Here is a 72,089-nt window from a genome sequence, read left to right as displayed (position 1 = left end):
AATTTTGAATAATTCCGGCAGACATGTATTCCATGACCATATTCGTGTGCAGATTGACCAATCAGTTAATAGCCTCCAATCCGATCAGTCAGAGCAAAGTGCTGAACATATAACGAATCATATCCACCATTTAGATCCCGCCGAAAGTACCATATACCGATTGGTCGGATTTGTGAGTCATGTTGGCAGTTCTTTGAATTGTGGACACTACGTATGCCACATAAAGAAGGACGGAGACTGGGTCATATTCAACGATTCTAAAGTTGCACTTTCCAATAATCCACCACTCAATTTGGCGTACATGTATTTTTACGAAAGGGTACTACTATAAGTTTAGTCAATTGTCATTCATATACTTCACACCTATCGTTTTTTTAAATATTAACTTTTCGCCTACTTTATTCTTTAAGATTTCGAATAAATTTGGAAAGATTTTATTTTATGAAGCTTATACTAATTTTATCCATGAAAGAAAAATATGAACGCGATACCCGTTGTTTGAGCCTGATTGATATGTCTTTTATTATTTAAAATTGAATAAAAATGGCATTAAACATTAATAATCTCGTTTAATATCCTATTTTTGGCTTATATTGATATTTTATTATATGAATATTGTGAACCTTGATCGAAATAATTAACATTCATTTTTAATTTCAACCAAATAAAATAGTTTTGCCTTTAAGCATAAAATCGCTTAAAATACCTTTTTAAAAAATTAGCTTTCTTTTCTTAAAATTTATACTTTGAATCAGGGAAGGACTGGCCAGTAAGCCTAGTGGAAAAATCTCCCACGGGGCCTCTAGATTTTACAAATTTGGGGGCCTCTCCTTAATAAATTACAAATTTGGGAGCCTCTCCTTAATAAATTACAAATTTGGGGGCCTTCTTAGTAAAGAAATTTTTTTTTTAATTATTGGCATAAAATCTAAATATATTTTAATATAAATTTTTTTAAATATTAGATATTTAAAATATTAATTTAATTATCTGGTGGAATTATAGGCACTATAAAAAAAATTCATTCATTCATTTTATTTAAAATTTATGTTTGTATATAGAAAACACATTATTATTATTGAAAATGAACCAAAATGAAAATAATAAACAATTGAAATTCACTATTTTAACCCAGTACTAAGTATAAGCATTAAGAAAATTTCTGCCCCCCCTCCCTCCCAGCTAAAATGAATCATATTTTTCACAAACATAATCCATTGTAAATGTTTAAGGATTTTTCTGGACTAGAGTGGAATCTTTACTTAAATATATTGATTATTAATTATCCTATCATTCAAACATAACATCAACATTTTATCTGACTTAGATCATTAATATAAAGAAAAAATATATAGATAACCTTGATAATTATTTTATAAAATATAAATTCTAATTTTAAATTAAAATCTATATTTTTTTATATTATCATGCATAAAAATATTTAGTAAAAAAAGATAATACAGAAGTGGAGCAGAAAAACTTCATGATAAATATTGTAAACTTAAGATAGGTGGTGAAAATCCAAAACAGCAAAAGTTGTCTTTTTTCAATATAACAACTACAAACTTATCAAAAACATCGTCATTTCTTGAAGCTTCTTTAGACTCTCTTTTATGCTCCATAAAAGGTAATAATACAACATTGCCTGATATTGTAATTAACACCATAAAAAGTCCACATAAATTACATATAAAAAATATTCATCCATCTTAATGTTTATTACAAGTATCTTCACCCATTATAAATTTTGGTTCATGTTCTAATATAACATTTGATTTTTCTCAACCACAAAAAAAATTAGCATATTTATTATGCTCAGAGACTTCAGATTCTTCTTTACCTATACATGATAATACAATTTCACCAAATATTCCAATATAATTTCTTTCAAATGATAATAGCATTCCTATTCTATCCCTAACTTAAAAGGAAACTTCATCTTTATCTACATTTCAAATACCTTCATCTTTATCTAAATTACAAATACCTTCATCTATATCTACATTACAAATACCTACATCTATAAATTCTAATCGAATATCTGGCTTTTCATGCACAGAAGCAGCAAATTTAAAGAAAAAGATCTCACCTGTCAAATTTATTTCATTTAAATCCAAATTTAACAATTACAAAAACTTGCCTTTTTACAGCAACATCCAATCCAACCTGTGGTCCTGAGACTAAATACATCGCGTTTGTAATAGAGTAGTTATGGAAGATAAAGTACCGTGAAATTGGCTTTCAATTGCTATAATTGATCATGAAATTAAAGCTATTTACCAATTTGTATAGCTTTTGCTGGTTATGAAAATTCATTTTCAAAAGAGTGCACCAATTTTATATATATTCTAATTCATGAAAATCTGTTCATATCCAAGCAATGGAATACTTTCTTAAGGCATCCAATGACAACAGCATACAAGATTAAGTTAATAATAAACTTAAGCTGGAAAAGCAAAGCAGATTTCAAGTAATACTCATATAATTAAACATATTTGAAATTGTTAAGCTATCAGGGCGTCAAAATATGCCAAATAGAGGTTCTGATTGTAATGAAACCTTATCAAATTTTGAAGATTAAGTTTGAATCATGGAAATTTCCTAGAACTGATACTCACCTATCTAATTATGATCCAATCCTAAATTATCATTTAAATAAATCCATTCAAAGAAGCAAACATAGGAAGAAAAAACTTAACTCTCAGGCAAGTTACATTCCAAGGGAAGAGGTTCCTTAATTATCTTATTATCCAAGACGACCGTTAGCAAAATTATTGATGCAATACGCGCTTAGAAAGCGAATTAAGGAACAATTAGGTAATAAAAGATTCAGCATACAGATGGACAGCACTCAGGATATAAGCATATATGATCAAGCTACAATTTGTTTGCGGTACATTTATAATGGAGAAATTACAGAAAACCTTTGTGCAGTAGTTAAAGTGACTAATTCTTCAGGTAAAGGACTTTTTGATTTATTAAGTTCTTGTTTCTCTAAACAAGGGTTACAATTAAATAATATAATTGATGAATCTTTTGATGGTGCAACATGATAAATGAATTTGTTGGCTTGCGAGCTCAAATTAAGCAAAGCAGACAGTATATATATTTGGTGCTATAGCCACATTCTTAACTTATGTTTGTGACACATGTGTTAATCTCGAGGCGAAAAATCTATTTGAATTAATAAATAGGCTTGCGACATTTTTTAATGAAACTTATAAATGAATGGAAGTTTGGACGAATGCAAGTGTGAATAACCCGCTTATTGGTTCAAAAAAATTAAAAAGGCTTAAAAAATTGGGGAAACAAGATGGTGGGCACGCGAGAAAGTAGTTTTTGGATGTTTAATGAAAAATATGGGCTAATATCTACTACAATAAGTGCCTTACATTATATATATAATAAAGATTCTTTTGATGCAAAAACGACTTCAGAAGTCACGGCTTTATTAGAAAAGCTATGCAAATTTAAAACCCTCCTAACGGCACAAATTTTTTTGAAAATTTTTAAAATAATTGGGCCTCTATCAAGATATTTATAAAAAAAACCTTGACATTTTGACTGCCTGGAAAATGGTTGAAGATTCTAAATTTTCTTTTAATATAAATTTCCTCTCAATACATATGGAAGCTACAAATATGGCATTATCAATCAATAAAGATATGGCCATTTGATGATACCTGATGACATATGCATGGAAACTGAAATACCGCCTGGGGAGAATTAATCGTAAAAAAAGATGTGTTTTGAGGAATGCTCAGGTGAAAGTCCAAATGACTCTTTTCAAATTCACAGAATTGATGTTTTTCGCGATATCATCGATAAGATATTAATTAGTTTTACAGAGAATCTTCGAAAAAAAATGATGCTCAATATTTCCATCAAGAAGTTTTGATAAAATTAATAGATATAACAAAAGAGGCTTTGAAAAGAATCTTTTCATTAGCAAAGGTAGATAGGGATAAACTGCGAGAAGAACTAATTTTATTCTTTAGAATATATAGCAATTTACTCATTGGCTTGAAGAAGAGTACAGAAAATTTCATCAATCATAGTGATTACACGTCAGACAGTGAATATGAAGAATTTCATTCTATGAAAGAAAGTTGCAATGGAGATTTTTTAAATAAATGCAATATAAAATGCAAACAATGTTTGATATGTGTATATGAGACGTTATTCCGGTATAATATGCATACATCTGCATATACAAATTTATATATATATATGAATATCTACTTACTTTATCTTTTTCACAAGTAAATTGTAAACGAACATTTAGCTAATTAAAAATAGACTGCGAGCAAATATTGGGCAGGATTATTTAGAAGCATTTTTAATGGTGTCGGTAGAAAGGAAATTATTAGAAGAAATAAAATTAAGATTCTTGAATATCTGTGCAAATGTTCACTATTAATGAGAAAATTGTTGAGCTAACCTTGATGGAAATTTAACCTTAATCACAATTTCAGCAAATCCTTTTCTTTTTAAATGTTCAAAACCGATTTAAAAGTAAACGTTTAATAATTTCTTATAATATTCATTTTATATCATTTAGCAATTTAATACAACACAGTATTCTAATTCTGCTTCTTTTTCTGTTTTGGTAATTTACGATATATATAAATTTTAATACAATTAATAATATTCATATTTTACGATATTATTTTATTTTAGCAAAATAAAAAGAAATTATTTCATTTTGTCTCACTCCTATACTTCAATTTTTTAAGACCAAACCTTTTGTGGCATATGAGAGATTTAGTCAAATGCTATCGATTTTGAGCCGTGCACAACAATATAATATTATTGCATCAAACTCACTATCAGCAGACCATTGCATTAACAACAGTTTGCATATTTTACTTCTTTTTTTTAAAATATATTACATTTTTATATTATTAGATTTCGTTTATTATAAAAATATTCAAGAGCTTTTATTTAATACTCATCAATATTTTATTTTTTTGTTCTATATTTTGTTAACTGATTTTTTTCTCCCTTTCATATAAATAAAAAATAAAAATATATATAAAACAATTAAGATTTAGTAAATATATTACAAGAAATAATAAGAATTATAATATAAAATTTTCCTAATATATAAAAAATATGGGAAGATTATTTTAAATATTTATTATGGATTGGCTTGTCGGCCATTAAATGAATGAAATAATATATGTAATAATCACAAAAGTTCATAAATTAATGAAGAATAATGCATTCAACTCAAAGGACGAGTAATTCTTTTAAAAAGATCATATACAGAAATATTAAAAAGATAAAAATTATTTTAAATTTTAATATAGTATAGTAGATTTCAAATAAAATATTATAAATCCCGGCAGTAGGCTGGGTAAAAGTGGGCCATAGAGGCCTATCTTAGAAATCTCCCACAGGGCCAGTCTCCCAGTCCGCCCCTGCTTTGAATAAAATAACTTGAGATTAATCAGAAAATCGATTGCTCAAATTATGATAAACTAAAAATTATGTAAGAGGAATATTGATTCAATTTACAAAAAAATAATGATTGCACAATGAAATTGAGCGGTAGTTAGTAATTATTTTCATATTTTTAAATATTTGTCTCCACTTTCAATTTTAATTATTATTAAAAAAAATGATAATTAACTTTCATAAATTTACAGGGTTTCCCATTCAAAAAAGGAAAAACTCTCAAAATTGAAAAGTTCAATCAAAAAAGGAAAAGTATCAAAGGCTTGCGAAAAGGTCCGATAAAAAGGGAAAAGTGTAAAACAAAAAGGGAAAAGCGTCAATCAAAAATGCAAAATATCCAATCAAAAGAGGAAAAGTATCAAATAGGAAAATTCCCATTCAAAAAAGGAAAATCGTTAATTTTTTAAACAGGAAAAATTAATAAATTATTTTTAAAAAGACAAAAAAGAATGATAAAAATGCGGTATGATGACTAAATACTGCATTGCTAAAAGCAATCAATCAAATAAAAAATAGAAATTAAATATCCAATAATATATAATTATATTTTTATTTAATATTAATGGGAAAAAAAATATATTTACTGGTTTATTGTAACACAAATTTTATTTTTCAATTTTAAAATTTAACAAATATATATCCAAAAGATAAAATAAATATGATAATATTATTTTAGAAAACCCGAATGATTATTGGTTAGTTTTTTTGTATTTGGGTGTAGATCATGTGGAAACAAAAATTATAAATAAAATGATAGGCTTCTTTGACATTTAATTTATGAGTAGGTTTAGAATCCAAAAATAACAGCAAACTTGTAAGGCACATATTGCTGGCATTATTAATAGAAAGCTCTTCATTTTTGTTTTCAATGCTTATATTTACGTGTAAAACATTATCCCAAAAATTTTTTTAAAAATATCATGATTTGACCGATCACCGACTCGGACCAATCCCATGACTAAATACTGCATTGCTGGCGTTATCCATTTCAAAATCTTCATTTTTTATAATCGTATATTTACGTGTGCATTCATTATTCCTACTGGCGTTATTCATGGAAAAATCTTGATTTTTGTTTTATACGCGTATATTTTTTTAAATTTTTTTTAGGAATAATGTATAACTAGTAAGCGTTTTATTTTGAGTTAGGCAATCGATCAAATCACAATATATTTTAGGATAATGTTTACACTTAAATATAAGCATTGGAAACAAAGATGAAAAATTTCTATCAATAACGCCAGCAATATATGCCTTACAAGTTTACTGTTATTTTTCGATTCTAAACTTATTTATAAATTAAATGTCAAAGAAACCTCTCATTTTTTTTTAATTTTTAGGTTTTCCAAATATATCTACACTTAAATACAAAAAATATCTCTGACCAATAATAATTCGGGTTTTCTAAAGTAATATTTTCATGTTTATGCATTCAACGCCCTCCTTTGGATATAAATTTGTTAAATTTTGAAATTGAAAAATAAAATTTGTGTTGTAATAAGCTAGTAAATATATTTTTTTCCCATTAATATTAAATAAAAATAGAATTATATATTATTGGATATTTAATTTATATTTTTTATTATAAAATTTTGATTAATTATGATTAATGTTTTTTAGCAATGCAATATTTATTAGTGTTGTTAAAACTTACTTTTAAAACATAACTAGTTACAGTTACAAGTTACTCTAAAAGTTACTTTTAACGCACATTTTTTTTATTTAATATAAAAAATTTCGATTTACAAATCTTAATCAATGGTATTATAAAGAAAATATAAAATTTATTTATATAAAAATATAATTACACTGAAAAAAAATCCGGCAAAAATAAAAAATATATGTGCATCGAAATAAAATATCAGAATGTCGTATGGAGTTTCGGAATCCGTGGGGATTCGGAATCTCTCAATTTTAAATCATTTACTAAAGGCGATTTTTGGATTTTCCAGCATGTGTAGAGTATTACCCTATAAATTTCAGCCAATTTCAGTGATAGACATTTTTGTATTTTTTAATTTATATAAAAAATCCATATAAAAATTAATATAAATTAGAAATAGTTTTAAAGTTCATGGCAATTTGTTTGAAATTTTCAGTTTGGGTACTCTACCCATGTTAGAATACATTTCCGGTTAAATCGGACTTTAAAATTTTTTAAATCGCTCTCGGTAAAGGATTTAAAATGAAGAGATTCCGAATCGACTTATATACACTGATTGTTTTTATAAAAATTCTGATTTAGTAAATTTTTATTTGCCTCTAATAATAAATTATTTTAAAAATTTCTGCCTAAAGGACGCGCTTGTTTCTCCTCAAAAATTAGCCTCCCTAGAGTGAGAATACGTTCTACGGGAGCACTTGGTGTGAGGACAACATTATATTTAATAAGAATTAATTTGATTTTTTTAAAATTAGTTCAGATGATGGCCCAGATTTATTTTGTAAATTCCACAAAGGTTGGCATTTTCATATAGCAATGTTATATGCTTTCTTATATATATAAAAAGATCTTATTTACATGTACATCTAACTTAAATTTAGTACAATATTATGTGAAAATAATCTTACAGAGATGTGTTCCCATCAGGGTTGACAAGTCGGTTAATTGACCGACCAAATTCGGTCAATTGACAGAAGTATTTTACGACCTGGTCAAATACTCTAAAATATATTATTGGTGAATAACTATATTGTTTTAATTAACTAATTTATATTAAAGCATATTTATCATTTATTTCCAAATTATTTTAAAACATATTTGTATCATCAAGGCATCGATTTAATTATAATTTTTAGTGTTGTTAAACTACCTAACTTTAGTCAATAAAACAGTGTAGCCATATTTTTAACCAAAGATATTAGAATCAATCTTCAAGTTGAGACTCGACTTAGAAGTTTAATTCGATTTTTTTTAGGTTACAAGCTTGACTAAGCCACAGTAGAGATGGTCAAAGTTAGGTAATTTAACAACACAAATAATTTTATATAAAAATATAAAATTTTCATAATAATATAATAGAATTTCAATTTGAAATATAAAAAAAGAATTTTTCTCATTATTAATTATATGAATAAATATAATAATTTTACTTAAACAGGGTTTGAGAAATTACTAATTTTGCCAATTCATATTACATTATATAAAATTTGAAGAAGTTGGATATTTGCCCGAAAATTACCAATAATATATTAAATGATATTTTGGACAATTTTAACATTTTAAACTATTCATAATAATTTAGCTATCTTATTGACCTTGGCTCACGTAAAAAACGAGATGCTTAATTTAGAAAATGCATAATACAAGACTATGATTTTATAATTTACAACCTAAAGAAAAAAATATTAAAAATACGTTTGAAAATGAAAACAATCCAAATTCATGTGCTCACACTGCACTGCTGATTATTTATTGGATCCATAATATAAGGGGAGCATCTTACTTCAGTTTGATGATGCATATGACATAATACAAAAATTAGTCGTTTTATAAAGTGATGATAATTAAAATATTTAAAGTGATATTTTCAGAAAAGCGGTGGTATATTTAATAGCCAAAATATGTGGAAACCAGTAACTTTCATAAAAAACAATCAGTTTCGGGCTCAAGTTGTTGGAATGGGCTTTGTTCACATTGAATATTAAGAGAGGTGTTTAATAAATCCGATTGAAGATCTCGACAACCAGAAGATCGGTAGGAGTATATCATAACCTAAGATTGTTTAAAAAATGTTAAAGAAAATGATAAGATTGAATATAAATTAAAACAAGGCTCTGCTATGGAGAGTGAAACATTAATTATAGAAATATACATACATTTTTTTACTAAAATAGAATATTGTCTTAAAAAACATTTATTTGAATTTGACCATATTTGACCGGTCTGCACAACCCTGGTTCCTATACATTGGGATCAATTAGATGCTGAATATATATTTTTTGGAAGGCATAGGAGTAGTGTTGTTAAACGGCACGATTTGGGTCGACTTTTAAAAAAGCCCGATTGAGATTTTAAGCAAAATAATATTATGTAAGCCTCGATATTTGTCAAATAAAGGTTTCTGCCATCTGAGCAAAATCGGCTAAAATCTTAATCGGGCCCTTTTTATAAATCGACCTAAATCGATCCATTTAACAATACAATATAGGAAACACTTAATGCTAATATTGCCTGTATTACTTTTCTAAGTAAAATCCAAAATACTTTTTTAAGTTTGGCTAAGGTATTTTAACATCTTATTTTGGTAAAACTTTTAGAAAATGATAAAATTTCTTTATCATCATTCTGAATCATTCTCATAAATGACTAGTCAGAGTTAATATTAAATTCTGTAAACCGTAGTCCTTCCTTCAGAAATTTGCCTGTTCTCGTAAATAACTTTTTTAGCAAAAATAATTCCCTTCTACACACACCACCCTATTTCTCCCTAAGATATATTAAATGTACCACACTAAAGAATTTGAAAGAAAAATAAGTAACAATTTTTTTAAATAACGACTATAATTCTATAATTCAAAATTTTTAGAAAAAAGTGATAAACCATTATTTTTATAAAAATATAAGCTAGCCAATGTCCTACAAAAGTGGACTTACCAATAAAATTTATGGGGCGAAAACCCACATCATAGTGCTTCCCCCCCTAGAAAAATCTAGGGTATAGCTATGATTCTATATCTGTCTGATTCATTTATCATTATTAATTAACTATACAAAAAAGACCAACATATAGAATCAGATATTTATTCAAAATTTTTAATTAATAAATTTTAAAGTTAATTATTATAATATAACATTCAAATTAATTATTGAATATATTTATAATAATATATATATATGAATATATTAAAAATAACTAATTACATTTAGCAGTTTCATTCCAAAAAATATAACTAGTTACAGTTATTTTTTTACAAAAATATGACTAGTTACTTTAATAACACTAGTATTTAGTCATACTCATAAAAATGAGGAGAAAAAAAAAGAGAAAAGATAAGAAAAATAAAGATTAAAAATATCGCAAAAAGTTAGAAATAAAATGTAACTAAAATTTAAGAAAAATTGATAAGAATTGCTTTTTTGAAACTTTTATATTTAAAACAAAACAGAATATTTATTATTATTAAACAAAACAAAAACTGTATAAAGAGCATAAATGGTAAAAGTGAGATCCTTTTTTGATTGACACTTTATCTTTTTGGGGGTGGGGATACTTTTCTTTTGTGGATGGGAAACCCTAAATAGATATTTATTAGTCAGTTGATCTAAAAATGATCAATGGATAAAAACAGTAACTAATGAATATCGCAAAGATTTAGAATGAATCTAAAAACCATTTAGAAATTTTCAAAGAAAACTATCAGAGATGCACCATTACCATATTTTTAACCGATTTCAAAAAATAATAATGTACAGGCGCGTAGTCAACGGGGTAAAAAATATATGTTTTTATTAACTGTGAATTGCAAAATATTCTATTTCAAATAGGTTATATTTTATTTTAAATCAGCAAAAAGTTAAAATTAATTTAAATACTTCCTTCCTTTGTATTAATATCTTATCTTACTAAAATTTAAAATATATTTTCTTACATATTTTTCAAACCACATTGATGGATACAAAATAATTTTATCAACCAAAAAAAACCAATTTAATTTATCTACTAATAACAATGATTGGGACATTTCTAGATGTGAAATGTCTTCTTGTTATCAGGAAGAAACTGCATAAAGCATTCCCGAGAAGGGGAGAATCTTCATTACTAGCTGTTATAGCATTTTTTGATCTAGAAAAGCTTATTTTGAATGGCCTTGGAGAAATATTGGAATGGTCTTAACCAGATTTCATCTTAAGCAGATACATTATTAGATTAAATACAATTGATTTCGTTTTTCAATGGAATGTATTAATATTCTATTACACCATATTTTTATGCAATTTAAAAAAAATGATTGGATTTGGCTGAAGCTATGAGAATCGCTAAAATTATTTATTACCACTTAGAAAACTAAGATATAAATCAACTTTTCAAGATATGATTATTGAGAAGAAAGCGAAATTATATTGAGATTCGTAAGTTTAAACATGCACCTAGACAAACAAATGGTTCCAATATTAACTTGGACTCAATTGAGAACTACTATAAAATAACCTTTCTTATTTCACTTGAAAATATTTTTTACTCAAATCAATGAACGATTTGTGATTCATCAAATGTCTATCCAGTTTACAAATTGTATATTTTGGCAACAATATCAATTAGTACAAGCACAGATGAGGATCTTTTATTCATTACATAGAATAAAAACTTATCTCAAAGGTACAACACTTAAAGTCGATTAAATGGATATCTTTACTTATACATCGAGATTTAATCTCCATTCAGAACAAATTATTAAAAAATTGGTGCAATCACATAGATTAAATCCTCATTTATGAACCATATATTGATTATTTAAATCTATATTTTGCTGTGATTTATAGTGTTGTTAAATGGCTCGATTTGAGCCGATTTTTAAAAACGGCTAACTCAATATTTCGTCCAGAAAAATATTACGCAAGCCTCAAGATTTTGCTCATAGAAGGAACAAAGGTCTAGGCATATATTAACGAAATCTCGAGACTTAGGCAATATTTTTCTGGCTAAAATATTGAGTTAGCCGTTTTAAAAAATTGGCTCAAAATGAGCCGTTTAACAACACTAGTGATTTACATACCGGTTATAGCTATGATATTTTTTAACATTATATTCACTCTTAAATATTTTTATTTTCGAATATTTTTTTATTTGTGTTCGAAATCGCCATTTTTAATATGATTGGTAATAAGATAATAAATTTTATATTGATTAGTTCTAGAAAATTTTTAATGTTTGAAAAAAATTATTATATATAAAACAATTATTCCCCCCTATAGAAAAATTAAAAGATATAGGAAATAAAGAATAACAGTACCTTCTCTCTCTTTTTTATCGGTTTAGAAATGTTCATGAATTTTTTTTTCGTAAATCATGGCAAAAATTAATTATCATTTTTGAGTATCAGTGACGGTTAAAATTGAAAGTATCGGTGATACCATTACCTTGAGTATCGGATAAATTTTTTTTTATTTAGTTAATTAATCAATTTACATGATGGCGACAAGTGACCTAGTAGGCAGTAATTTTTGATTTTGTGAAAAACATCTTTTGTAAAAGTCAACCAGACGGGGTTAAGACCCAATAGTTACACCAAAATAATTTAGAAAGTAGTAAGTTGGAATCAAATCTGAATTCTTCTATTTAGTTTAAAACTCGATCTGGATGTAGCCGACTATTTTTGAATTTTTTCGGACTTAGTTGAACTAATTTTGGTTGATATTAACGAGAAGTTAATAGAGATCAAATCAGTTATTCTAATTTTTATATAAAATTATGGATTTACCAAAGTTTTCAAATAATATGGAATGTTTCAGTGGGGAGATTGCATCTAATTTTGAAACCTCTTATACCAAGAACAATGTCATCCTTTCTGATACAAATATCAGAAGCGAGTGGATATTCATATGAAGTTCTGGATTTAGTAAAACATTGTTTATCATCTTTTGGAAATTAAACTAAATTTTTTTACTGATATATTCGATTTCTATTTCCAGTTTTTACATATTATTTTTATTCTTATCTTAAAAAAAGTATCTGATTCTATCCTATAATTTCATTTAATATTATACATGATTATTTAATATGCAACGATATGACTAAGCTCAAAACAAGAATTGTTTGTTATTATGTGTATACTATATACATGAATAATTTAAAAAATATTTAATGATTTGAGCATTACATCACAATACACTATTGACATACAATGTTTATATATATAAATATAATGGGATAACGATTACATATCATTCATTAAAATAACCATGTTTTAATGCTTGTTCGGCTGATATTCTCTTCAGGGGATTACACACCAAAAATTTCTAATTTTTTTTTGTTAAATATGTATTATAAAAAATGTATATTTTATTTAAATTCAGTCAAATATAGTTTTGTTGCCAGTTTTTTCTTCATAAGAGGGTTCACTTTTTTAAAAAATTAAAAATTAGCAAAAAGAAAATGGAAATTATCTAAAAATAAATTCAGGGTGCTCTGAAGTTTTTATAGGGAACAACACTGTTTACAATAAAAAGATATTACTTTTAACAAGTAGATTCCTTTCGGTGATAGATTGGGAATCACGTAGCTCAAGTTGGCAATTGGTTGATAATTTGGAAAGTGCTTCAAATTATAAATTTAAAAGAAAAAAAAACGTTTTATTAAGATAAATGCGAGAAATTGATTTAAACCATTAAGGACGATGGTTATATTTGTATGTATAGTGCAAATCAAGTGTTTTTTTAATCTATCTGCAATAAATTATCAGTTTATTTTTTCAAATTTGGTAATAAAGTAAAAAAAGGATATTATATTCCTACAAAATTATAAGTCTTTATATTTATCGGGATATGAATGACAATTTGTATAAAAGCCGGGTTAACATTAAAAAATGTCATCTAAAGGGCGGTTACATTTTGGTCAACAATATAGAGGTCATGGATATAAAGAACAATATGATAAGCATTTTAAAATGGAATCCACAAAAATATCGTCCTTTAGGTGTTTCATTGCTTCAAATATTAAAAATAAACTTTATAATCGGGTAAATTGATCATTTCGGGCCATTCACTTTCTGTAGGAGTTCCTAATAATGTAAAGTTGGGATAGTCATTTTGATATAAAAAGTTAAAGAAAGATTATTTCGAGATATAAATAATCTTGATTGTGTGATGGATTTTTTATTTATAATTACATATAAATTTTGATTTTAGTTAATTTTACGTGAAAATGAATGACTCAATAAAAACCTCGGGATACACTTGGTATTTAACTGATCGGATAATATATGTAAAACGAATTAATAATAAAATTATTCGAATTATTTATTTAACTATTACAGGGTTTCCCATTCAAAAGGAAAAGGTCCTATTAAAAAATTAAAATTAAAGGTCTGATTAAAAAAGGAAAAGTCCAAAAGGTTTAGGAGCAAGTCTGATCACAAAAGGAAAAGTCTCAAAGGCTTAGGAAAAGGTCGTATCAAAAAAGGAAAAATCTTTAAAAAAAGGAAAATCGTTATATTTAAAAAAAAAATTATACACCTTTTCCTTGTCAATTGATGCCACTTATTTCGCAAAAATTTAAAACGAATAAAAAAATCATAAATAAAATATTATAATTTTGCCTTGAATGAATATTTTTAAATCAAAATAGATGGCATCGTTATAATAAATATCCAATTTGATGGATTTGAAGAAAAACTAGCGTAGCTCTGCTGCCTGTCAACACTAGAGGGCTTTAGTGATGAAATCATGATTGAGGTATTTATAACTATTAAAAATATTTTAAACTCACATATTCAACTAATAATAATGGATTATGGCATAATACCAATGTTTCACACCAAAATTTGAATCGAATACTAATAATGCAATTATTTGATTCATATTTTTGTAGGTCTGTAGAATAAGATATTATTAAAACTCATGAAAAAAAACAAATTATAGGAAATATTACCAGAATTAATTATAAAATAATAAGAGTTATTTAAATGCTAAAAAGGATATTTAAAAATGCGTCTTAATTCATCTTCAACATCAGATCCTGGAAACAAAGGTTTTCCTGCATTTGCCATTTCTAAAAAATGATATAAATATAGTTATAAATAATATATAATTTTGTCGTTTTAATCCTCGACATTTAATAGCAATTAGTGGCGTCACATAAAATCATATAGATAAAAATAGGTAGTGATAATGGCATTCATAATTTATTTTGAAGAGTAATATAATATATATATCATATTAGGATTAGTAAAAATATGATTTTTTTTATAAAAAAAAAACAATTTATTTGATTTAAACCAATTTTTAATTTGTTTTAAAATGTTCCTTAGAGGAAAGTCCTGGGAAAAAGTTATTAATGCACTATGCATTCATTTTGTAACATTATACATCTGTTTTCCTGTTGAATTCATGAATAAGCTATTGTTAAATAAGGATGAATTGACTCAAAAAATATTTTAATTTTATAATAATGTTATCAATATTTATTTACCCATTTAAATTTAAAACATTTTAACCAGAGTTTATAATTTATAATAAAATAAAAAATTAAATTTTAATGTTAGAATACTAATTAAATTAATATTCTTACATAAACTAAACTAGAATCAATATTTATAAACTGCATCAGTAATCATGGAAGTAGTATGCAAAAAAAACTAGTGGTGCCAAAACTAACTTTTCTCTTTGCTGGTCCTCACACAACATGTCCTTTCATAATTATACCATTGGTAGTAATAAAAAATTCCATTTTAAAATAATTATATTAAACTTTCATGTATTTTAAAGCCTTTTTATTATTATATCAAATGTTATATATTACTTTTAAAATATGGATTAATAATCTCTGGGGTTCTGATAGAGCTCATATTATCTCTCAAGAGTTAATAATTATAGAATGTAATTTTTTAATTGATATTTTTTATCAGACATTATAAGGATGTTATCTATGCATAAATAACAAAATTTATTGTAGATTTTCAACAAACTAGTTGAGTAGTGTTCTAAATCCATTTTTTAAATTTTTTATGAGAGCATTTCAAAAAAATTATTCTTGTATTTAATAGAGATCATATTATAATAATACAAAAATGGGATTATTCTAAATTATATTTTTATTGTTGACATGTAGGAATAGTACTAAAGGATTGATTTGGGGAAAAGGGTATTTTACAATGTGGATAATAGATTAATATGAAACTCAACCAAAGATATTAGTTTGTAATTTTTTAATATATAATAAAAACCTGCAAATATACATCCAGATGACCACATATCAATAGATGTTGAATAGATTTTTGCACCAAATAATACATCAGGAGGGCGATACCATAAGGTAACTACCTACAAATATATCCATGTAAAAATAACACTTTTATAATAAATTAAGTTTCAAACCTCAGAGGAATAACATCTCACAGGAATTCCAAAAGCTCTAGCTAAACCAAAATCAGCTAGTTTTAATTCACCATTCTTTTTGGATAAATATATAATAAACAAATAAAATTTGAATAAAAACTTTATTGATAAGTAGGTTCTGAGGCTTCAAATCCCGATGCAATACATGATGGCTATGGCAATAAGATAAACCACATAATAATTGTCTTAAAAATGACTAATAATATTTTTTAAAAATGTAAAATAAAATATCTAAAATTAGTCAAATATATTTAACAAGGTTATAAAGATAATAATAGAATTGATAAAAAAAAATCATGATCTTAAAAAAATGTTTATTTATTACCCTAACAATATTAGGATCTATCATTCCATCACATGAATCAAAATATTTTTTTAAGTCTTGATCACAATATTCAAACACCAATATTAATTTCTTGTCACTATGTAGGATATCTAGTAATCTGTAGGCAGTAATTTAAAAATATTAAGAAATGTTTTACCTTACTATGTTAATGTGTTTCAACTCCTTCAATAAACATATTTCTCTAAGTGCAGAACTAGGGATCCCCTTAAATTAATGTTTGTATATATATATTAGATTTTAAAAAAAGATTACCTCCTCTTCGTCGTCTAATCGCACTTTTTTTAACGCAACAATTGATTGATTTTCCCTATTCTTTGCTTTAAAAACCATGCCATAAGTTCCTTCTCCAATTTTTTCAAGTTTTTCATATTTATTCATTTTTTTTAAAAAATCGATGGCTTTCATATGTTATTGACAAAATTGTATTCCACTCCAAAAATAAAAAAATATTTATTAGCCGTTTTCTTATGATGAGTGTTGTTTAAAGCCCGATTCGGGACGATTTTTAAAAACGTATTGAATAAACAAAATAATATTATATAAGCCTGGAGATTTTGCTCATAGATGGCAGAAAGGTTTGGGCATCTATTTACCAATTCTCGAGGTTTATCTAATATTATTTAGCTTATATCTTAATTGGGCCGTTTAACAAAATAAGACCCAAATCGGACTCTTTAACAAAACTAATTACGAGGACCCAAATGCTAAGCATCCTGGAGCTTACTAATTTATCATCGGGTGATTACTTAAGGCCACATAGTTTAATTTTGTTGTCTTTAGGTATATAATAATTTTGGACTCCATGCGTCTCTTCATTTCCGAAAATGTGAATTTTTTACTTTTGACATTCAAGCGGAACTTTAAATTTTTTTATAAACATAGACAGCAAGATAAGAGTCCTAACATCAAAGCCCAAGGAATTTTAATTTTTAAAACGAAAATTATAAATATTAGTGTTTTTAAGAACATTTAGTCCTAATTCCTTTTTTATAAAATGAAAGTTAATTTTTATGTTATAGGTTATGATTGGAATAGAGCTATATAGTATGAATTAAATACTCAATAAAAAACAAAATATTATTTATAAAATGACGATTATTATACTTTATTTTAACGCTGCAATACTTTGTCATCAAATCAGTACTAATCCCAGAGTAGATTGCCTCATTCTGAGACTAAGGCCCATAACCTCTATACCATCCAGTAATGAGTTTCCCACTTGATCTGAACTCTCTAACCTTAAGCCGGAAAATGAACTGGCTTGGAAATTATGTTACTAAACCCTAATTAAACTCGCCTTTTCACTATCGCCAGGCTAAGAAAACTAGGTTTATATGCCATAGGAGTTTAGCAAATTCAGGACTATTTTTAAGACCCGAGTTTTAATAAAATAAAAATTTATACCTGTCAACATGATCATCCAGAGCCAGACATAATTAAATATCATTCATACACTCATTGTATTTCAATTAAAAAACGTTAACTAAACTATATAATTAACCAATTGGAAAAATAAGAATGAGACGAAGCAGAAATTTTTAATTTTATCTTTATTTTAATGTTTGAGTGTAAAATATTGAAAATAGCAATACCATTTCAAAATATTTGCAATCCATTGACCTAAATCTAAAAATTTCAATAGAGTATCGATTTTTCAAAATTGTGCTAAAAGAAATAGAAATGATTTTTTTAAATTTTAAAGCTTAAAAATAAACAAAATATTAGAATGTGGTGTGGATTTTTATTTAAAAAAATGAAGATTTCCAAAAGTTAAAAAGAATTTTGACAAAATGTCTAAAGGAAAGAATGAATATATTAGGGATAATGTTTACATAATATTGTATTTATTGATATAATGGCTAATCTACTGGGGAAAAACGATTTGCCAACTTTCTAATTTCTAACCAGGCTAATAATTTTACTAAATTATAAATATAATCCAGATAACTTATTTCCTGATAAAATTTTAAAATTTCAAGCAACTTTCTAGTCTGAAATAAATTTTTTTGAAAATACTTCAATATATTTCGCTAGGTCTCTACAATTGATCATTCATCGATGCCATAGCCTGGTGTCAATATTAACATATACTTTTAACTTTACCTATTACTACAACCCAGTCAGAGCGTAGTATTAATAAAAATTTATCTTCATAATAATTTATCAAAATTTTAGCCAAATAATGGTAGTAAAAAAAGACGGATAAAAAAGTTAATTATTGAAAAGATCATTTTTTCCAGGTTGGAAAATTTATTATATAGCCACTTCCCATGAAAAGCATTTCTAGTAAAAATTTCTATAAAATACATTTATTTACTTACAGCTCGCATAGCTCAATAAATGATGGGAAAACGTCATGTAAGAATGTTCGTAAAGTATATAGACTTCGATTTTATTTACTCATTTTTCAATTTTATTATATTGCGCATATATATATATTTTTAAATTATAAGTTTATTTATTCTCGCCAAGGTGCTGAAAATTTTGATATTCATACAATATTTATCAATTTATGATTAAGAATAAATGTTTATATACTAATTATGTTAATATAGTCGCATAATGAATTTAGAATTATAACCAAATTATTTATGCTCATATGAAGTATCAGTCAAATTTCTATAGGATCCATCTGTCGAAGTGGAATATAAGCTCGACTCATTTATCCATTTTCCAGAACTTTTCATACTATCTGAATTGTCCTTCCTACAAAAAACGATTAAAGAGAATTGTATTTATTATTATGACTTCAATTTATGACGCGTGTATCTATCAATTATGAGCGTTATCAGTTTCTATAAATAATTATTAAATAGTTCTATTAAAATTTTATAATGCCATCTACTTGGTATTCTTCGTCAAAAACATTGTCCCCTTTACCTTTTTTCTTTCTAAACATTTGACCCTAAATAAATTTCAAAAAAAAATTGTTAACATTTTCATTTAATTAGCACAATTAAACTTTAGGACATTTTTTAAAAAAGTTACAAAAATTATATAATAAATTTCTTAAACTGAACAAAGCTTCATGATAGACTTCATAGAGGGCAGCAAGTTGATTGGTGGGGGCAGTGTTCTTCCATCTTCGAAATAACTCATCCAGACAGCTGTTCGTGCAAATTTCCATTCCACATCAGCATTATCCTAAAATTAAAAACAAGCCCCCTATATTATCGTCAAAAGTGATTTATTTTTTAAAATGAGCTTTGGGTAAAAACATAGTTCAAAATTTTTCTTTTAAAAAAGTCAATAATTTTTATGTAAATGGTCACATAATAAAATGCCCTCCTCCTTGAGTTCGACATTATATCAATTATGTTTTTTTTTAAAATTATTGAAGTTTCGATTCAATTATTTTATTTTATTGAATCTGAACTTTAGAATACATAAATAATTTAATTGTATTATAGGAATATTATATTTATATTATATAAACATTTTTTTGTAAAATTTATCATCCTTGGTTTATATTTCTAAGAGTTATTATACCTGTACTTTTTGGAATGAGTTAGACATCATAGCGATCATTATGTTAAGAAAAATAATTATGGCAATTAGATGGAACACAGCAAAAAGTATATAACCCACTGTTTGAGTATAAGAATGCTCGTCTTTTACGCTATCTATAATCGCATTCTTTTCACTATCATAATTACTTATCACAACATCAGCCGATTCTATTGGGGACATTCCAAATAGTGCCCAAAAAAGTGTTTTATAAGTTTGAACCAGCCTATATATAAAAAATTCCTTTGTCAATAGTCAGTAGTATAAAAATTAATAAGCTTTTTTCAAAAAATATATTAAATATTATATCATACGTAGTAAATGAAGGAATCTGGTACTTCTTCAATCCACCTTTTTCAATCTTAATCATGCCTTGGTAATAATAGTAAAAATGATTTAGACCAGTCGCGAACGATAAAAGTAACAAAAAGTAGACCACCAAAAATACTAAGATATCATACGCCATGCGTCCTAATGAAACCTGTTAGTTATCGGGTTATTTCTTAAAATGTTAATTTCGAAATATAAATTATTAAATTTACTTGGAGTGGTCCGAGATATTTATTGATTTGAAATGTGTTGAGCAATTTTCCAAAAGCCAAAACCTTTGCTATAGCGAAATTACCCTCCGCTATTAATGTGGGATCAAAACTATCCCAATATTTTCTTTCTAAATTGGAATGATTATTTTTCAATAAATCTCTGTAAGAGAGTCCCCAAAATAGAAACGTAGAGTAAAAGGCTATTAAGTTTATCAGATCATACCTAATTATAATATAAAATATATGAATATAAAGCATGTTTAAAATTTTTATTGAGCCAGTTATTAATTATTATAAAAATAGTAAAAAGGAAAACTTTTTCAGGTATTCGTTATATTGGTTGAAAGATTAATATATTTTATAAAAATATCTAACAAGAATATAAAAATCGCTTTAGTTATGATATAGAAAAATCACTTAAACGATGTTTAAAAATTTATAATAAAATACTAATATACCAATTCCACCAAAGTGAGAAAAACTTTTTTGAACCTTGTGCCACTAAGGTCTTAAGCAGAAGCCACGTTAGGCCTAAAACCCATACTATGATATAATATTCAAGTCCTGACATATAAAAAATAACATTTTGATTATATGATTTTAATTGTCATTAATTATTGGGGGGTCAACATAAATGACATTTAGAGGTTTCATTGTTATATATAAATATGATAATAAAATTTAGATATTATATTTCTAACCTGTTCTAGGAGGGCCATGTAGATTGCTATTTTCACTAAATTCGCTATGCATAAACAAGATTGCTAAAAAGATGGCGTATGATAAAATGTGGCTAACAAATTTATTGACGGGTGATCGTAATTGCCTCGAAAGTCTTTATTGATAAATTTATTTTTAAAAAGTAATACTATATTAAGCAAAATTTAATTATAGCATCTAAGAATTTGATATTTTATATTATAATAGTCAGCGAGAGGAAAAGTGAAATGATTTTTTTTTGATAAAATTGGGCTAGCCGTTTTTAAAATTCGCACCCTTTTACGCAAGCTTAAAGAGTAATTTTTACACATGCAAACAATTAACTGCCTACTATTTCTATTTTATATTTTTACATATCTATTAGATATCTGCAAAGTCCGGCCCATTAGAAAGCCCTGCCCGCGGTCCTGGCATTTTACATAAATTAAAACGGGCAGGGTCGGGCAAATTTATAATGGACTGGGCCAGGCAAGCCCACATAAAAATATCTTAGGCCTGGTCGGGCAATTAGATAAAAAAAATTTGGGCCGGGCTGGGCTTTCGTAACATTTTTGAATAATTTTTTAACTATATAGAATTTCTTTATGATGAAAATAAAGTTAATAAAATAAAAATAATGTTCAATTCAAACGCCTAATTTTTAATTCCACTTCTACCCCCCCCCCCCCCCCACCCCCGCCCCCACCCCCCTTCTTTCCCAAAAAGTTTAAAATATTATTTTTTAGTTGTATAAAATAAAATGTTGAATAAAAAATAAAAACGATGGAGATAAATAAAATAGACCGTTAAATGATTGATGAAGGATGGAATGATAATTATGAATAAAAATGTAATTTTCATAAAACTTCATTCCCTATTATATATAAAATTATAGGCCAGGGTGACTATGTAAAATTTTAATGGCAGCCTGGACATTCTTTGATATACCTTTTTGAGTTTCAAGTTAATATTTTGATTCACATCTATTTGAAAAAATATTACAATATTCTTATTTATGTGTATTTTAAGAGCTGTTTAAGTAAAAAATCAAGTCTATAAATAATAGTTAATTAAAAAGAAATTAAGTAAGACATTTATGACATGATCCAATAAATACAGTACAGAGATATTAAACACAATGATTTATAAATAGGTTGTTATTGAAATAGATAGCTATCCAGGAGAGATATAAGAGCCTTAATTTAAATTGAGAAAAAATCAGATATAGATTATGATATAGAATAGTTTTAAAATCTGATGGCTGGAAAATTAGCATAAAAAATTAGGACGGTAGTGTACTTTTATAAATTTTTAACTATCCGAGGCGCGTTTGACTTTTCGATCTATTTTTGGTCCTGCCTCAAGCAAATTTTTAAAAAAATTTTGGGGCAGCTTGGTTTCTGGCAAATTTTTTTTTAAGGTCAGGCTTGACCGGACAAAAAATTTTTGGGGGTGGGCCGTGCAACTTATGCAAAAATTCTTAACGGACATAATTGGGCCGGACTGTGCCTTGTAGACCTCTAATATCTTCCACTATATTATCAACCCATTTTAACTGTCTAACTTCATTTTTAATTATTAATGAGATAAAAAATTTGATTTTTTTTAAGATTTAAAAATCGACCTGATAAATAAATTTACAAAATCACCGATTTTTTTACCTAATGTTTGGTAAAAGGAAATATGATAAAATGATAAACGGGAGGACTAAAATTTTCAGGGACCAACAAAATAAGTATTTCCAGGTTGGTAATGATACCCACGTGCTCCATTCACCTAGCCACTCAATTCGTAAGAGCCTCTGTGTAATTGGATGAGCTATGAACTAGAATAAATAATATAATTTTAAAAAATCATGCAATTGGATATTAAATCAACCAACGATTCAACCCGATTCCTTATTTTTCTTTCATTTCAGGTTTCTGATCTAACCGATTTGCAAAATCAGAATGAACCGCTATAATTTTATGAACTATAACACGACAATAATCAATTTTATATTATAAAAAAACAGGAAGAAACTAAAAATTTATTCAATTATCTTGTAAATATGATTTTTTCATCCTAACATTACCTGTCTAAATAAAATAAATTTTGAGTGGTAGTCTTGAAGATATAAAAGCCGATAAAGTTAGTAACAAGTGCGTGCGTATTACACATAACTTGGCAGGGAGAGTTAGAATCATAAGGAAGATAGATGTTATATTTAAATAGGTAAAAGGGTGTTAGAAAGAATATATTAAATTATAAAAATATTTTGCAGGTATTTGTTAATTGATCATTTCATTTTCTATTTTCGAATAAAATTACTTATTTAGAATATTTAGAATATTGGCGATTTTTTAAATGTCACTAAACAAAATAAATCAATTTAAAATCTTCCTAACAACAATCCACGATATACATAAACAAATGCAAACTTTAAAAAAATATATATAGAATAATAAAATATGTATATGCCACATGATATTCCTACCTCCTTTTGATCTAAGTAACGCGCTATCTTAACTCTTGTAAAATGTTCTTGAATTTTTTCACCTACATTTTGCGCTCCGTATTGCTCGTTCAATAAAAGTTTTGATTCTTCGCTATTAATGCATTCATTCAATAGATCAACGGCATAAGCCCGGACACGGATATTCATTTCCTCGTATTCTATCTAAAGATATAAGAGGTAGAAGTTGTCAATGACTTTCTTATATGTAAAAATGAAAGATTTTCTAAACCTTATTTTAATATTCCCATATTTAAAGTTTTCTCGCTTTTAACAATTAAGACATTTCTGACCATGGAAATCTTTTAAACTAAAGATATTCTCAGTTTTTTTTTCCGCATTACCTATTCCCATCGAGAAGCATTAAATAGGGGTTTTCAGTGGAATATACGAATTCAATAAAACAAGTATATCAAAATATAAAAGAGTCCGATGTTGAAAGCAAAGCTCAAAAATATGTTTAATTCTTGTTATTATATTTTATCACCTACTTTCCCCTGTTTGATTGATTGTATCTTAAAATTAATTCCATTATCATGTTTTCCCAGATATTTAATTTTTTTAAATTATTTTTTTTTTGTAAATCTAAATACATATATATATATATATATTGGAAATGAATAACTAATATATAAAATTTTTCTTAAATAAATAAATAAGTTTTTATATACATGTTCTTTTGGTTATAAAGAAATTCAAATATATATATTATTGGACATAAATTCAATTGGTCTTTCATGACCATCTTCTTCTACATGAAATAAGACTGCACCCATGCCTTTATTCGAAGCATCAGTTGAAATAAACAAATTCTTATTTTTATCATAATGCGCATGAACTGGTGCATTACACAATTTTTCTCTAATTTTGTAAAAACTAGCTTTTTTTATTAACTTCCCAGTGAAATTTTTTACCCCTATTAAGCAATTCATATAAATTAGGTGCTAATTTAGAAAAACCTCTTATAAATCTCGAATAATAATTCATAAGACCCAACCAAGAATGCAATTCATCCTTATTATTAGGTTCAGTCATGGTACTTATCGGATTAATCTTTTCTTTGAATGGTTATATACCTTTGTCACTTATTAAGTAACCTAAATATTTAATACTATCTTTGCTAAATTCACTTTTTATAATATTTCTAATCAAACCATATTCCAGCATTCTTATAAACACTTTTCTTAATTTGTTAAAATGATCTTCTTTATCCTTACCAAAAATTAGCAAATCATCTAAATAATAAGTCAGAAAAAAGTTCGTCCATGGTCTTTTGAAAATAAGCAGTTGACGCTGTTAGTCCAAAAGGTAACCTGTTAAATTGAAAAAGACCCTTGTGGGTTGAAACCGTCAAAAATTTGTATTGTCAATACTTAATTTTTTTATTATTTTTTTTTGGAAGTGATGCATGTTACATATTAGTAACAATTTTATTTTGTTAATATATTTTTTATTGTAGATAATGAAGGTTTAAGGTTATCAAATGAAACTTTTACTTCATATTAAATCTTATAAGAAACGATATATTATATATTATATGATATATATATATTAAATATAAAATTGATTTATTTTATTTTTTGTATATATAAAGAGATTATTATTATAAAACTTCTACCTGAACTTTTAAAAATAAAGATCTTAATTTAATATTTTTAAATCGATTCTCATTAATTCCTACGTTCAAATCAAGCCATCTTATTAATTCCTACGTTCAAATCAAGCCATCTTATTAATTCCTACGTTCAAATCAAGCCATCAACCCCGCTATATCGTTTCTTATAAAATTTAATATGAAGTAAAAGTTTAATTTGTTAGCCTTAAACCTTCATTATCTACAATATAAAATATATTAACAGAATAAAATCGTTACTAATATGTAACACTCTTTATCATATAAAATAAATAAATTACGTAAAAATAACTTGTAATTCTGGTTCATCGCACGCGTTATTAGATAACTCCTGGGATAGTAAAAATGCCTCTAGTATAGGATCAACCGATGTTAGGCACAAATAAGTTTCATTAGATAAAGCTTTATACGTGTTTAATCTATGCATAGATATATCTAATTGATTTTTATCCTGTCTTTTACAGTCGTCACAGTCACCTTTAATATTTTGAATAATTATACTTATATATATATATATAATATATAGTATATAATATATATTATATAATTTAAAATGATTTAACATTCTGTTACTCCCTAGTTATGAATATGAGTATATAGAAGAGCCTATATATAACATTTATCAGATTAGTTGTTGGTTCAGAAATTTTGTAATAGATTATAAGAGAGGAAAAATATATAATTGATAAAATTATAGTTAACTTTAATCATAAAAAAGCTAAAATATCGACTTATAAAGAAAATTCGAATGTAGTGCATTATCATTCCCACATAATCAACGGCTTGATAAGAAAAATTTTTTTAAATTGAATACATCTATTTTTACATAAATTTTATATTTTTGATGAAATTTGTATCATATGATTAGCAAAACAATTAAATTATATTTTAATATTTAACTTAAAAGGTTACAATGAATGGCATAGCTAGGAATAGGTAAAAGCGTGCTTACATACACAAATTAAAGGATGTCATATTTTTTAGATAAACGATAAAATCTATAGATACCCTTTTTTGTCATCTGCGCACTATATTGTGAAAGTAAGAATAGGATGTTCCTTACCTTGAGATATTTTGTCCTCGCTTGTACAGATGAAAAAATTTATTATATTACATTGAAAATATAAAATAACTTTTTTAAAAAGTCTATTGTCCAAGAAAAGATGTCTGCTGAATTTTTAAAGACATTTAATATAAAAATTTTTACATAAAATAAAAATATTTTGGAAAATATCACGCTCTGACTTAATTTATCCTTATTTGATATTTAGTTTTCCTTTAACATCCCCAAATCGAATGTAAGCAGGTTTATATCGGTTCATTCCTGTTTAGATTTTTATAACGGCTCTTTTCGGTTCATTCCGGTTACCGATTTATAACTCTTATTAGAATTATATTGATTTATTTTAAAGTTTTTGCATAAAAAAAACTTATATATGTTTACTGGTCCTGTTATACTATTTAAATTGTTAATGTTATTTCTTTTTCAAGTTTTATAATAAAATAAAGATATTTAACTTAATACTTTAATTTTTGTTTTATTTTTATTCAAGTTTTTAAAATATTTTTATGAAATTATTATGGGCAGTGTTGTTAAACTACTATAACGCGCTACCTTTTCAGTAACATAACTTTAGCGTGCTACTTTAAAAAGAATAGTAACAGCGGTAGCTCGCTACTTTCAATTTTATATAATAAATACACATAAAAATGTTTAAAATATATTTATTTTATAATTTATTCTAAAATCATAATCTTTTTATTTAATTTGATTATACATTATAAATCTGTTTTCTAGATTGATATTAAAGATAATTTTGGTAAAGATCATATTGACAAGGAATTTCCCTTATAAATTATAATAATAATATGGAATTTCCTTTTCCTAAATTATCAAAGTATTTAAACCTAGATAAACAAATTAACAGAGATAATAAATTTTGTTATAAGATGCGCCGGAAGATTTTATCATCAAGCAAGACTAGTAGCTTCAACTTTAGATTTTATAACAATTTTTGAGCTAAATGAGTTTATGTGAAAGTTGATTTTCAGACCTCGTCCAAACATGGTATATTCCAACTGGCCATAAGGTATTATTAAAATTATATTATAAATTAAAATTACAATAAATAATTAATATTAACAACCCATTTTATCATCAGACTCATCTATTTAATGATAATATTTTATAAATTCTGGATGTTAAACATGCTTAAAATTAACCACTCATCTATTTATCTATTTAATAATTTTATCAAAACATGCTAAATACTTATTTTCAGCCCTGTCAAATTTTGATCAATTTTGAGAGAAGTTGGCTCTATATATTTAATATTAAAGGGTGATCGCCTGGTCAGGCAACAGTCATTTATGCTACTTATCCCTCTACCTATATAATTTTTATTGTAACTATTACTATTATAATTTTGGACTTATCCTAGCTAAAAGCTTGTACTTTCTGATCATCGCTCTAGACTTGGGGATTGTTATATTAATGAAATACAATAAAAAATAAATTATATATATTTGAAATTTTAGTCATATTTATATATCATTATTCTTTATTTGTGGAAATAGAGATACATCAAAAATATTTTTTAAAAAAATCTAAAGTAGCGTGAAAGTAGTTTTTAGCTATAATTTTTTAAAGTATCTAATAGCGTGCTACTATTTTTGTAAAATAGCGATAGCGCGCCACTTTTAAAATTAGCTTTTAACAACAATGACAAACTAAAAATTTTTTTATTATGATTAGAGGAGAAATCTAATAATTTTTTAGTTCAATACCAATATCACTTACACTTGAGTTTGTGTACAATTAACTTTAGTTTAGCTCCGAATTAACTTATTATTGTTTAATAAAATCAGCGAAACGAAATATATTGTTGTTGCACTAAGATTTATCTTAAATGTAATGTGAACTTATTGCATATACCAGCCAGAGGAGTGGCGTAAACAGAATTTTATTTCGGAACCCATTAAAAAATGACTGGGGGGTTTTGCCCCTAAATCTCTCTTAGCTGGCACTGCGTTTGACTAGTAATAGTCATTATGGGTATATCATGCCTTTTTGCGCTTACACTATATTCAGTCTTTTCTTCCAACTCACTAGACTTAAAAAAATTTTGATACCTAAATAAATTCTATATCACTTACACTTGGGTTTAGGTAAGCTATAGTTTAGCCCCCCCCCAATTATTCAAATATTTTTCAGTTAAATCAAAGAAATTAAATGTATATTTTACTCTACATTATTTTATTTTGCCTAACGTAAGGAAACCGGAGCAAGTTGGAGACAGAGGCATGTTAGTCCACTCCAGTTTATTTTCAAGCTTTTATCCCATAAGAGTGAAAATTTAAACCCTATAGGTGCCTTATATAATTGGATATAAAAGATTTTTAAGATATTTATTATTTTAATTTTTACAATGGCAAATGTGTTTTAATAAATAAATTCAAACTTTATCATTTAATATTTATAACCAGGGTTGCCAGGTCAAAATTTTCAAATTGCGGGAGAAATTTGGTATTATGCGGGAGAAATATTAAAATTGCGGTAGAAATATAAAAATTGCTAAAAAAAAAATTTTGCGGGCCTTCGGCCGGGATTTTGAATTGACTTAATTATCCGCCTATTATTTTTTATAATTAGTTTATATAAATACAAAGTAGGTAACTATTTTTCAAAATAAAATAACATCTTGATTTATTAAAATATATTAATTTATAAAAAAAAAACCAACGATCTTTTTTAAATATAAAAGAATGTAAACAAGATAAAATTTTATAAAAAAAAACGATTTTAATTTTACAATTAAAAATATATTTTATGCGAATGTCCCGCAAAACCAATTGGAAATCTACCGTGTGTGTATAACATTATAGGGATAGGCGCTTAATTATCACGTATCACGTTTAAATACATAATAAGGTACTCCAAAAATAAGAAATAATACAGATGAAACTACAGTTGCGGCATTTGTAATCACTTATTATCTTGTAGTACAACATTCACGATATAGATATCACATTTTTACATCTAAAAGTATCTATATACTTTAAACTTATCATCACAATGTTGGTAGAATCTTTTCCCCATAATATTTAACGACTCTAATATAAATAAAACTATACTTGTAGAACAAAAATGAGCAAGGCTATCATCAATGTTTTAGGACCTAAATCCAGAAGGTCAATTCTTGACGATTTGAAAAATGGGCATACATATGCAATTCTAACAGATGCATCTAATAAAAGAAATATTAAAATATTTCCCTTGATCCTCCGCTATTTCAACAAAATTAAGATCGTTTCAATAAAATTATTAAATTTTTTCCCCTCAAATAGTGAAAAATTCAAAGACATAGCTAACCATATAATGGTAAATATAGCATTCAAGATATGTCAGCTTTCTGATCTGATAATGCGTCAGTGAATTTAGAGTGTATTTACAGAATTGAGTCAGCACAATGTTGGTTGCGATATGTTCCTAATACCCGCCATCGATAGAATTTTAAAATTTTATAAACCTTTAAAAAAATATTTCTTAAATAATGATTATAAAAGCTGTCCTAACATTTTGAAAATTTTTTTCAATAATGAATGGCAGAGGTATATATATATTTAGGAATGATTTCACATGTAGGAAATCTACTACATGCTATAAATGTGTAGTTGCAATCAGAAGAATCTTGACAAAAATTCACAAAATTATGATGCAGGTGTGTTCATCATTACAGTTAAAAATTGACAATAAATTTCATGGCGCCATTGCTAAAATTTAATTATATTTTATTTGAGATTTAAATAATAGAACTAAATGTTTACCGTCGTATTGAGATATTTATAAAATTCCTGGCATGACATATTATATATTTGTTTAACCATTAGCTCGGCCTCTAATGTTGTTAAAGCAATCCGATTTCTCTCCTTTTTCCAGGCAGTCCTCATCAGGCTAAAAATGCGCTCGGATGAGGCATTAGAATGAGGAGGTAAGGAGAAGACATACTCGCATATTTTTTTGAAGCATGGGGATTTATCTTAGACCATCTAACTTTAAGTATTTTGGCGAATCATAAAAAAAAGAGAGAGAATTACAATCTCCTCAAACAAGAAATCAATGTCTTTCGGTATTTTTAATATATTTATTAAATTATAAAAACCATTAATTGATGGTTTCTGTTCCAAGGTCATAATATTTAATTTATACATTTGTAAATAGAGTTATTAAAATCAAATTTTGATTGTAAATATTCTAAAATTGTCTTAATAAAAATATCTGCTTCATTTAAAAATGTATTAATTAGAGTATAATTTGAACATTTTAATATAATATTTTTAGCAATAGCGCCATAAAATTTATTATCAATTTTTAACTGTAGAGATGAACAGAGCTGTAGCATGATTTTGTGAATCTTTTTTAATAAAGAATATACTGATTGCAACTGAATATTAATTGCATGAAGTAGATTTCCTACATGTGAAACGAATCCCAAATATGCTTCTGCCATTTCATACTCGAAAAAAATTTTCAAAATTTTAGGACAGCTTTTAAAATCTTTATTTAAGAAGTATTTTTTTAAGGGTTTGTAAAATTTTAAAATTCTATCGATGGCAGGTATTAATGACAACCACCTGATAGGTATATATCGCAACAACTCACACCATTCCAAGTCAGACCACTTCACAAACTCTTTTAATTCATTAGTTGATGACTAAATTCGTTAAAACATTTCATCACAAATATTTCAACATCCACAGATAGTACATTTATTGCCTTCTTGCAAGAATTATGTAGTATATGGCATATACAGCCAATTGGTATTAATTCATTATTGCGCTGCCTCAATTCGGTAACTTTGGTTTTTGCCAAAATTTACAGAGGCATTATTAGCGCAGAAAGCTGACATGCAAATCGTTGATAACCCTGAATCAGCTATATTTACCATTATGTGGCGAGCTACATCGTTGGATTTTTCACTATCCGAGGAAAATTTTTTAGCAGTTTTATTGAAATGTTCTTATTCTTATTGAAATAGCGAAGGATTGAGGGAAATGTTTTAATATTTCCCTTATTAGTTGCATCTGTTAGAATTGCATATGGATGCCCATCTTTCAAATCGTCTAGGGTACTAAAACACTTGTGATAGCCTTGCTCATTTTTGTTCTGCCACAAGTAAGGTTTGCACTTATATTGGAGTCGTTAAATATCATGAGAAAAAGATTCGACCCACATTGTGATAATATAGCTCTGTGAATGTTGAACTACATGATAGATGTATACGATTTCCGCAAATGTAGTTGCATCTGTATTATTTATTATTTTTGAAAATATTTTTGTATTGCAATCGATGTTGATATACTCCCCTGTACTGACTTATATGAATGAAATGATGTTGATTTATTATTTGATAAAAATAAAACAGGTTAGAAAGAAATTTATAAACTTGACATGTTTTTCGAATAAATATTTAAAATTATTTTAAAAATATAAAAATAATCAATTAATGTCTCTCAAAATTATTATTTATATATTAAAAATGTTAAAATACTAAAAAAAAAAATGCGGGAGAAATTAAAAAATTGTAGATTTTTGCGGGAGATTTCTAATTGCGGTAGTTTTGCGGGAGAGAGATGTCGGCTTGTAAACTAAAAAATTGCGGGAGTCTCCTTTGATGGGGGGAGACATGGAAACGCTGTTCATAACTGGAGATTTCTAATTGCGGTAGTTTTGCGGGAGAGAGATGTCGGCGTGTAAACTAAAAAATTGCGGGAGTCTCCTTTGATGGGGGGAGACATGGAAACGCTGTTCATAACTGGAGATTTCGGGGGCGCGTTTAAATTTTTTCAGGGAAAGGCAAAAATATTTTTTATAAGGATATAATGCAGGAACATATTATACGTTTGCATATTTTTAGTCATTTGGTTTAATAATAATTATTTTTTGATAATATGTGGCATCTTCTATTATAATTTGGAACTATTTATATTTTTGAAAGTAGAGACTGATGGCGTTTATTTTCCTTTTTTTCTTTCTTTTTCTAAATAACTATCTTACAAAACTCATTTTGTGACATTTTTAACATGTGATGGGGCTAGTACCCATGGTCTATTAAATTTTAACAGAATTTAAATTCGACTGATGCCATTAAACTTTACTTTGAATAAATAAAAAAAATTTAAGAAATATTTATGACTTTAAATTTATTTTTCCAGCAGGGGCAAAACATAAGAATCCTTAAAAATAGTATAATAACATATTTGAAAAATCACGCGTGCTTTTTTTTCGGGCCTCAGCGTGCCCTTGCAAGCTTAGTAAATAAATTTAGAAAAATTTAAATATTATAATACAATTTTTTAATCTGAAAATTTTTAGATTAATAAAACATGAATTGGTATTTATATTAGAGGGAATGTTGATAGTTGGTCTGACTGAAGAACGTTAGTCGCAATCCTATTAGTTATAGCACAAAAAATGCAGATGCCGGATATATTTTTCAAAAATATTAATGTTTATATTAATTTATATTTGTTAATATTTATTCCTATCTTATATTAAATATATATTTAATTACATTTATTTATCACATTCATCTATTAAGTTATTTATCAATTAATTTCGATTTCAAGTTTTAATTGGCATAATATTTTCCTATTATTTTCAAATTTATAGTGGCGTAATATTTAATTTCTAGTCAAATAATAATTTTTCTGAAACTCCTTGTCCAACAGGGAGAAAAAAATTGCAAGCTTGTCCAACGAGATGGAGTCTCCGCCATCAAGTAGTAACAGTTTTTATGGAGTTAGAAGAACCAATTATTAATGCTATTACTGAAATATCACAATGGTTTGAAAGAAATATTTCCTCAAAAGCAATATTCAATACTTATTTCAATTTTTTTTTCTCATTAGAATGTATTATTTAATTATACAACTATTTTATGTAATACTTTTCAAAAACATGACATTGACTTGATTAAGAAGATGAGAATAGCGGAGAGCATTTTATTAGAACTCAAGGAAATTAGGGCTAATGTTGATGAAGAATTTCAATTTTACATGTTATCGTTGAGTCAAAAGGAGAGCTATACGTGTTAATATTTGTCTCACTCGATTTGCAGCAAGGCAAGCTCATCGTCAAAACATTAGTATAAGATCAGTAGAAAAGTATTATAAAACTATAATCCAAATAAATGAATGGTTTTTAATTCATCATGGAGCACTTACCAATCTGCAGATATTACTTCCACAAAAGCCTTCCCAATCTTTTTCAGATGGTTATAGAAAAAAAATAATATATGCGATGCCTTATTAGCTGAATAACTATGTTTAAAAGATTAACTAAGATATAGTCCCAAAAAATGCTATGGATGCTTTGTATAATTTCAAACACATTTTAGATTTTATTCCCAATGTATTAAAATGATTATATATATTAGCAACTCTTCCCATTAGTAAACTAATGAGAGAACATTCTCTTTTTTAAGAAGATTAAAAGAGCCCTGCAGAGGCCTGGATTTTTTTTCAAAATTTTTTTTCGGCCCGGCCCGGGTTTTTTTTTAAAGAAATTATATTTATTTTTGATTTTTATAGCTAATTTCAAATATTTGGTTTTAAAATATATAGCCGATCCCGGATAATTTTGTTTTAAAAAATCAGGCCCTGCCCGGGTGTTTTTTTAAAAAAAATTTTCGGCCCTGCCCGGGTCTATTTATAAAATTAAAATACGGTCCGACCCGGGAACAGGGCCTGCAGTTCTCTGAAAACATACCTAAGAAGTACAACTTCTGAAAGTGGATTGAATAGTTTGGATCTTTTAAATATTTATAAGCATTTGACGCCAAGCAAGGATGAGTAATTGAAAAATTAGCTCAATCCCAACGAAGATTGGATTTTACATTGTAAATGTAATATAAAATACAATTATTCCTAAGAAACTTTTTGTGTATTAATATTTATATTTCCAACATTAAATTTTTTTACTTTATATATAAATTTTAGATCAAAAAATTCAAATTTCTATTTTATGTCATTTAAGTGATTCATATGGTGGTTATATTCACTTTATATTTTTTTAATTCACATTTATTTTATAGTTTTTTATATGCCGGTTTATATATATAATTTTTTTATAATTCATATAATTTAAAATTGTGTATTAGAAATGTTATTAGTCCTAATAAATTTATGTTTTATATTTTTAAATAACAATAGTATTTCTTAAAAAAGTTATTATCCCCCCCCCCCCCCCAGACCAAATTCCTGCGTACGCGCCTGGGCGATAGTAACTGTCAATATCACCAGCTTTATTAAAAACAGATTTTGAAGTGATTATCGCACACTTTTATAAACAGAATGCGCAAAAAAATAACAATATGGTAGAGTATTTATTAATTAATTATTATTATTAAAAAAATATACATAAAAATGGATTTCGATTTTATTTATAAAAATAAATGATTTTAGATATAACTATTTTTTTTAAATTTTATAACATTTTATTTTTGTTAAAGAAACCATTTTTATATAGGATCAAATTTTATAATATTGACCTATAACCGATATTTTAAAATGGGTGAAATATCGGCCCGATCCGATCCGATAAAAAATATCGGCACATCCCTAATATATTTTTTATTTAATTATTTTAGCAAGTTCTTATAGGAAATATTTAAGCTAAAATTGATATATAATATTAGATAATTTTAAAAGGCTCTTAATAAAAATTATAATAAGGTAGAATTTAACTTTATTAGTTACTTTTATTTATTTATGATATAAGTAAAGTTACATTACAGTATTTATTTACAAAATTTAATTAATTTAAAATGCATTAATTGTTATGTATTTAATAATTAAATAATATAATGTTGTACATTATTTTCATATTTTTTATATATAATTAATGATTTTGCAAGAAATATATTAAAAAAAATTGAAAAAAGATTTTAATGATATTTATATAATATGATATGATATTACAAATGCAAGAATTAATAAGTCATATTAGAAAATAAAACTAATTTAAAAAATACATAAATATCACAAACAAGTAATGATAAATACTTATTAAAGATAATGAATAAAGTAAAACTGATATTTTTTTTGAGATGCCATTTAGCCATATACTCCGAATATGAGCTATATTTAAAACAACACAGAAGATAACCTGCAAATTCTAATAAATCATTTGATTTAATTTTTTTTCTTATTTGCACATTTTTAACTCCCATATTAATGGGCAAAAATTAATATTAAAATCCCTGGTTATTATAATTAATTCATCAATAAATATTTTATTAATTATTGCAAATATTCATTCTTATATGTGTATGGTATGTTCTTCACAAATAAATAATAAAAACTGTATTTTATAAACTATTCTAATTTAATTGGTAATGATAATTTAAAAGTGTCTTGTATTTAAGAAGCTCTAATTTAGTAAAAGATACAAGTATCTTTTATCTTGTATCTTTTTGATATTTTGAAAAAGATACTAATATCTGTATCTAAGATTCATTTTTTTATAAAAAATCTGTATCTGTATCTAGATTCTTTTTCCGGAGGACCTGCCCAACTCTGCCATATACTATATTTAGTTATAAACAAATGTAAATAATTGCATAAAATTTTAAGTTCAACACATGTTATTTAGTCCACCAAAAAAATGAGGGTCTAAATAGAAGATTTATTTTTTTTGATTATTAAGACTAATATTGTTTTTTTAGATTTTAGAAATTTTTGTAAAAAAAAAATTAAAAACATAATAAATTTTTTTACTAAATAATTCTTATCTTGAGGATTCAATGTTTTATTTATTCAAAATAGTATATTAGTTTGGAATTTACTCAGTTTTGACAAAAAGTGTTCCAACTTACCTCTGTCTCCCATCCCCTAAATATTTAGATAAATGAGGGACTCATTATGAAAATGTAGTGTTGTAAACGAACGCGTTCAAAATGAACGCGTTCGTGAACGAAGTTCGTTTTTTTGAAAAAAGGTGATGAACGGCGTTCCTTTTTTTTGACGAACTTTGAACGTGAACGCGTTCCTTTTCTTTGATGAACGCGTTCAATTTTACGTTCGTTCAATTTTAAAAACACTTTTTATTTTTATTTATTTGAAAAATTAATATTAATCCGCATTTTTTAACAAAAAAGTCTTATATTTTTATTTATTTGAAAAATTAATATTTAATCCAATTTTTTAAAAAAGTCTTATATTTTTTAATCAGCTGTTTTTACTTTTTCCTCTTTCATATTGCAATTAACGTACCATAACGTGCTACTGCTAGAGAAGATAAGATTAAAGTTTATTAATTTGAATATTTTATATTTTAATTTAATAGATTAGGATTTGCAAGGATATAAATATTTCATCATCAGATTCTGAAAATAAAAATTCAATATTAGATGAATTAGAATTACCATGGCCCTATCAAAAATATTTCACTGTTTTAAAATAAATTCCAAGATATCCTTTTTTTTGACGAGGAAGAAGAGGGCAGATTGGAGGATGATAACATAGCTCAATTTTTTGAGACAATGGATAAAACATTAAATGTTTTTAATAAATTCCCCCTTTTAAAAGAATGTTTATCAAGTATAACACCGCAATCCCTTCATCTGCCCCTGTTGAGCGAGTTTTTAGTATAGCTAACGCTGTATTAAGTGCCAAGCGTTCATGCCTATCAGATGAAAATTTTGAAAAGCAATTATTATTAAAAATTAATAAGAAAATTTTTTTATAAATTTATTTTTTTATCGCTCTATTATATTGTATTTATAATTATATTATCAAAATAAAACTATTATTTTTTATCATGGCTAATATATTGGGTTGAAAAATATAAGGCATTTATTTATATTAAATTAAATTTAAAAAAAAATTTATCATAAAATTTTGAACGCATGAACGCGTTCACGAACTCAAACGCGTTCACGAACTCGAACGCGTTCACGAACTTGAACGCGTTCCTTTTTTTGAATTTGAACGTGAACGCGTTCGATTTTTGTCAATGAACGTTGAACGAGAACGCGTTCGATTTTTTTTAAAATGTTTACAGCACTATGAAAATGTAATAATAACTTACTTAATATACCCGAAGAAATCATGTTTACCAATTACGTTTTTGCGAGTTAAAAATGAGTTCAATATGATGTTTGAACAAAATTTATTAATAAAATGAATGTGAAAAGTTTTGTTAATTATTAAAACTAAGAAAGTATATTTTTTTTTGAACATTTGCATTTTTATTTTACTTCATAGCCCGTTTTTTCCTAAAATCGGGTGGCTTAAATACGCCGTTGACCAGAGGAAATAAAGTATACCAATGTTTTATGTGCTGATGAGTATAAACTGTTGTAATATATTTTTTTAAGTTTATTTTTTACTCTAATAACCAATAACAACAAAGGAAGTTGTTAAAAGTAAGAACAATTAAGTAATACCCCAATAACCAAGTTGTTAAAAAAACAAGTTAAGGATTATGTGTTTAAACTAAGTTTGGATTTATTTTTGCGCTCTTTTTGAAAAGCCTAACCATGTAATTAAATAAAATTTATTAGTTATTAAAGTTTATTTTACAAAGTTCTAATATTTTGTTAAAGTTAACAGCTTTGCTATGAAAGGGGCAAAAGTGAGGCCGTCTAAATATAAAAAAATGGCTAGTGCAAAAGAAATTATAAGAGCTAGCCTGGCTAAAAATCCATAAATGATCTGATTTTAATGTCTCCCAATATTTTTAGAATTTTTTATTTAACAAATACATTTCTGGAATTAAATATATTGTAATTGATCCTATAGACATATAAGAATATGTATAATATGATTGAGGAATAACACTCACAAGATAGCGCATGGGGCTTATTAATTAAATGAAGGCGGTTTATTAAATATTTGATGATTTCCACATTATTCTCCTGACACGCTAGCATCAAGGGAGTCATATCTACGGAAAATTCTAAATTGTTTGTACATGTAGCCATTTCGAATCTTGGGTTCGTTTTTCTGTATTTATGTTTGTCAAAATTTATTTTAGATATTATTTAATTATACAGCATATTCATAGGCAAATTTTTTTAAAAATAATTAACTATACCATTAGTCTGTTAATTCAATATTTTACTCTATATATTTGATGATCTCTTTTAGAATAGCCAAATTCCCATATCTAATGGCCTGCAAAATCAAATCGCTCTGATATTTGACACCGTTTTCCAATAATAGAGTAATTATATAAGTCTCATCTACTCTTTTTATGGCGTGATAGAGAATTGAATTTCCTTCGGAATCCAGAAAATTTAGTATAGACAGTGATTCAAGATTCTAATATTTTAAAACAAGACGTCAAAACATAATTAACTATTTATTGTTATTGCTCGTTTTGTGGATTGAAAAATCTCGACTTCGAGTAACGATAAAAAATCTTTTTTTAAAATAATTTAAGAATTTCATCAATGGAAAAAAACATTATTGACAGAATTAGATAATGATAATGTTATAAATACTTTTGCACTTTTCTTCCATTAATTTATCGAAATTATTAATTTAGTTTTTTCTTAGGTCTAGACTGGAGTGCTCCACTTGCGCAAATGTTTAAAATGAAAAAATCAACATTAAATTTAAAATCATATAGGAAAAACTTATTGATCAATTTAATTAAAATTTTCAGAGATAATTTATCATAATAAATTTATCTAACATAATCAAAATGCAAATACTTAATGATTTTTGTTCAAAGTGCTCCATTTACATTTTTTTATTAGGAATTAATAAATAATAACATCAAATCATTGAAATTAACACTAAACCTTTATTATTTTTTTCTAATTTATTCATATAATAATGATCTTGAACAGGAATTTTTGATAATTCTTCATACTTTTTAGAATATACATTAATAAACTATTTTATAATTTAGTACTCCTTTGAAGAATCTTTTTGCTTGTAATATGAATAGACTCTTGTAATGATAGTTATGTGATCAATGATGTCTTCTGTTGAATAATCTTAAAATGAAAATTTTGTAAGAAACTCATTTTATATTTTATCACCCCTTGCGTAGCTTTTTCTTATTTTTTTGTTAAACTTATTTTTATATTTTATTTAACCTTTATGTTAACTTATTCATTCAAATTATACAAGATATATATCAGTGACCTGCAGATGTACAATTTGTACGGACCGGCCCGGATTTTTTTTTACAAAATTTTTTTCAAAATATATTTTTCTTATTTTTGATTACAGCTAATAATGGCGATTTCCTGGTTTTAAAATATACGGCCCGTCCCGGATATTATTTTTTAAAAAAATTTCAGGCCCGGCCCGGGTAAATTAAAAAAATTAAAATATGGCCCGGCCCGGGGCCTGTCCGGGCTTAGGGCCGGGCCTGCAGGTCTCTGATATATATAGAGATAGAAAATACTTTTAACTTTGAGGCTTATAATTTTTAGTTATTTAAAAATACACTCACATATAGTTTTACACCTGGTATACTATTTTACAATCTCCATCAGAAATTACTTTTTTTTAGTATTTTTACCTTTTCAAAGAGCCAAATCAATTCCATATTTTAGTATAAATTTTTAAAGAAATAATTAATATATTTATTACTTATGTGTTATGACAAGTCTTTGTAAAAAATCATCTGCACTCTAACATTCTCCACTTCAAAAAAATATAAGCATGAATAGATTTTATAATTTAAAGAATTTTTTGTCCTTTTCTAACATGGTATCCTCCAATAAATTTTCATAAGTTAAGCTTCAAAAAGTCTCATGAATAATTTTACTCTGATCAGCATTAGTTTTTGTGAAACTGAAATACATTTATTCGATGATTATTATGAAAAATCAAATTTTACATAAAAATATAAATTCAATTTTATGTAACATGTATATTTAAAATATGAGCAAGTAGTTTATTAAAAAATTGTGATAAATTTTACATATAATTAATATTCAATTTTAATATTATTTAATGAGCAAGTAATGCTTAATAAAAAAAATTGATAAATTTTACATACAATTTAAATTCATATATCTTTTTTAAAGATTACACATGAAAACTGCATTAAAAATACTTTAAAATAATAAAAAATTTATCTTGACATTAAAATAATTTTAGTAATAAATAAGAAACGAAAATATTTTACAATTCAATATGGAAAGCAAAAAATAAAAAAAGGAGGGAAATCCAACACGTGATTAAATAAGATAATAGGATAGGCCATGCATATGAGGCTAAAATTACGTCGTTATATGCAAATAGCGCAAAATTGACAGAGCTATAACTTCGGCAAAAATTAATATTTTTTAATCTAGTTTTTATTTTTATATATATATTGGGAATAAATAAGTTATTGCCAAAATTTGAAAATGTCAACTGGAGCACTCCAATTCTAGATCGACGATTTGTTAAAGAAAGAATATTTAATTTTTTCTTACAATTTTAATTTCACTTAACCTTTTCATTCCTTTTTTAAAGTATTTTATTTTTTTACACCATTTTAAGGGTATACGTCCAAACTTAAAAAAATAATAAGAGATGTAAGCATTTTAATATCATCTGTATAATATAGACAGATAAGGCTAAAATTCGTGAAATATTTATTTGAGTTTAGACTTAGCCTTAATGTATCAATCTGTTTACTTTATATTAGCGGAAGCCTATTATTTTAAAAACATCATATTGAAAAATATTGTTTTTCAATTTTTCTAGTCCAAATTTTTAATTATATTTTATTTCAAATAGTGCCCCACTTTTATATATTATTCTTAAGTATATAATTAAAGGTAAAGGAGGGGTGGAAGGGGGAGGGAACCAATTTTATAAATATTTCTGCTTCTTTTTTAGGGGCGTTTTTATCAGATTGGGGTGGGTATTTACTTCATAGACTTAGGGTATATCATGCAACCCCCCTCACCCCATCTCCTGTGATAGAGAGTACGGACATGTCCGCTAATAAAATTTATGTGGTGGATAAATTCCCCGTAATCTCTCTAGACTTTAAGAACTAACGACATCACTTGTTCGACATCTTTTAACGATTTCATTTATTAAAACGAATTATATATTATTTAAAAAATATTTCTTACAGATATAAAATCTTTGATTTCCTTTAGTGATTGATGTTTAACCAATGTTAACAAGATTATTTGTTCAGGGTGAATGGAATAAGGTTTCAATTTTTTCTTACGAGATGGTTTGTTCGGTCTTACTGAGATTAAAGGCTCTGAATCGTCTTCAAAGTCTTTTCTCATAATTAAAAGCGAATTAGTAAATTTATAAAGAATTGAGTTCTAATGTGATATTTTTTTTGGTTGTCATTAGCTGCGTCCAAATTTTATATTGCAAATTTTATATTTAAGGTTAGATTATTAAAAAATTCAAAATTTTCTAGAAAAATATTTTGTATATATGTTTTTATTTATATAGAATATATAATTATATATTTATTTATTTCTATTAAAATTTTAGAAATTTATAAATTTCTTTTCTTCAAATTTTGGGCAGTCTTTAATACAAATTTTAGAATAGATAATATTATTATAAAAATATTTGAGTGGTTGTATTTAAAAAAATCTTATAAAGCAACCATATTAATTTGTAGGGGCTTATAGAGGCAAGAGCGTGCTTAAATAAACACAACCCTAAAATATTTTCATTAGGAACAGAGTTTTTGAAGAAGCTAATATCAATTTATTTTGCTCCGCCCTTTATAATAGAAGTTATTAAACCCCCATAATATTATACTGCTAGGATGTCGTTATCTGAAGGCATGACAAGACGAGATTCAAACGTTTACTACGTGCTCATCATGAAGAAGGGCAAAAAACTGGACCCTATAACCAAAGTAGTGTTAAGATTAAAAGGGTGGGGGGTATTTGGTAATATCAATACAAATTTAATTTGAGTTTAGACTATAATAAAATTAAATGAAGTTTTATGAAATTGAAATGTAGAAAAGATTTGGTTGGTTATGGATTATTTAATATAATGATAATTCATGGATGTGTTCCGTTTTTTATATAAAAAAGCATCCTATAAAAGTTACATATCGAACTTTAATTAAAATTCTGTAAAATGGGCCCCCTCTTTTCTCTAAGCTCATTCTAGAATATATAGTATCTAAGCTAGCCAGCGTCCAAAAAGTGAAACTACCTTAGTCTCCTTTCCTTACCGTGCAGTTCATCCTGTATAATGAGGAGGAAAACAGGGATAATTTTTCAGAAAAATAAAAAAAGATTTATAATACCATTAAAAAAAAATTTGACTTTATTAAATTGAGATTCCATGTTACATTAGCGTTGAAAGGAATTTCATATATACTAGTGTAATTCAAATTAAACTAAGATTCATTATACAATGAACTGCGCCATTTATATTGCTTGATAGTGATTAGACTTACAAAATCAAATCAACTTTACTAAAATCTTCCAAAAAAATATTATATAATAATATATATAGGCTTCGGTTTATTCATTTACAATTTTATAATTGCTAATAAAAATTAAAATTTTAGAAAAAATTTTTAAATATTTGATTCTTGCTAAATTGCTGTAAAATTACTATTCGATCTTTAATTAAAAATAAATTTATATACAAATGATAATGATAAAAGAAAATCCTGTAGAAAAAAACTTAGGAATAAGAAACTAAAAAAAATCGCAAGGAAAAAAAAACTGATGGAAGAAAAACTCGTAAATAAAACGCTGCAGAAATAAATAAGTATGAATAAAAGTCTGTGATCGCAATTTTTTATACTTAAGCTTTTTTTTCCTTCCGCTGTTTTTTTTTCTATTCAGAGTTTTTTAGTCGAGTTTTTTTTTATCGGTTTATTATACTGTGATTCATATTATATATAATGCATAAATTATAACAAAATTATTTATGCTCATATGAAGTGTCAGTCAGATGATAGGATTTGTCTGTTGACGTAGAATATACCTAATCATTGATTAATTTCTCAGAATTTTGCATAATCTCCTAATTATATGAATCATATTTGATAATTATCTAACCTTCTTATAAAAAAATTATAATAACTAATAAAAAGAATTGCATTTGTTTTTATAACTTCCATTTATGACGCGTGTATCTATCAATTATAAGCGTTATCAGCTTCTATAAATAATGATTAAATAATTCTATTAAAATTTTCGAATGCCATCTACTTGGTATTCTTGAGCAAAAACATGTCCCCTTTACCTTTTTTCTTTTTAAAAATTTCGCCCTAAATGAATTTTAAATATTAGGGGAGACCGGGGTTATATTGTCCATAAAAAATTGAGAGGCTGTGAAAAGGAGGAGAAATAATTTATCAAAATAATTTTGATGTTATTTTATTCTTTATATAATTATCTACGGTAGAAATTAATATCTAATAAAAAAATATTATATATTTATTTAAATTTAAAAAAAATGAAAATTTTTGAGTCATGAAAAAGAGACGGGGGATGTATTATCCTTTTGTGGGGCATGTTTTAGACTATCATTTTCTAAGCATTTTATTCATTTTTTTCATATAAAAATCATAACAAACATATAATATTAACATACAACACATTTATTACATATAAAAAATGGATTAAAATCACAACATGATCCATGTGCCCATAAATGACAATCCAATCTTCATTATGGTGGTGAGTTTGATAGTTTTTGTGGCACACTAAACAAAATTCTTTTTTGCCAGCATTCATATTTAAACTTTTTTTATTATTGGTTTGATTTTTTTTTCAGATTATTAGCCCTAGATCTGGCTATTTTTTTGTAAGGTGAAGAGGGGAGGGAGAGTCAATAGAACTATACCACTGTCAGAGCACAGCTCAATGACTTCAATAGATTGGTGAGATTTATGATTATCTAATATAAGCAAAACTTTTTTATCTTGACTGGGCTTAGTGTATTTTATAAAATGATTTTAAAAATATATAAAATCTTCAGTCAGCATCCACCCAGAACCATTAGACACGCCAATGCATCCTACAGGGCCATCTCTTAAATAATGATCATAAAATTTTTTCCTGGGATATATAAACATAGGTGGAATAGAATTTCCTAGAGCATTGACAGCAATTGCCAAGGTCATAAGTGTACCACATTCTAATGTAGTAATTGCCACAACCTGTTTTTCGCCTTTCCTTGCAATAACTTTATTAGGCCGTTGAACTGTTGTTAATCCTATGAAAATATTAAAGATTTGCTATCATTTATATTTTAATTAACCAGTTTCATCCATATTATATATATCACATGGTAGAAAGTTATTTTCCCTTGTGACAGTCAAATAATTAAAAAATAAATCAACCATTTTCATATTAAAATTGGTAGCCCTGGCTATACTTGTAGCCTCTGGTGTTCTCAAAGAAATGGTTGGATTTCTTTTAATAAATTCTCCAACCCAGTCTTCACCAGCTGATTGAGTTATTTCACAAGATTTTGGTACTTGTAAACTATACCTCTAGACATTAAATTATTTATATATTAAGGCAATCTAATTAAAATCCTAATTCTTAAATTTTATTCTGAATTTATTTAATAATTAATATAATAAAATATATCATACATAATTAAACCTCTAATGTATAGGTAAGAACCAAAATATGTTTTAATGCATGATATAATTTAATGCTAAATCAATGAATAAATCATTTTAAAATTAATATACATGGCAGCATCATTTTATTTTAAATATATATCATACACACATAATTAAATCTTTAATATATAGGTAAGATATGATTTAATGCATGATATAATATATATAATGCTACATTGAATAAATCATTTTAAAATTAATATTAATACATGGCAGCATCATTTTAAAATTAATATATATACATGGCAGCATCATTTTATTTACATATATATCATACACACTTAAATAAATATCATTCTAATGTATAAGTTAAATTCTTACTTTAAAGTATTTTAAAATTAATAAAGATGTTTCATTAACATATAATGTAAATAATTTAAAAAAATTTTCTCAAGTTTATTATTATTTAACTAAAGAAATACCATGGCATAAATTTAAAGATTATAAAAAAAATCATTTTACAGAGATATATGATATAACAAAGGATTAAAATACTTGATTAGGGCATAATCCTGAAAATAATCTTGATTCTTTAATTAAATAATCTGTTAATTTAGCTTCTTGAATAGGAGAAAATACTGATCTGTAAAGATATCGCTCTTGAAAATCTTCATTTCTTTTGAACAATTTATTATACCTCTTATTGCTTAGTTTCTTAAATATATACTAATTTAAATATATAAATATACCTCCCATAACTTAAATTCGTATTCATGGTTATAACTGTCAAAGGTATCTTATATTTCAGCATTTGAAGAATACTTGCCTTTTGATTATCATTATTTTCTTTGTTAGTTTTTCTAATATATGTTCGAACCATTTTACAAAATCAGAACCAATATTTTAATGAATGTATGTAAAAGGAAAAGACGCACCCCGCTAATACCTTCCCCAGGTCCACAGGATCATTTAAAAATTAAATTTAGAATATTAAAATAACATAATGATTGTCAATATTTTTATATATGATAAAATGGAGATTTTTTTATCATTTAGAATTTATATTAAGTCTGAACAACTTTTATAAAAAAAGTTATTCGTGAAAATGTAAAATTTAAAAAAGTTACTTTGGGTATGTTGAAACTTAAATTTGCATTTAAAATTTTTCATGAGCAATTTTGTCCGAAACAATTTTGGATCTACTTAAGCACCTTATTATAATACATATTTGGCTTAAATTACAAATCTTAAACTTTATTAATTTTTAAATTATTTGAGAAGGAAATACCTACCCCGGGAACACACTATCCCCGGTCTCCCCTATAAGCATTTACAATTTAAGTTCCACTGTAATAAGAAGACAAAATAAAACTTTAGGACATAAAAAATAATTACACAAATTATATAATAAATTTCCTAAACTGAACAAAGCTTCATAATAGATTTTATAAAGGGGGCGGTGGCAGTGTTCTTCCATCTTCAAAATAATCCAGATAGCTGTTCGTGTGAATTTCTATTCAACATCCCCATTATCCTAAATGTAAAAATAGACCCCCAAATATTATAGAAATTGTCTTAAATTTCATTAATTTTGATGCATGAATAGGCCCATAATAAAAGACCCTCTTCGGTGGTATATATCAATTCATTAGGAACTTTGTTAAAAAATTTGTGTTGGTTCATAAAATAATAACTTTATAAAATTATGCTTATTATTTATCTAAAGAATATCAAATCTCTTTCTAAAAAGAATAAAAATAATTAAATTCTTAAAGTTTTCGAATCGATGATTTAATTGAATAAATCCAATCTTTCCTCTTCATAAATTATTATAATTATATAGGGTAACACCAGTCAAATCCAATTTATTTTAAAACAAGATTTTCAGGATATAATCCTATCGACAAAAAAATATTTGCCTTAATGTCGACTCATCAAAATACACAAGAATAAGTTTTCATAGTGAAAATTAGTGCTATAAACATTAGAAATCGAACGCATTCGCGTTCAACGTTCATTGACAATAATTGGCGTTCACGTTCGTTTTCAAAAAAAAGGAACACGTTCACGTTCGTTCAAAATTTTATGATAAATTTTTTTAAAATTTAATTTAAATAAATGTCTTATATTTTTTAACACAATATATTAGCCAAAAATAATGTAGTTTTATTTTGAAGTAAATAAAAAGATATTTTTATTTATAAAAAAATTTTCTTATTAAATTTTAATAACAATTGTATTTCAAAATTTTCATCTTATAAACAGGAACACTTGGCAATCAATACGGCATTAGCTATACTAAAAACGCGCTCTACAGGGGCAGATGAGGGGATTGCGGTATTATACTTAATAAACTTTTAACGTGGGAAATTTATTAAAAACATTTATTTTTTTGTCTTTGCTTCAAAAAATTGAGATAAGTTATCCACCTCCAATTCATCCTTAACTTACTCGTCAAAAAAAAATAATATCTCGAAATTATCAGTTTTTACATTATCATTTCTAGGGTTTCCAATGCATTTTTCAATAGCACTATAAGTTTAATTTTTATAGGTTCGTTCTGAGGAAGTTTTATCTGTGGCCATTGAAGCTTGAATATTGGATGTAAAATTGCAGAAAGAACATATTGATCTTCATATATATGTTCAAATTTTTAAAAAAATAAAATATATGTAATTAATTTGATAGTGATAGAATTTAATACTTTTTATTAACTCCATTTAATAATGCGTCTATCATTAGTTGACCGTAATTTAGGCCACTAATTTTTTTTAATTTTAAAATATCGTTATAGGGTCAAATAACCTAAAGGCATTTTTTCTTCAAATTATGATTTTACTTAGTTATATTATATAAAAAAATAATTATTATTATAATCAAATGTCGTTTTAAATTGGAATTTGAAGATTTTGAAACTGATATAATACTTTTTGGGCATTGGATTAGTTCCTTCAATATAGGATGTTACGGTAAAATATTTATCATATTTGGGCCATGGTAATGTTAATTCATCTGATTTTAAATTTTCATAATCAGACAATGATGATGAAATAATAATATCCATGCTTATGCTAATCTATTAAATTAAAATATAAACAATAATATTCAAATTAATAAACTATAATATTGACGTATTAAAAAAATTGAAATGTGAAAAAGGAAAAACAGTTGATTATAAAATATGACTTTTTCCTTAAAAAATTCAGATTAATATACAATTTACAAATATATAAAAATAAAAAGTTTTTTTTAAAATTGAACGAACATTAAATTCGAAAGCGTTCGTCATAAAAAAGGAACGCGTTCACGTTCAAAGTTCGTCAAAAATAAAAGGAACGCCGTTCACTATTTTTTTCAAAAAAAACGAACTTCGTTCACGAACGCGTTCAAAATGAACACCTTCGTTTACAACACTAGTGAAAATGAATAAAATTTATTTTTGTTAATTTTTTCTGGGGTAAGTAAGACTAATAAGTATAAGGATCATATATAATATATAAAATGAAAGCTTAAGAAATAATATCATCTATTAGTATTTGTCAAAAATATAACGAAAACGAAATTCCAAAAATAAAAGAAAATGCCCAACTAGAAATAAAAGGACCTAGGAAATGTTATAAATAAATTTATTCAACTACTAAATCAACAAATAAATGCTTTATTGTAAAAATATTGATAAGTCACTTTATAAAAATTATGGTTCATAAAAAAAATTAATTGTAATTTCATAAAAAAAATCAATAATGGTTTCCTGAAAAAAAATCAATGAATAAAAAAAAATCTCTAATTTTTAAAATAACTGACATGTTAACTATATAAAAAAAATATATAAACAAAAATATATCATATCAAATGATTGACAGTTACTATAAAAATGTATTATTTATGACATGCCACCCCTTTATGGGCCCGTGGCATGCATACAAACAAACAACAAAAAAAATGGTATATATATTTTGGTAAAAAAAAATGGTCGACATATATTCATACAGTATGCATCCATAAATGGGAATATAGCGGACTTTGTGGGAGTCATCACGAGAGCAGTAATTGATTCTCCCACAAATCCATTGCGTCATTACGTTGGGATACCGCAGAGGAAGTTGATGTCGACGGAGCGGGCTCATGAATACTGCTTATAGCCCTCTTGAGAATATCTTCTGTCGATGGGGTTGATGCGATGCTAGAATGACCACTGGATGTGCCCATTAGTTCACCCCGATTGGCCGACGGAGCCGGTAGATTGGGAGAAAATGACGACTGCAATTGCGTTGAGTCACCCAGTCTTCGTCGATGATGTTTGGCGGATCGACCGGTAGAGTTGTCATGGATTGTGGCTAGAGGTTGGCGAACATCTTTACCCAAACTTGGACATTGGATACGGATATGACTATCGCTGTGGCAATGGAAGCATCTTCGCTTCCTGAGCCCTCCAGACGCCATAGAATTTTCCTGGGATACCGGAGATTGAATAATCATTCCAGTATTCTTAGGTATTAATGTGACTTGTAAATAGCAGGATCCAAAATCGATCAAACGGCTATTTGTTTCCATGTTTACGATGTTTGGGGCGGCGGACGAGTATTATCCAAAGGATTGTATGTCGACTAATAAATGGAGGATTACACCACAGTTGTAGGTAGTGACGATTTAAATATAACAAAATTTTTATTTTAAACAAAACGAAAGGGGAAAAAACTTAATTTAAAATTTTTTTAAAAAAAATTTTATGATTATAGATATAAGTGTTTATTAATATAAAAAAAATTATTATAATATATTTTACAAAAAAAAAACTTATGGTTTAATGTATACTAGTTGCGGCGCATACATCTTTTTTAAAAAAAACTTATGGTATAATATAAACTAGTTGAGGCACATATATTATAACAAAAACAAAAACTTATTTCTCACATGTGCTTCAACTATCTCGATATTATTATCACCAATATCACTTGGGATGAGCGTCAAATGAAACCAATAACACAACAGTATTTGTAAAACAAATCTAATTCACTCAAGCGAATCCCCCAAGTTAGTATTATTCATTCCTAATTTTAATTACCAAATTAAAGGCAACTTCCAATAAAATAAGTTAGGAAAAAAAATGAAACAACAATATTTAACCAAATGTGTTTAAGATTTTCTTTTCAATATACATTATGCAGTACCATGATAAAAAAACAAACTTTTCAACTACACTGATAACAAAAGCTATTTTAATACCCCTCAAAAAAAAACTTTCTATTCATTCAATAAAATATAAAAACAAAACTTGTCCCTTCCTTCAAGAAAAGATAAAAACAAAACCTTTCTATTCTTTCACGAAAAGATAACAACATCTATTCATTAAATTTAAAAAAAAAACTTTTCTATTCATTTCACAAAAATGACTTGTTGTCCCTATCATCTGGCATACACAGAACATTCCTTAACGAACCAAAAAAAAAACTTTTCAATATCATTAAAATGGTGAAAAACTTTTTAATGAACCCGTCTGAATTGAATTATACATTGAATCGACAATGACCATAAACCTGCATATATTGACATATTACAATATGAATCAATATATGTAGCCCGGACCGATATGAACCGTAAAAAAAATCGAGTATGCCTTCTCATATTATTTACCCCTCTTATTTATCCCAATTTTAAATGATCGTGATGACGGATCACCGTAACCCCGGTTATTAACAAATTTTCACTCAATTTAGAACCCCGATTTAATATGACCCGACCTCTTTTCCATTTTGTTTTTCGATTGTTAAACAATCTGGCCCAAACTTTTTGTCCCACTAAAAACTTTACCCCTAATTTTACTTCCATTGAGGTAATAATATTCCTTTTTGGTTTTAAGAAATCTAACGGACCCCGTGTTCGCCTACCTAAAAATAACTCTACAGGCGTAACCCCCTCTCGATTGCGAGAATTGAGGTAATATAATTGAGACATGTAAGTCTCATCTTTATGGGTTCCAGCCTTTTTAAGCCAATTTTTAACAATGGCTACCATCCTCTCAGCTTGTCCATTCGAGCTGGGATGATATGGTGGAGCTAGAATGTGTTTTGTCTGTGACTCAACACAAAACTGTTTAAAATCCTCACTGACAAAGGCGGGACCCCCATCAGACACTATTGTGTCGGGAAAATCGAACCGAGCATATAATTCTCTTAATTTTTTAACAACAATTTTTCTGGTATACCCTTCTGTATATTTTATCCATTTAGAATACGAATCTACCACTAAAAAATATGTCATTTTATCAAGATCAAAGAAATCAATGTGGATACGTTCCCAAGGTTTCTTTGATTTAGGCCAAAATTGCCCTACCTCTTTACGGGGCATAGAGGCACAGGCATTACCAGGAACGCATTTCCTGGTAATCCGTTCTATATCATTGCCTAGTGTTGTTAATCGACTGAGTCGAGTCGACTGAGTCGAAAACTGAGTCAAGTTTTGGGTCAAAAAAATCGACCCAAACTGACTTGAGTTATAAACTCAGGTCATGAACTCAAGTCGACTCAAGTCATGAACTCAAGTCGACTCAAGTCATGAACTCAAGTCGACTCAAGTCATGAACTCAAGTCGACTCAAGTCATCAACTCAAGTTCATAAAATATTCGTCCTCTAGTCGACTAGAGGACGAATATTTTATGAACTTGAGTCGTCGACTAGAGGACGAATATTTTATTAAATTGAGTCGTCGACTAGAGGACGAATATTTTATGAACTTGAGTCGTCGACTAGAGGACGAATATTTTATGAACTTGAGTCGTCGACTAGAGGACGAATATTTTATGAACTTGAGTCGTCGACTAGAGAACGAATATTTTATGAACTTAAGTCGTCGACTAGAGGACGAATATTTCAGATCTATTATTATTTATTATTAATTAAAATAGTTTTTATATTTTACTATTTTCGACTTCCAACTTGAGTCGTGACTCGTGAATATAATTATATAGTTGAGTCGACTAGAGGACGAATATTTCTATGAACTTAAGTCATCGACTAGAGGACGAATATTTCAAATTTGGTATTATTAATTAAGATATTTTTTGTATTTTACATTTCCTACTTTAGACCTTTATCGTTAAGTTATTATAAATTATATAGTTGTGTCGGCTAGAGGACCAATAGTTCTATGAACTTGAGTCGACTAGAGGACGAATATTTGAAATTAGTTATTATTATTTAAGATATTTGTTCTTATTTACTTTTTACTTTATAGACCTCCAACTTGAGTTGTGAATACAAAATATATAGTTGTCGACTAGAGGACGAATAGTTCTCTGAACTTGAGTTGTCAATTTAAGTCTACTAGAGGACGAATATTTCAAATTAATCATTATTTATTTAAAATATTTGTTCTGTTTTTTACATTTTTTTACTTTAGACTTCTGATTTGAATTGTGAAAACTGAAAAGAATTATATAAATGAGTCGACTAGAGGATGAATATTTCTATTAACTTAAGCCGTCTACTTGAGTCGACTAGAGGACGAATATTTGAAATTTGGTATTATTAATTAAGATATTTTTTGTATTTTACATTTCCTACTTTAGACCTTCATGACTCGTTAAGTTATTATAAATTTTATAGTTGTGTCGACTAGAGGACCAATAGTTCTATGAACTTGAGTCGACTAGAGGACGAATATTTCAAATTAGTTATTATTTAAGATATTTTTTGTTTTTTACATTTTTTACTTTAGACTTTCATGAGTCGTTAATATAAATTATTTAGTTGTGTCGACTAATCAATAGTTCTATGAACTTGATCGACTAGAGGACGAATATTTCAAAATAGATATTATTATTTAAGCTATTTGTTCTGTTATTTACATTTTAAGACTTCCAACCTGTGTCGTGAATACAAAATATATAGTTGTCGACTAGAGGACGAATAGTTCTTTGAACTTTTGAGTCGTCAATTTAAGTCGACTAGAGGATGAACTTCTAATTAATTATTATTTAAGATATTTGTTCTGTTATTTACATTTTTTTACTTTAGACATCCAACTTGATTTAGGAATACAAATTATATAGTTGAGTCGACTAGAGGACGAATTTTTCAATAAACTAAAATCGTCAATTTAATTTGACTAGAGGACGAATATTTCAAATTAATTATTATTATTTAAGATATTTGTTCTGTTATTTATATTTTATTACTTAAGACTTCCAACTTGAATCGTGAATACCAATTATTTACATAATTATCTTATTCCTCATTTTATTTTATCAAATAAATTCTTATTAACATTTTTTGATTGAATAATAATCTGAAATAATAAAATATTTTGCAGGTATCTGAATATTTTGAAATTATATCTCAACCGTATTTTGAATTTTATATAAGACAGACGTGTGATAATAATCAAACTATGAGATGACGGGTGAATCTTCTTTATCACTCCTCCTCATCTGTATTTAATTTATTTTTAGTATTTCTAGTCCTTCTTTTAGGTAATTATTTTTTTTTATTTCAAATTAATTATTATTTAAGATTCATATACTTCATTATCTTATTCCTCTATTTATTTGATCAAATAAATTCTTATAAACATTTTTTAAATGAATACTATATTCTCAAAAAATATTTCGCAGGTATCTGAATATTTTGATTATATCTCACCATTATTTAAATTTTATATAAGAAAACCATACGTGTGATAATAATCAAAATTACGAGATGACGGGTGAATTTTCTTTAAAACTCTTCCTTAGCTGTATTTAATATATATTTAGTATTTTTATAGTCCCTCTTTAGTCATTCTTTTAGATAATTATTTTATTTTATAATTAATGGTTAATAGCTTTTAAAATATTTAAAAAATCACCTCTTTAGTAAAGAATTATCTTATCTTAATCTAATCAAACAACAATTACATAATTTACTTTATTTTTCTGTTTCTAAATAAGATATAATAATATAAATATAACATAAGAAAAAAATATTATATGGTATAACATAAGAAAAAAATATAAATATTATTGCCATATATCGATATCCCAGTTATTCAAGGATAAACAATGCTTTAAGGTGGATGGTGACATCCTATTTCTTTTTTTCGTCAAGAAATCCACTGTCTTGCTAAAGGCTCTCTCACTCGGCACACTGCTGAATTGACGATGCGCCGAGTTAACGCCGCGCCGAGTTTTCTGCGCCGAATTGTCGTGCGCCGAATTTTCCGCCGATTGACGTGAAACTTATAATTTTACTTCCGAATAAGGGTCTATATCATCAGGCATTAGGTTAATGTCGTTCACGTCCTCATTTTTGTCAAAGTTACTAACATTTTCTGAGTCATTCACAGAGTCGAATAAGAAATTAATATACGCCGCAGTCATATAAAAAATAAATCTTCAAGCTATCAATACAAAATATGGAATTTTAAAATACTTTTAATTTTATTTTTAAGTTAGAATTTTAATAAAATTAATATTTAAAATTTAATTATTATTGTTTATTTTTTTTATATCAGTATTTATTCGAATAAGATTAAAATTAATATATGCTGCAGTCATATAAATAATAAATCTAAAACAAAATATTAATACAAAATATGGTATTTTAAAATACTTTTAATTTTATTTTATATCTTAGAATTTTATTAAATTAATTATTAGATTAAATATAAAAAAGATTCAATACCATGTATGGTATTGTATAAAATATATACAACACATGCATTTTTTGTTTTTTTTATATTTAAAATTTTTTTAAAAAAATGTCATAAAATTGACTCAACTTCAACACATGAGGATCGATTGAATCAATAAAAACACACAATGCCATCCCAGATAAAAATATTTTGTTTAAAAATAAAATATATTTTCAATCTAATCTAGTAAATAATCATAATAGAATTTTTTTTCTTATTTTTTATATTTATAAATTTAAATATAATAAATCTTCTATTTTTTGAGTTTTAAAATAATTTCCGGTATTAGAAAAAGAGGATTCAAAACAACAGACCGGTCATGACACCTTCATTAAATGTGTCATTATGTCTAGATTTCATAGTATCGCTATGTCCTATCATAGTTCTTCTGGCCAGATTTGTTTAATTTTATCGCTATTTTTTAAACACGTATATTTATTTTTTTCTTCTAATTTTATATATGTATCTTGGACAAGTACATTTGATATTATTAAAATATTTTAATAGTTATTAACCATTAATGACTAAATAAAATAATTACCTAAAAGAGGGACTATAAATATACTTAATATATAGTAAATACAGATGAGGAGGAATGCTAAAGAAGATTCACCCGTCATCTCATAGTTTTGATTATTATCACATGTCTGTCTTATATAAAATTCAAAATATGGTTGAGATATAATTTCAAAATATTCAGATACCTGCAAAATATTTTATTATTTGAGAATATTATTCAATCAAATAAATGTAAATAAGAATTTTTTTGAGTATTGAATCAAAAAATGTTAATGAATTTATTTGATCAAGTAAAATGAGGAATAAGTTAATGAAGTAAATAATTGGTATTCATAATTCAAGTTGGAAGTCTTAAGTAATAAAATGTAAATAACAGATCAAATATCTTAATAATTAATTTAAAATATTCGTCCTCTAGTCGACACAAATTGACGACTCAAGTTGAAATTTTTAAGTACAAAAATGTAAATAATAGAATCTTAAATAATAACAATTAATTTGAACTATTCGTCCTCTAATCTACTCAACTATATATGTATTCACGACTCAACTGGAAGTCTAAAGTAAAAAATGTAAAAACAAAAAATATCTTAATTAATAATATTAAAAATATTCGTCCTCTAGTCGACTCATGTTCATAGAACTTTTCTTCCTCTAGTCGACTCAACTTCAAATATATAATTCTTATTCACGTCAAGACTCAAGTTGGAAGTCTAAAGTAAAAAAATATAAAAAACAAAAAATATTTTCATAATAACTAATTTGGAATATTCATCATATAGTCGACTCATTTATATAATTCTTTTCAGTTTTCACAATTCAAATTAGAAGTGTCATGTAAAAAATGTAAAAAGCAGAAAAAATATTTAATAAATATTATTAATTTGAAATATTCGTCCTCTAATCGACTTAAATTGACGACTCAAGTTCAGAGAACTATTCGTCCTCTAGTCGATAACTATATATTTTGTATTCACAACTCAAGTTGGATCTAAAGTAAAAAGTAAATAACAACAAATATCAATAATAATATATCTGAAATATTCGTCCTCTAGTCAACTCAAGTTCATAAAATATTCGTCCTCTAGTCGACTCAAGTTCATAAAATATTCGTCCTCTAGTCGACTAGAGGATGAATATTTTAAGAACTTAAGTTTACGACTTGAGTCGACTTGAGTTCACAACTTGAGTCGACTTGAGTTCACAACTTGAGTCGACTTGAGTTCCACAACTTGAGTCGACTTGAGTTCACGACTCGAGTCGACGACTCAAGTTCATAAAATATTCGTCCTCTAGTCGACTAGAGGACGAATATTTTAAGAACTTAAGTTCACGACTTGGGTCGACTTGAGTTCACGACTCGAGTCGACTTGAGTTCACGACTCGAGTTCACGACTTGAGTTTGAGTTAGTCGACATATTCGACTAACGACTCGAGACTCTGAGTCGGAGTCTGGTGAACTCGACTTTTTAACAACACTATCATTGCCCATACCAGGCCACCATACATATTCTCGAGCCCAAGATTTTATCTTGTCTCGACCTTGATGACCGGCGTGCAATAATTTCATAATTTTACTCCGTAATTTATAAGGAATTACGGCCCTGTTTCCCTCATAATACAATCATCAACAATTGATAATTCTTTCTGTATTTTTTTATATGTATCATATTTGTTTTTCCAAGGTTTTTCTCCTGTTAGACTTAATTTTACCTAGAACTTTGTCATTCACAGTATTGGTTTTCAAATCCTCCCAATTGGTAGGACCCCCTTTTAAAATAGAAGACAGAGAACGCACTAAGGCTTTCTCTCTATCAATGCTTATACTATTTTTTATTTCCGGGTCGGCACAGTCAGAACCCAATCTGGACAAAATATCCGGCAAATGATCTCTTTGCCTCGACGATATCTAACCTCCACGTTAAAACTGCCCACTAATAATAACCAACGTTGTAACCGGGAGATAACATTAACTCCCTATTATCCTTTCGGAATAGGTGGATTAACGGTTTGTGGTCAGTAAAAATTTCAAATTTTTTACCAATCAAATATTCACGGCATTTCGTCAAACCGAAAATCACGGCCAAGGCCTCCTGTTCAATCACCGAATATCTCGTTTCGACATCACGAAAAACTCGGGAAAAAAAAGATGGGTCTTTCCACAACATCAATTACATGTAATAAGGCTCCTCCAACACCTTTGTTGGAGGCATCAACAGCTAAACTGATTTCTAAATCATTGTTGAAACATACTAAAATTGGCTCTTCCCCAATCTTTCCCTTTAAAATTTCAAAAGCTTCTTGTTGTTCCACTTTCCAATCGAAATGAACACCCTTTTTTAATAACTCATATAACGGGGCAGCTACCTTCGCAAAATCTTCTATAAAACGATGGTAGTAATTTACCATACCCAAAAAGGACTGTACCTCAGTCTTACTATTGGGCTGCTTCAAATTTACTATATTCTTCAAATTTTTTTGTAATGGTTTCACCTCAATCCCATTTATGTGATGACCTAAATATTCTACCTCCGTTACGCCCAAAATGCTTTTCTCCTTGCTGGCTCTCAAGCCTTTACCATGAATTCTTTAAAAACTTCCTCCAAACGTTGGTTATGCTGCTCAGGCGTCATCCCTGTAATTAGCACATCATCCATGTAATAAAATACCCCCTCTAGTCCTTGGAAAACGGACGCCATGGTACGCTGAAAAATAGGTGCTGACACACTCAACCCAAATGGTAATCTACAAAAAGCGAACTTTAGGAGTCGTGATCGTCAATAATTTACGAATCTCCTCTCTCAAAGGTAATTGTAAATAGGCTGACGAAAAATCAACCTTTGAAAAATATTTCGCTCCCTTCAACTGAGCCAAAATTTCCTCAATTCGAGGCAAAGGATATTTAACTTCTGCTACCCCATCGATTAACGGTTACTCTGAAATCAGCACAGAGCCTCAGTTTACCATTTGATTTCTTAACCGGTGCAACGTTCTAAATGAATTCCGTTTTAAATAAATTCCAATTTAGTGATATTGACATTTATGACTGACATGTTAAGATTTAATATTATTTTTTAGTGATATTGACGTTTATGACTGACGCGCATATATAAAATATAATATTTTTAGTGATACTGACATTTATGATTGACGTGTAAAGATCAAATATTATGTTTTCTATTGCTATAGATATTTAAGTGAATCCCTGTTTTAAATAGATTTTAATTTAGTGATATTGACATTTATGACTGATATGTTAAGATCAAATATAATATTTTAGTGATATTGACATTTATGACTGACGTGTAAAGATTAAATATAATATTTTTAATAATACTGAAATTTATGACTCATATGTAAAGATTAAATATAATATTTTTATTAATACAGACATTTATGATTGACGTGTAAAGATATAAATAAGATATACGATATAAATAAGACATTCAATATAAATAAGACATTCAATATAAATAAGACATGCGTTATAAAGATATGCAATATAAATAAGACATGCGTTATAAAGATATGCAATATAAATAAGACATGCGTTATAAAGATATGCAATATAAACAAGACGTACGATATAAACAAGACATGCGATATAAATAAGACATACAATATAAATAAGACATGCGTTATAAAGATGTGCGATGTAAATAAGACATGCATTATAAAGATATGCGATATAAATAAGATATACGGTATAAATAAGATATGCGATATAAATAAGATATACGATATAAATAAGATATACGATATAAATAAGATATACGATATAAATAAGATATACGATATAAATAAGATTAATTAAAATTTATTACGCGGTCAAAATGTTCGCGATAATTTCTTAAATATATATTCAAATTAAATTTTTTAATGTAACTTAATTTTTTAATTGGTGTGTAATATGCCCATTTATAAATGGTATGGATAATTATATTTGTTTGAGACATAGTTGCCAATGCAACTATCACCTCTGTTCCATAAGTTGCATTTTGAGCCATGCGTGTTCTCTCCAAATATTTGTCAACGGGTTCTCCCAAAAACCCCTCCATCTGCTCAACAATATCCTTGCTTCTCATAAAGAGAATGCATTGCTGTCTCAGAAAATCGTACTGGCATTCGTCATCACAAACTTCTTTGCTTATACATCTACAATAATGATTAACAATAATTTATTTTAAATATGTATACCTGAAGAGACAATTTCCATCACCAATAATCCGCTCGGTAGAAAAATTATCTCCCATTACACCATTATCATATTTTGGATATCTTTTCTTGATCGCAAAATGAAAACGTTCAGAATGATAAATTTTTCATATTCTGTTGGTGGGAAGAAATAGATTTGCATCATTTTTCTTAGAAATTACAGTCTCTACTGTCAATTCATTATCTAAAAAATATGCATAATTAAATAATAACACATATTAATACCTTTCTCAATTAACAGTCCTACTTTGTCAATTACAGCTGAAATATTAGGATTATAAGGCATAACTAATAATTTAAAAAACAAATTATATCGATTTATAAAAATATTACTATTTTCTCGATGGCTACCAAGCTCTACCATCTTCGTTTCATCATTTAATATCTTTATCCTCTTAAAATCTGCATCATCTAAAAAATACATATAATAATAAATATTTTATATTTTTGGTCTTCACAATTCTTATTCTCTTCCCCCAGTGACCCCTACAACGGGGGGGGGGGTCCGAAGCAACTGCTTCTTTAAATTTCTATGGGGGTACTTTTTTTTTTTAAATTTTTTATTTTAAAATTTTTTAAAAAAATTTTTTTATTTTTTTTTTAAAAAATATTTATGGTCGATGTTTAGCAAATTAGTTTGTTATAAGATATTTTTTATCATAAAATTATTTTTCCACTTTCAAGATTTGACGCAAAATTAAAATTTTATCAAAGTGAATAGTAAAAATTTAAATATTAAATCTTATATATAATCATTTATAATTTTTAGATCATTGTCAAAATATGCCCAAAAATAACCAAAAAAAATATAAATGCTTATCTCGCAATCAAGCCTTCTGGGGGAACAGGCAACAAGATGGCAATATGATGAGCCTTATTAAACTTATTGCAGATTCTGAGCCTGTTCTTAAAATGTATATAAAAGATAATGAAGAAGAAGTGAGAAAAAAATTAAGGGATTAAAATCTAAATTATATTTAAATCTGTTATCATATAATAACATAAATATTCTTATTGAAACCATGAAAAATATGGTTATAAAAAAAATTCAAAAGGAGATTGTATTCAACAGGTGCTATTCAATTATAGTTGATGGCCCATATGATGTATCGAAATCAGAAGCAATAGCTTTGATAGTGAGATATGTTGAAAATAGCGAGACACCTAAGCCCGTTGAAAGGCTGATAGACATTTATTGTACGGGAAATACAACGGGCCTCGATATTAAAAAGAATATAATATCCAAGCTTGGCTCCATGAATCTACCCCTCGAATTCCTAGTGGGGCAAAGCTATGATGGCGCCTCAAACATGAGTGGAAGAATTAATGGAGTGCAGGCTTTGATTAGAGCGGAGGCGCCAAAGACAGCTTTTATTTGGTGCTATTGTCATCGTTTAAATTTAATAGTTGTTCAATTATGCCAATCAGTAAAAGAGCTGCGAAATGTCTTAGGAATATTAGACGAAATTTACGTATATTTTAATGGTGTGTTAAAAGATATGAAGTGCTCAAAACATGTCAGAGTGATTTGCTGACAAAATCACATAGATTTTTACGCATCAAGAATACCACTCGGTAATATTATCTTAATTGTTTCGATATATAATGTTTATTTTATATTTATAGAAGCTGGCTAACATCATATAAGGTGATTGTAAATTTTTTCCAACTTTATGATGCTTTGAGGGCAGCTTTGGCAAATTTAAAAGATTCTGAAGATCCTGCCACTTCCACTATGGCTAGTGCTATAGTCTATAGAATAGAAAAATTTGATTTTATTTTATCACTATGTGTTTTGGATAAAATATTGTTGATAACAAGCTTGGCTTGTACAAAATTGCAAACCATTTCGAAGGATATAGGGTGCAATAAATCAAATTCAATTGGCAAAAGATTGCCTGATTAATATGAGAAGTATAATTTAAATTTTTATCTTTTATTATTTTATAATCCTAAAATATATAATAACACTGAATTTTTGGATGTCTTTTCAAAGGCCCAAGATTTTATGAAGAAGAGAAATTTACCTTTTGATTTTGAAAGTTCAAGACTTCAAACATTACAATCTAAAAAAGAGAGGTGTATATATATATACTTTCATCATTAAATATAATATTTTATTTTAGCTTTAAAATCAGTGTGTTTTATGCTGCACTTGATTTAATTATTATGCAGTTTAGTGAAAGATTTAACGATGAATCGATAAAATTTTTGAGTCAAACATCATTTTTTACCCCAAAGGGAATGGCGGAAAAGGCAATTGTTAAAGATGATATCAAGGATATATGTGAATTTTATAAATTAAATACAAGTCAAGTTTTTGAGAAAATGTTGATGTTTAGAAATATTTATAAAATGGCTAAAACGGGGGACGTAATTATTACTCGTGACCTAGAGGTTAAAGAAGATTTGTCAGATTCTGAGAATTGTAAATTTATTTAATTAAAATATTTTTACTAATACATTATTTAGCTTCTTCTGATGATGATAATAATTCTGAGATGAATGATTCAGACTGGAGAAACTATTCATTTATTTTACCTTATAGTCTGCTTATAAATTTTTCTGCTTTCCCAAATTTAACAATTTTATATAAATATTTATTAACTATTCCTACTACATCATGTACTGCCGAAAGGGTCATGAGTAAAATTAAACTAATTAAAACAAGACTTCGTAGTGTCATGAAAGATCCATTTCTTAATAATTTAACCATTTTATCAATGGAAAATAATTTATTTAAACAATTAAATATTGATGAAATTATAAATTCTTTTGCTTTCTCTTCCCCTAATTTATCTAAATTATTAATTTAAAAATAATATTTTTAAAGCATATATTTTTTACATTATATTTATATTATAATAAATATTGAAAATTATTTTTGAAATTTATTGGTGTCAAAAAACAATTTACAATGGGGGGGGGGGGTACTTTAGGGGGGTATTCTGCTTCTATCCCTCAAAAAGTGTAGGGGTCACTGTCTTCCCCAATAATCGTGTTGAGTAATTTTGAGACTAAATATTTAAAAAAATTAATGTGAGTTTTATAAATAATACCGTTCAAGTGATTTTCTTAAGCATTTAACTCCTCATTATAACTCACTACCTCACAGTTTTTATCATCTAAAAAATATGTATATTACTAAGTAATTAAGACAATTATATACCTTTTCTTGCAAAGTAATGTTTTATATTACATATATTTGCTTTGCTCTTTAAAATTCTACCGCTAGCATTCATGAGCTCAACATTGCCTAAATATTAAAAATAATTTAATAATAATGATAAATTTCACTTTTAAGAATCCTAACTATTGTATAAGGACCCATCCAAGGTCTGGTCATTTTACCACCTTTCCTATAAGCCCGACGGCTGTTCCAAATAAGCACTTGATCATTGACTAAATAATGGTTATTTCTACCAGCATTACGACTTCTATAATCCCTCTGCTGTTTAAGCTGAGCAAGATCTATATTGCCAGCAGCTATCTCATGAATATCATTCATCCTGGAAACTGTATCTTGAAAACAAGATTCCAAATCTGCTTCAGGTACATTGTCAGGATCAATATCCTCTTCCTCGTCAATCTCAGGATCAATATCCTCTTCCTCGTCAATCTTAAATAGAGACATAATATATAGTATATGATTATAAAATGAGATTTATCATACCTCATAAGCTTGTTTTGCTTTTCTACCATACATCAGCTGATATGGCGTAAACTTCGAAGATTCGTGTAGAGAATTGTTATAGGGAAATATTATGCCAGGCAAGATCTGTCCAAATTAATTGATCATCCTTAATACACTTTAGTAGTGCATTTTGGATTGTCCTATTCACTCTTTCAACCATGCCATTTGCTTGAGGGTGATAAGCACTTGTCACCCTCTGCATGGTCCCTATGAGTTTGTGAAAATTATTGCTTATTTCATTTACGAACTCACGTCCTTGATCATTAATTTGAATCTATATATAATATTAATATTTTATTACCAAATTTATTATACTTTTGCCCTACCATGTGTGCATAGTAACGAGTAAAGGAAGTCGCGATATTGATTTCGCTGTTTTATCTTTTAAAGGCATGGCTACAATATATTTGCTGAAATAATCAATTGCTACAGCAATGTATTTATAGCCATCCTCACTTTCAGGCAAAGCAGTTAAATCAACACCTATTTGTGTCCATACCTTTTGTAAAATAAAAGATTGTTGTTATATTATATACTCCATTAGGAGGTTAGGTGTCATGTAATAAAGTAAAGCTGCTTACCATTATTTATGATTGCAGCTGAAAAAAATAATAATAATAAAGAATGAGGTAAAATATAAATTAGCTAAAAAATGAAATTATATACTCCATTAGGAGGTTAGGTGTCATGTAATAAAGTAAAGCTGCTTACCATTATTTATGATTGCAGCTGAAAAAAATAATAATAATAAAGAATGAGGTAAAATATAAATTAGCTAAAAAATGAAATTATGACATATATATCAATTTTTACCTGAGATTGAAGGGGACTATATTAATTTTATTTGTCATATTTTCAGATTATAAGTTTTAATTAGTAGATTATATGCAAATTATATTTTTATTTTGGAATGTTATATTAACCTTAAAGAAACTAAAAATGAATATATGATATATTTCTTGTAAAAAAATTCAATAAAATTTAAATGGTTCAATATATGAAACCAACATGACTAATAAAAACAAGTGCCACATACATATAAGCTATAATAGACAGATCATTAATAAGGCTACAAATGAAAAATATAAAATAATAAACATAAATTAGAAACAATTATAATGACCAAACTATAAAAATTTTCAAATTAAAAATTTGTTATGTAATCAACTTTAATACCTTTGTTGGAATAGGAATTGAATGCAACTCATTGTTAGTTTTGTCAAATCTTGTGTTGCTACGCTGGCAAATATCACAACATTTTACAAAATTAACCACATTCAATTTCATATTAGGCCACCAGAAGCTAAAAATATAATACACGATATAATAAATAGATTTATTATGCAGAAATATTTTACCTACTAGTCAAGTTGCTGTGAGTCTTGGTGATACCAAAATAATCAGCTAAAGATTTTGCCTCATTAGTATCACATCCACTCCACTATAACTTTTTAAAGAAGTTAAACTCTTCTGTTACAATCTAAAATTGTTTCACTATTATAAAAATGGTGAAACAATTTATTATTGTGTATTATATTTAAAAATATATTATTGATCATATAATATTATAATTTTTATATATTTTACCTACCAGCCAATTTGCTGTAAGTCTTGGTGATACCAAAATGGGCAGCAAGAGATATTGCTGACACATTAGTATCACATCCACTGTGAACCATTTGAAGAAGTTGAATTCTTCGGTCAAGGTCCAAAACAACTTCACCATTATGAGAATGGTGATGCATTTTACCCTTACAAATTTTATATCTCGAGGCCTGAACTCGCAGATTGCGTCTTAAGCCTTTATTGGAAGACATAGATGATGGATATTTTTGGTAAAGGATATAATCCTGTATCACATCGAATTCTATTAAAATGAATAGAAATATACTAAACAAAATTTATTTACTTGATTTATCGTCTTTCGTCATTTGATTGGGTAAACAAAGGATAATTTTGGTATCAAAAACAACTGTTGAAATGAATAAAAAAATAATATATATAATAAATGGCCCAAAAACATATCCAAAAATTTAATTTATAGTATTCAATGAAAATAAAGAATATTTCAGTGTATTTAGGCAATTAATTTGTTTGCAAACTGAAATTTATCTTATAGATAAAATTTGCAATATTTTTTAAGTTAGCAAAGATTTAAATAGCTTAATTGAAATAAAAAATTAGTAGGTATACTCAAAATAAATAAATATTCTATTAAAATTGCTAAAATTTATTATTAGAAAAATTTACAATCATTTACTTTGCAAAGTTGAGTATTGGTAGAATAATAGGTTTTTATGCCATTTAATATACTTTATCTAAAATTAATTAAATTAAGATATTAGAAGGATATATTATTTACTACTTTGCAAAATTTGTAAGCCAGAAATATTTACAATTGATCTTGATAGATTCTTCATAAATCTGATTTAAACGTACTCCCACTTCAATCAAATATGTCAATATCACTAAAAAAAATAAGGTTAAATCTTAACATGTCAGTCATAAATGCCAATATCACTAAATTAGAATCTATTTAAATCAGGAGTTCATATAAAACGTTACACCGGTATAAACGGGGTTGCCCATACACTATATTCCACTGGAACAATAATGCCATCTTTAACCCACTGATCCAATTCTTCGTCAATTTCCTTTTTCCATTCAAAAGGAACTCGTCGACACGCTAGAAAAATAGGTGAAAATCCCTCCCTTAATTTTATATCTACTTGATAATCATTAAGACAACCTAATTTGTCTTCGAAAATTATTTCATATTTCTTCATTAAACGAGATATATTTTCACACATTTTATGTAATTCATGAATACCAATAGCATGAATACCAATATCAACCATTGGGGTTTCATCAATGCTACTATTGTTTTCAACCATTAATTCTGTGGAGTTTACATAACTATCAGAATTACGGGTTGAATTATCTTGTTTTGCGGTTAAACCTGTCCCTATTTCATGAATATTTTTTCGAGCATTATTAGCGATATTTTTGTTTTTAGTCTCATTTAGGGCCGAACCATTATGTATGGCAAAAATATTCCAATAATTATTGAAAGGACCTAACTGAACAATCCAATCCCACCCCATGATGGTTTCCACATCTTTCTTTACTACCCATAAATCTAGGAAAAATGTGGTATCATGGAGAATTACTCCCAACTTAGTTTTTCCCAAAACTATTATCTCAGACCCATCAAATTGTCTGACACACATAGATTCTTTCTCAAGTTTACCCCCAGGCCAATACTTATAATAATATCTTCTAGACATAATGGAAATGCTAGCCCCTGTGTCGAACAACATGTCAATATCCCTCGAGTCAACTCTTACAGTAACTCTTGGACAAGGTTCGACTAATCTCTCAGTCATTAAAATCTCATATGTTTTAATTGACTGATCAATATTAATCTCATTTGAAACATCAGTTTCATGAGAATTCCCATTTGAACATAAATTCAACTCGGAATTTAGTGGTTCATTAACAATATTCATATTTTTTCTTGCAATATAACTGGGATATTTTTCCCATCTGAAAGTATTAATATTCCTTTCATCGGAATATTTAACAATACCTCTAGGATATTTCTCCCATTTAAAATCATTAGAATCTTTGTTATTTTTATCATCAGGATAAAATAAATTTCTCTTAAAACCACTGCTTTTACGAGAATCAGATCTCATTTCAGCATGGTTATTTACTTTATTATTATTTCTTCCTCCCGATCCCTTATTTACTATATGATTACACTTGCAATCATATAGTCAATTTTTGATACAGTTTATGGCTACATGTCCCGGTTTGTTACATTTAAAGCACAAACGGGATTTACCATAATTCGATCGTAGAACCTCAAATTTATTCGTGTCAGAAATTTTTCTAACATTAGAATTTTCGAATGTCAGTTCTTTAACGGAAAACCTTCACAAAAATTTTGTTCTTTGACCACACAGGTCTCTACCTTGTGGCCACTATACCCACAGCGGGTACATTTCAAATCTTCTAAGTTTTTCTTATAACCAGAAAAACCATTTTTTTCAACGGAGATATTTTTTTCATTTGACCATGTCGGACCACATATTTGGCCTTTATTACTATTACTATTAGCTATAACCAACTTATTTATACCTTGATCTATAATCTTAATCACTTCTTTTAGTTCTTTCAATTCTTGGAGGATAACTACAGATCTCTCCACAATATCCAAACGATCATCGTTATTAATTTCCAAATATTCTACCATTTCTGGTCTGCCGTTCTTGATTTCATTTAAAACCACATTTAAATTACTTTCCAAGACCGAAATTTTTTTCCCACAATCAGCCGACACCGGAGTGTCTATTTTCCAATTTCCATATACCTTGGTCGCAACCAGAGTACATTTTCCAAACAAAAATTTTCTTATAATAGATAACCCATATAGTGTGATCAATAATAAAATTGTCACTAATGCATTATTTACATCAAATTTATCAACCATTTTGTCGTATTTTTATACAAATTTATACATTTTTATGCGTAATGCCAATCAACCGATGAAAATAAGGTTGATTGGTTAATAATTATAATAATAAGACACGTGATATATTTTTTTTGGATTTATTTTTAAAAATTAAAAAAAATTATTATTATTATTTTTTTGGGAAGAAAATTTTACTTATTTTTTTTTGATATATAAATTATTACTTTGTTCTTCGTAAAAAAAAAATAAATTGAGTTATAGAAAAAGGTTGTGTAAATTTTGAGTTAACCGTAAAACAATAAGATTAGGTTTCAAGTAAAGTCTTAATTTTGTTACATTTGATACAAATTTTGTAAGTAAGACTCGGATATTCCGAAATTTTATAAAATAAGCTGGGCTCAATATCAAAATTAAACATAAAGCCCATCTCATTATATGGAAAATTTATATTACTTTAAATCGGCCGTGTTAAACTTCTAAAAAAAAATTTAAACAAAAATGTGATTGTGTTGTGTCCTGAGGAGAGATACAAAATATAAAATAAAATATTTTTTTACCTTAAAATACCGAATAACCCTGGAATCGAAACTATCCTGGTAGTCGCGGTCAACATCTGTCAAAAATATAACGAAAACGAAATTCCAAAAATAAATGAAAAGCAGAGAAAAAGAAAATGCTCAACTAGAAATAAAAGGACCTAGGAAATGTTATAAGTTAATTTATTCAACTATTAAATCAACAAATAAATGCTTTATTGTAAAAATATTGATAAGACACTTTATAAAAATTATGGTTCATAAAAAAAATTAATTGTAATTTCATAAAAAAAATCAATAATGGTTTCATGAAAAAAAATCAATGAATAAAAAAAAATCTCTAATTTTTAAAATAACTGACATGTTAACTATATAAAAAAAATAGATAAACAAAAATATATCATATCAAATGATTGACAGTTACTATAAAAATGTATCATTTATGACAGTATTTATAACATCTTTTATGATGATTGAGGACTAAAGGCACCTCAGATCAGGGTATGAAAAAACATTTCTATCATTAAAATATAACCTTTTTATACAATATTTTTTCATACATTTTATTATACCATAAAAATTTAGATTAGAGTTGTAATCTAGGATTATTGTTAAACTAGAATTTTTTTATATGATCCCATATGTGGTTCCATTTACTCTTGGTCCAATGTGCCCTAATTGGCAAAATTTTTTGTCATAATTTTATAAGAGATTTAACGAAATCCGTTTCTCTACCGGCCTCCCATACTTGTTCTTTTTATAAAATATATTACCATAATTAGAGCTCAGCGCGGCCCGAACCCGATTCGGTCCGTTTGTTGTAAAATATTTTTAAGAGCATGCCGGATTCGTAATTTTTTAAAGCCTAAAATTTGGTAAAATTTGTTTTTTTCTTTCATAAAAAATTTTTGTTGCCCGGGTTGGACAATTTATACAAAAATATTTTACTGGTTATCATAATAACCTAACATAAATCTAAGGATAGGATTAACATACCTCTACTTTTTTGAACGCGTTGACATCATAGCTGTTTAGAAAAACAATTAAGACAATTAAGTGAAACACGGCAAAAAGTATATAACCCACATTATGAGTATAAGAGTGCTCCTTTTTACGCCATCTATAATCGCATTCTTTTCATTGCCATAATTTCTTAGCATGACATCGGCTGATTCTATCGGTGAAATTCCAAATAGGGCCCAGAAAAGGGTTTATAAGTCTAGATCAACTTTGTACATAAAAGATTCCTTCGTCAGTAGTGATCTTGTATTTCTTCAATCCACTTTTTGCCATTTTAATTATACTTGGATAATATTAGTAAAAATGATTTAAACCTGTTACGAAAGATAAAAGTAACAAAAAGTAGACCACCAAAAATATTAAGATATCATACGCCACGTGTTTTAATGAAACCTGTTAATTGTCAGTTTATTTCTTATGTAAATTTTGAAATATTAAATTTACTTGGAGTGGTCCGAGATATTTATTGATTTGAAATATATTGAGTTTTTCCAAAAGCGAAACTCTTGCTATAGAAATAATCCTCCGCTATGAAATTTTAATCAAAACTATCCCAATATTTTCTATCAACATTGTTATGATTATTTTTCAATAAATCCCTATAAGAGAGTTCTCAAAATACAAAAGTGGCGTAAAAGGTTATTAAGTTTATTAAATCATATCTAAATATTATAAAATACATATATGAATATATTACTGGCAATGTTTTTTTTCCCCGTCAATGTGTTATTTTTTCGACTTTAAATCATTTTTTGAAGTGCGTTTTTTTAATAAAATCTAATTTCTGGAAATATATTCCAGCATGTTTAGAATACCTATTTTATGAATTGTAGGCATTTTGCTGCTAATCTTTGAGTCATTTGTAATTTATAGAAAAAGTCTATAGAAAAACGAATATAAATTAAAATAATTTAAAAGTTTCATGGCAAAATTGTCTGAAATTGAGGGTAGGTATTCCAAACTTGATGGAATACATTTTGGTAAAATAAGATTAAAACCCGCTATGATTCATAATTGAAAAAATAACATATTGCCGTTAACAAATATAAGGAAAAAATTTGCCATTTTCGTTAAATTAAAGTAAAGTTGGAATATTATACTCCTTGAAAATATTTATCAAGAATGTAAAAAAATTTTTTTTAATTGCTTATAAATATATTTTAATAAAGTATAATAAAATAAATAATATAATAAATATTATATACCAATTCCACCAAAGAGAAAATAACATTTTTGGATCTTGAGCGAATAAGGTCTTGATTAAAAGCCATGTTAGGGCTAACACTCATACTATGATATAATATTCAAGTTCTGACACATAAATTATATGGAAATTTAGAAAAATAATATTTCAAATCTATGACTTCAAATATTATTAATTGTTAGGGAATAAACATAAATTCTCTTTAGAAGTATAATTGGTCAGCCCTGCCCGGTCCAAAGCTCGGCTCATGAGCTAGACAGAGCAATGGGAAAAATATTTTCCCTAAAATATTGTGCACGAATCTTTTTACGAGTCGGGTAACACGAGCCAAGGCCAGTCTGGGCCTAAATCTTTATGGATGGGGCCGAAATATCTTTTTAAAATTTTTAACGGGTTTGGCCGTGCTGATCTCTACTTCATTTTATAGATATTGTATATTATGTCTCTTGTTATAGGAGGCCCATGAAGATATTATTGCTCCTTAATTGGCTACATGAACAGGATCGCTAAAAAGATTATGTATGATAGAATGGCTAACAAATTTATTGACTGGTGAACGTAATTGCTGCGAAGGTATTTAATTTAACAAATTCAAAAAAAAAAAATTCGAAATATAACATGGACTTAGGATCTCTAACTCATTTATCGAGGCCGATTTAAAGCAAAATATGATTCAATTCAACTGGAAATTTATTCCAGCACGTGTAAAGTAACCTACCCTATGAAGCCATAAATATTTGTGTATTTTTTAATTTATATAAAAAATCCGTAAAATAAACTATAAATTAAGATAGGTCTAAAGTTCACAGCAAAATTGTTTGAAATTCACAATTTGTATATACTTACATGTTGAAATACATTTTCGGTCGAATCAGATTTTAAAACTTTAAAAATCGCTTTCAATTAATAATTTAAAATCGATAGATTCTCCCCACGGATTCCATACAATACAAATATATATAATCATAAAGAAAGCATTTTATATTTATAATTATATAACCATAAAGAAAGCATTTTATATTTATAATTATATAAAAATAATATAAAGTGATTTTTATCAGAAGAAAAAGGTAAATAAGATAAAAAAATATTCCATAAAAAAATTTTTAATTACAAATCTTAATTTTCATTTACATATTTATATTTTATTTATACTAAAACTTTTTAATATTTTTTTAAAAACTATATCGCAAAAGCTGGAAAACTAAATTGAAAAGTATTTGTAGAATGTAGATTATGACTGGGCTATTTATAATTATACTTCTATATCTCTCAGTCAATCCATATGATTATTATAAATTAGCTATGTTTATCTTTTATTGTTGAGAAAGAATGGTATAAAATTGTGAACATGAGTTCATAGTTTTATAATTATAATTTCTATTATTGATTATTAATTCCTTTTTATATAGTTAACAAAATTAATTTAAATAGCGCCTTGTTGAGAGATATTAATAATCAGGTCACCGTTATA

The 72,089-nt window shown here is 26.8% G+C and overlaps 3 protein-coding genes and 1 long non-coding RNA gene across 6 annotated transcripts in view; 1 reads left to right on the top strand and 3 right to left on the bottom strand.

Annotated features, from left to right (window-relative positions):
* The window catches only part of LOC135929096 (ubiquitin carboxyl-terminal hydrolase 5-like), a 10,003-nt gene extending 9,395 nt beyond the window's left edge, over positions 1-608 (top strand). The window contains exon 5 of one of the 2 annotated variants that reach the window (XM_065465599.1): positions 1-608. This exon is cut by the window's left edge and continues 6 nt beyond it. In XM_065465599.1, the coding sequence (XP_065321671.1) occupies positions 1-331 (331 nt within the window). In that variant the 3' untranslated portion in view covers positions 332-608. The other variant, XM_065465600.1, reaches the window with a different exon arrangement.
* A 12,632-nt stretch (positions 609-13,240) lies between these two features.
* On the bottom strand, positions 13,241-17,285 carry LOC135928950 (cyclin-dependent kinase 5-like). 2 transcript variants are annotated; one of them, XM_065465412.1, is made up of 10 exons: positions 17,115-17,285; positions 16,999-17,066; positions 16,842-16,938; positions 16,617-16,712; positions 16,496-16,570; positions 16,345-16,441; positions 15,101-15,170; positions 14,129-14,189; positions 13,638-13,718; positions 13,241-13,420 (listed from the first exon to the last, which is right to left on the bottom strand). In XM_065465412.1, exons 1-10 carry the CDS (start codon positions 17,265-17,267, stop codon positions 13,346-13,348), a joined length of 873 nt encoding a protein of 290 aa, XP_065321484.1. In that variant the 5' UTR covers positions 17,268-17,285; the 3' UTR covers positions 13,241-13,345. The 2 variants fall into 2 exon arrangements, with proteins under 2 accessions (XP_065321484.1, XP_065321483.1); XM_065465411.1 differs by having other exon boundaries at positions 13,245-13,420; positions 16,842-16,959.
* A 2,318-nt stretch (positions 17,286-19,603) lies between these two features.
* On the bottom strand, positions 19,604-41,999 carry LOC135928629 (short transient receptor potential channel 4-like). The gene is made up of 12 exons (XM_065465084.1): positions 41,936-41,999; positions 26,030-26,214; positions 24,087-24,269; positions 23,374-23,435; positions 21,613-21,746; positions 21,370-21,475; positions 20,912-21,134; positions 20,684-20,850; positions 20,352-20,595; positions 19,878-20,006; positions 19,708-19,767; positions 19,604-19,657 (listed from the first exon to the last, which is right to left on the bottom strand). The coding sequence occupies exons 1-12, from the start codon at positions 41,997-41,999 to the stop codon at positions 19,604-19,606; spliced, it is 1,611 nt and encodes a 536-aa protein (XP_065321156.1).
* Positions 42,000-64,626: 22,627 nt separating this feature from the next.
* LOC135928889 (uncharacterized) lies at positions 64,627-65,227 on the bottom strand. Its single transcript, XR_010572393.1, has 3 exons — positions 64,966-65,227; positions 64,737-64,872; positions 64,627-64,681 (listed from the first exon to the last, which is right to left on the bottom strand). It is a non-coding gene; the product is annotated as an uncharacterized LOC135928889 (long non-coding RNA).
* Positions 65,228-72,089: the final 6,862 nt, after the last annotated feature.

Source organism: Gordionus sp. m RMFG-2023, chromosome 4 (genome assembly GCF_954871325.1).
Source record: "Gordionus sp. m RMFG-2023 chromosome 4, tfGorSpeb1-WG-v2, whole genome shotgun sequence".
NCBI lineage: Eukaryota > Metazoa > Nematomorpha > Gordioida > Chordodea > Parachordodidae > Gordionus > Gordionus sp. m RMFG-2023.
The sequence above is the reverse complement of the archived record's forward strand: the minus strand, read 5'-3'. Positions and strand labels throughout refer to the sequence as shown.

Bases quoted from the DNA above. Each gene is read 5' to 3' on its own strand.
- LOC135928950 (XM_065465411.1), bottom strand. From the start codon at position 17,267: ATGAAAGCCATCGATTTTTTAAAAAAAATGAATAAATATGAAAAACTT. The intron at 17,067-17,114 runs GTAATCTTTTTT...CATTAATTTAAG, and splicing joins GATTAGACGACGAAGAGGAG to GGGATCCCTAGTTCTGCACT. The intron at 16,960-16,998 runs GTAAAACATTTC...TACTGCCTACAG, and splicing joins AAACACATTAACATAGTAAG to ATTACTAGATATCCTACATA.
- LOC135928629 (XM_065465084.1), bottom strand. From the start codon at position 41,999: ATGAGAAAAGACTTTGAAGACGATTCAGAGCCTTTAATCTCAGTAAGA. The intron at 23,436-24,086 runs GTAGGAATATCA...TATTTATTCTAG, and splicing joins GTTACTTAGATCAAAAGGAG to TTCATAGCTCATCCAATTAC. The intron at 20,007-20,351 runs GTATAATAACTC...TTTTAATTTTAG, and splicing joins ACTCATTCCAAAAAGTACAG to GATAATGCTGATGTGGAATG.